This window comes from Hordeum vulgare, chromosome 2H (genome assembly GCF_904849725.1).
Source record: "Hordeum vulgare subsp. vulgare chromosome 2H, MorexV3_pseudomolecules_assembly, whole genome shotgun sequence".
NCBI lineage: Eukaryota > Viridiplantae > Streptophyta > Magnoliopsida > Poales > Poaceae > Hordeum > Hordeum vulgare.
Window position 1 is genome coordinate 433,419,585 of NC_058519.1, and position 72,089 is coordinate 433,491,673.

Genomic DNA, 72,089 nt, shown 5'->3' on the forward strand with positions numbered 1-72,089 from the left:
TATTACCTCTTGAAGAGTGGTGTCTCCTAGATTGGTTAGGTGTCGCTTGAGAGCCTGCAAATCATGTGCAGTTGAACCAAGAAGTTTGTAAGGGCAAGGAGACCGCCTACTTCATGAAGATCTACCCCGAGTTAGGCTAGTTCTTCGTGGATGTAAGCCATGTTGTAATAAACAAGGTTGCTTCTTCGTGGACCCTTTGTTAGTGGCGCCCTCCGTGGACTCGTGCAACCGTTACCCTTCATGGGTTGAAGTCTTCATGAAAATGGACGTACAATAGCACCACCTATCGGAACCAAGCCAAAAATCTCCATGTCCTCATTGCATTTGATCTTGCTAACCCCCCTTTACTTACACTTGTAATGTCATTACTTTCCACTGCAAAACTTGTAGACTTGCATGTGTAGGGTGTGCTATACTTGGTAAAATCGATAAAACTTGCCTACCGTTAAAATTGGGAAAATGCTAAGTTATTAATTTGGTCAAGTAGTCTAATCGCCCTCCCCTCTAGACATATTTTCGATCCTACAAGAGGAACAATCTCAAACTTTCTTCTACATGTAATTTTATTTTCTTAATTAGTTATTCCAAAAATACAAAAATACTTTCAACAACAAGATATACTAATAACTTGCTACAATTAAAACTTGACATATATATGTGATCACATTTTCTTGTTTTATTTCTGACTTTTCGGCGCTATTCTTTTAGTGGTATGGCATATTCATGACCTATATATGAGATACTAGATGGTACCCCACACGTTGTTGCACGAATCAGTTGCAATATATTTCAATGAGTGAAATTGAATATCTAGGTTAATAACACATAAATTAAAATTTAAATATAAATGTCTTATTATATATGATTACGTATAGATTATTTATAAAATATTTATTGAATATATGTATAGTAATAAAATTTAAAAAAAATCCCCACGGATGGCATGTGGTAGTAGGTCTTTTCTCATGCATGTTTGCATGTTGAGGTGGGCTTTGTCCCATCGATAATTGTATGATGATGTGACACACTTCATGTTAAGATAAATAAGTTAGTGAGAATCGCTCTCTTAGGTATATAAGATTCGTGGCAACTTTGTTAATCTCTAGATCAGCCTACAGTCTGTGAAAGGGGCTCATAGGTCAAGTATATAGTGCATGTATGATTAACCACATGAACATTACGCATGCAAGAAGCTAGATCCCTCCCCTAGGTGATTAGAAAGATGGCTTTCATGTCCTTGTATTGTGGGATGGGAATTTAATATTCTTAGACATGCTGGTGAGAAGAACAAAAAAAATAGAATGAGCCATTCTTCTGAGGTTTTTAACTCCATTATCAACTTTTTGTGTGTGAGAGATGGACATGAATGGTGGTCTATATACCTGTCCGAATAAACAAAAAATCCTACACTTGAAAAACTGGACATGATCCTTATGTCCAACTGATACATCTCAAACGTATCGACTTTTCCAAACACTTTTGCTATTGTTTTAGCTTCATTCTTGCATGATTTGAACGAAAATAACCCGGATTGACGTTGTTTTCAGCGGAGCTGTCTGTATGGTTTTCTTGTGTGCAGGAAATGGATTTTTAGGTGTCCCGAAAAATTCCAGTAAAAAATAGAGAAAATCCACACACCAGGAGGAACCTTTGAACAGAAGATGGGCCAGAGGGGGGTCACCAGGCCTTCAGGCGCCCTAGTGACGCGGCCTACCCCCTGGCCGCTCCAGGAGGCCGCCTGGGTGGGGCCCACACCCTCTGGTGCCCTACCTTGGCTCCTATTTTTACCCGAGACAAAGAAACCCCAGAACATAAGTCGTTCTGCCAGTTCTCGTCGCGGAGCCGCCGCCACCCTTTGTTCTTCTATGGGAGAGCTAATCTGGAGGCTGCCCTGGCCTCTAGTGAGGGGAAATCATCGCCATCGTCATCACCGTCGCCACTCCATCACCCTTCCATGACTTCCCCTTTCATGTGTGAGTAACTCCCTGCTGTAGGGGAAGGGGATGGTAGAGATTGGGTGAGTTAGCTCATGTAATAGTTCGTCAGATTGTTGGGGGCATGTTGCCTATCATCTACTATGGTGTTTATCATCTTTGCTACTACTTGTTTCTCTTCATGCTTGTCACTTTGGGCCCGAGTGCTATGATTTCAGATCTGAACCCCTTATGTTTTCATGAATATATTTGTGTTCTTGATCCTATATATGAGTTGTATGCACCTATTATAGTCCGGAACCGGCGATCCCAATGGTGACAGCTTGGAACACCAAAGGGGATAGACTATAATTTGAGGATTACATGTATCCATTGATTGTTAATGCTTTGTCCCGGTGCTCTTTGACAGGAGCACCTTGATACGTCTCCGTCGTATCTACTTTTCCGAACTCTTTTGCCCTTGTTTTGGACTCTAATTTGCATGATTAGGATGGAACTAACCGGGACTGACGTTGTTTTCAGCAGAATTGCCATGGTGTTGTTTTTGTGAAGAAATAAAAGTTCTCGGAATGTCCTGAAAATTTACGGAGATTTTTTCTAGAATAAAAGAAAAATACCTGCACAAAGATCCACCGGAGGGGGCGTGCCAGTGGGCCACAAGCCCGCAGGGCCCGGCCACCCTCCTAGGTTGCGCCATGAGGGCTTGTGGGGCCCACGTGGCACCACCGCCCCCAAACTCAGCTCTATATCTTCCGTCTCGCCCGGAAAAAAATCAAAGAGAAGGTTTCATCGCGTTTTACGATATGGAGGCGCCGCCACCTCCTGTTCTTCATCTGGAGGGCAGATCTGGAGTCCGTTTTGGGCTCCAGAGAGGGGAGTTCGTCGCCATCGTTATCATCAACCTTCCTCCATCGCCAATTCCATGATGCTCTTCGCTGTTTGTGAGTAATATCATCGTAGGCTTGCTGGACGGTGCTGAGTTGGATGAGATCTATCATGTAATCGAGTTAGTTTTGACGGGGATTGATCCCTAGTATCCACTATGTTCTGAGATTGATGTTGCTACTACTTTGCCATGCTTAATGCTTGTCACTAGGGCCCGAGTGTCATGATTTCAGATCTGAACCTATTATGTTGTCGCCAATATATGTGTGTTTTAGATCCTATCTTGCAAGTTGTAGTCACCTACTATGTGTTATGACCCGGCAACCCCGGAGTGACAATAGCCGGAACCACTCCCGAAGATGACCATAGTATGAGGAGTTCATGTATTCACCATGTGTTAATGCGTTGGTCCGGTTCTTTATTAAAAGGAGAACCTTAATATCCCGTAGTTTCCATTAGGACCCCGCTGCCACGGGAGGGATCGACAATAGATGTCATGCAAGTTCTTTTCCCTAAGCACGTATGACTACATACGAAATACATGCCTACATTAGATCGACGAACGGGAGCTAGTTACATATCTCTCCGTGTTATAGCTGTTACATGATGAATCACATCCGTCATACTCATCCATCATCGATCCACTGCCTACGAGTCTTTTACTACTGGTCCTTGCTACGTTACTTTGTCTAGGCTTGTCCCATGCTACAAAAGGGATTGGGCCACTTTGCTACTACTGTTGCTACTGTTGTTACTCTGCTGCTGCTACTACTGTTGTTCCTTGCTACTTCGCTGTTACTTGTTGCAAGATCTTTTCCGACACTGTTGTCGGGGAAGAATAGTTATTCACCCACGTGCAACCTACTGGCGCCATTGTTACACAGTTAGGAATAGTCTGCCCTCAACAGATCGTTTCTGGCACCGTTGTTACCATACCACTTTGCTACTGATACTTTGCTTGCAGACACTAATCTTTCAGGTGTGGTTGAATCTGACAAACTCAGCTGCTAATACTTGAGAATATTCTTTCACTTCCCCTTTGGTGAACCAACAAATTTGGCTTGAATACTCTACCCTCGAAAACTGTTGCGATCCCCTACACTTGTGGGTTATCAAGACCTTTTTCTGGCGCCGTTGCCGGGGAAGCACAGCTATATTCTCTGAGTCACTTGGGATTGACGTCTGCTGATCACTATGAGGAATCTGAAAGATCCAAGAACTAAAATCTTGCCTTCCACTACAAGGAGAGGTAAGGAATTGCCATCTAGCTCTGCACTTGATTCACCTTTAGTTATGAGTAAGTTTGCGACATTGACTCCTGCTAGAAATCTTGATATGTTGCATGTGCTTGATGATGCTACTTCTGATGCCCATGATGCTTATGATGATGCTATGCTTGATACTATGCCTGATGATGCTATGCTTGATACTGTGCTTGATGATGCTATGCTTGATACTATGACTGATGATGATATGCTTGATACTATGCCTGATGATGCTATGCCTGATACTGCTTTGCCACTAGGTGCCCTTGATGCACATATTGCTAGAGTTGCTGCTAGATGTGATGATACTTCTGAAACTGCTGATACTATTGAAGTAGAACCTGCTACTATGCCTGAATTGTCTGTTATGCATGATACACGCTATGTTATGGAGGGAGAGATAGCTGAGGATTTTCTTGTGTGTAAGGATAGCTATGATGTTGAGAAATTACTGCGCAAGTGGAAAGAAAAATCTTTGAATGCTAGGATGAAATACGACCCGAAGTTTGCTACTTCGCCTAACTTTGTGACCGATAAGGATTCTGAATTCTCTGTCGACCCTGAGTTAATCACTCTGGTCGAATCTGATCCTTTTCACGGTTATGAATCTGAAACGGTTGCAGCCCATCTTACCAAACTGCACGATATAGCCACCCTATTCACTAGTGAGGAAAAGATCCGCCACTACTACATCCTCAAGCTATTTCATTTCTCGCTAAAGGATGATGCTAAAACCTGGTTCACTTCTCTTGCTCCTGGTTGTGTGCGTAGCCCCAGGATATGGTCTACTACTTCTCTGAAAAATACTTCCCTGCCCATAAGAAGCAAGCTGCCTTGCGGGAAATATACAACTTTACTCAAGCTGAAGATGAGAGTCTCACACAAGCTTGGGGGAGGCTCATCCAGCTACTGAATGCTTTACCTAATGAAATACTTGATATATTCTATAATGGACTTACTGATGCTTCCAAAGACCACCTAGATAGTTGTGCCGGATGTGTTTTTAGAGAACGAGCTATAGAACAAGCTGAAATTCTATTGAATAACATCTTGTGCAATGAGAATGCTTGTAATATTCCCGAACCACCTCCTAAGCCAACTCCGAAGAAAAGAGGTATTCTATTCCTCAATCCTGAAGATATGCAAGAAGCCAAGAAATCTATGCGAGAGAAAGGCATTAAATCTGAAGATGTCAAAAATCTACCACCTATCGAAGAGATCCATGGTCTCGATAACCCGATACATGTAGTAGAAGTAAATTCTCTACGTAGGTTTGATGAGAGTGATATTCCTTTTGATAAACCTGCTAGCTTATGCATGGATGAATTTGATAACTTTGTTGCCAAACAACAAAGTTTCAATTATTATGTTAGCAGACAATTGGAACAGAATGCTCGTATGCTTAGTCATTTAAGTGCTTGTGTGGACAGAAACATCAATGATCTTCAACTTCTGAGTAAACATACCTCTTTGGTTACTACTCAGGTAGAACAAGTATTTAAAGCTCAGAATGACTTGCTCAATGAGTTGAATGACAATTCCGTCAGAGTCGTTACTAGAGGCGGTAGAATGACCCAGGAACCTCTGTATCCTGAGGGTCATCTGAAGAGAATTGAACAAGATTCTCAAGGAGTTAGCACTGATGCACCTAGCCATCCTAGAAAGAAGAAGAAAGATGATAGGAACCTGCATGCTAGCAACCCTGTTGCTTCTACACCTGAGAGTCCAAACGATGCCTCTGTCTCTGATGCTGAAACACAATCAGGTGATGAACATGAGCCTAATGATAATATCAATAGTGATGTTCATGATGATGCTCAACCTAGCAATGAAAAGGATGTGGAGATTGAACCTAGTGTTGATCTTGATAACCCACAGCCTAAGAATAGAAGATACGATAAGAATGACTTCGCTGCTAGGAAGCATGGTAAAGAAAGGGAACCATGGGTTCAGAAACATATGCCCTTTCCTCCCAAACCATCCAAGAAAAAGGATGATGAAGATTTTGAGCGCTTCGTTGAAATGATCCGACCTGTCTTTCTGCAGATGCATTTGACAGATATGCTCAAAATGTCTCTGTATGCTAACTACATGAAAGATATTGTGACTAATAAGAGGAGGGTACCTGAGGTTGAGATTTCCACCATGCTTGCTAATTATACCTTCAAGGGTGGAACTCCTAAAAACAAGGTGATCCCGGTGTGCCCACTCTACCTTGCTCCATTAAAGGCAACTACGTTAGAACTGCGGTATGCGACCTTGGAGCTCGTGTTAGTGTTATGCCTCTCTCTCTCTTTATCGTAAACTTGAACTGGATAAGTTGGCACCCACTGAAATCTCTCTGCAAATGGCCGACAAATCAACTGCTTGCCCTATCGGCATTCGCGAGGATGTGTCTGTTGTGGTTGCTAATGTCACTATCTTAACAGACTTTGTTATCTTGGATATTCCCAAGGACGATGCCATGGCGGTCATCCTCGGAAGACCCTTTTTAAACACCGCAGGGCTGTTATAGATTGCAATAAAGGAAATGTCACTTTCCATGTCAACGGTAATGAGCATATGGTGCACTTTCCGAAGAAACAATATCGAGTACATTGCATCAATGCTATCGAAAAAACTTCATCGATTCTTATTGGGAGCTTTGAATGCCCTATTCCTCGTGTCAAGATGAAGTATGACTTGCTTGTTGGGGAGATACACATCCCAATTGAGGTGACCTATTGACTATTCGAAAATTCTCTGTTCTCTTTTGCGATTCGAAAAGGTTTGTCGAGGAGACTTGATCAACCTCATTGGCGGATTTTCTTTCGATGACCATGAGATGGATGAATCGAGGAGTCACAAACCTCTGTTCCAAGCTTTCACTTTAGGTTGCTTAGAAGTCAAATGATAGATTTAGTTTAGTTTTCCCTGTTTTCTGTTTTAGCGTCCGGTAGAAAAGTACCCCGAAAATAAAAGTTCTCCGAACGTCCTGAAAATCAAGTATGATTTTTTCTCGAATTTTTTAAAAATTCTGAGACAAAGAGCTTGTCTGGGGGTTGCACCAATGGGCCACAAGCCCTTGGGGCACGGGCACCCCCCTGGGCGTGCCACCCAGGCTTGTGGGGCCCACAGGCACCGCCTCCACTCATTCTTGCTCTCATCTGGTTCTCCTACCTCCAGAAAAAATCGTTTCGCAACTCAAACCCGTGTTCTTGCTCCTCTTGCTGGGATTTTCGATCTCTTTGCTCAAATCACCATTCTCCGAACTGTTTTGGGGAAATTACTCCTTGGTAAGTGACTCCTCCATTGGTCCAATTAGTTTTTGCTCTAGTGCCTTATACTCCGCATATTTTTGCTGCCTTGGTGACCATGTTCTTGAGCTTTGCATGTTGATTTTAGCTGGTCCCAAGTAGTTTTGATGCGTAACATGACCTCTAAGCACTTGTGGGAGTAGTTGCTACTAGTTTAGTTGAGCCTTGTTCACTTTTCCTTTGGGTCACTGAAAATTTCTGAAAAGGAAAGATGTTCAGGAGAAACTTTCATGGTGGTTCCTCAAGCAATAGAGGTCCCCGTCTTGCGATTCGGGAGCCTGATCCTTACCAACCAAGGGACGCGCAGGTACAACCATGTGAATGGCCTTCTGATGAATTTATGATTGAGGCAGGTTTCAAAGATGAGTTTGATGCACTTGTTCACAATGTCGGACTAGAAGAATTCATCTCTGATAAATGTGAACAGTATGTTGCTCTCACTCCCTCTTTTGTTCGTAGATTCAAATTTTCAGCTGGTCGTGAGCCATCGGTACTGTTTGATCTCTATGATAAATCTTATAACATGGATTTAGAGGATTTCAATCGAATTTGCAAAATACCTATTTGGGGTACCCTCAATGATCCTCCTAAATCTTCAGTTAGAGATTTTTTCTCTGGTATTACGGTTGGAGAAACTAGAGACATTACGCAAGCTACCATGGGGAGTATTCATTTTCCTGCCTTGCATTACTTTGCACTCTTCATAGACAGATGCATTAATGGCAAGATTGAGCATTGTCACCTCTGCGCACCCGACCTTAGTATCCTTAAGAGCACAGTGACAGGTGACAAAAGCTTCAACATGGGAGCTATTATAGCAAGGAGGCTGAATAAGAATGCTATTGAAGGGGATTTCTTTGGTGGGATCTATGCCACTCGCATAGCAAATTTTCTTGGTGTACCCATCCGCGAAGGAGATCCCCCACTCCATACAGCTTTCCTTGACCGCGTCGCTTTGACACGCTACCAGTTCCTTGAGAGGGATGACGAATCCCTCCTATACCGTCTGATATTTAACCGGCAGCGTGTTTTCCATATTACCCTTCCTGCTCCTGCCTTCTTTGACTTTCAGGTAAAACGGAGATATTACATAACCAGAGGAGTATGAGAGGGAGTCAAAGGCTGCTCGTCTCCGTGAGGCAGCTATTCAGGCAGTGGCTGCAGCGCTCCCGTATAACCCCAATTATGATTTTGGGTTTCGCCAGGACCATCCTTGGGAGTAGACCAACTTAAGCCAAAAGCCTAAGCTTGGGGGAGTACGTGTTCTCACCGACTTTACATTCTTGCTTATGCTTTCATTTTTATAGCCGGTGTTCACACTTTGCCACTGTATCATCCATGCTAGTTTATTTTGTTTTTCTCGTTTTCTTTTCGTGTGTCTAGTTTGAGAAAACCAGAAAGATTTTCTTTTTCTTCTTTTCTTATTGGGATCTTTCCCGTGTAGATAGTTTTCTTTTTCTTTGGGTCAAGGTAGAAGATATGGTTACGATGTTTAGTGGCTCTCGCATGCATACCTGTTTAGCTTTCAAAGAGCCATATTACTTTGTCTTCTCCTTTGTGTTTGCCTGCAGATTCCAGCTTTAGTCCAATACATGAGCACTCTCATTATTGTTCACATCATTCAGTCGTGCAAGTGAAAGGCAATAATGACGATATATGATGAAGTGACTGAGCCTGGAAAAGCTGGTATGAACTCGATCTATTTTGTTTTTGTAAATATGACTAGCTCAACATGCCTGATTCAGCTTTATTGTGAGACAAACATGTTTGAAATGACAACTTAGAGATCATAGTTGATTATGCCATGCTTACTTAGCTAGGAGCTTATAATGGTCTGTCTTGGTTGCCAACATGAATGTTGAGATGACTATGATGTAGTATGATAGGATGGTATCCTCCTTTGAATGATTCAAGTGGCTTGACTTGGCGCATGTTTACGCATGTAGTTGAAACAAAATCAACATAGCCTCTATGATATTCATGTTCATGGTGATTTATGTCCTACTCATGCTTGCACTCAATGCTAGTTAATCTCAATGCATTTTGATGGCTGTTGTCGCTATCTAGTTGGTCGCTTCCCAGTCTTTTGCTAGCCTTCACATGTACTAAGCGGGAATACTGCTTGTGCATCCACCTCCATAAACCCAAAGTTGTGCCATATGAGTCCACCATACCTCCCTATGTGCGGTATCTACCTGCCGTTCCAAGCAAATTTGCATGTGCCACTCTCTAAATCTTCAAGAAATAATATGTTTTGCATGCCCGGACCGCTCATGTGGTGACAGGGGGCTATTGGTATCTTCCATGCTAGGCGTGTTATCCTCGATATGTGTTTATTCACTATCATTCACGAGAAAGGGGCCGGTAATTGGAATTCCCAGTTTCATGCTCAAATCGAAAAGATAATTGCAAACAAAACTCCCCCAGGATTGATGTTGTTATGGACGGTACCCGAGGATTCGGCTAGCCGTGGAGTGTGCTTGATTGGTGGTGGGGGAGTCAAAACTTTACTTTTTTGTTTGGGAACCGCCTATAGCATGTGTAGCGTGGAAGATGTTGAGAACTCTTAGTCATTGCGTTGACAATGAAAGCATGCCACCCAAAATTATTATCTCTGTTTTCAAAGCTTGAGCTCTGGCACCTCTACAAATCAATGCTTCCCTCTACGAAGGGCCTGCCTATTTATGTTCCTATTGAGTCATCCTCCTCTTACAAAAGCACCAATTAGAGAGCACCTTTGTCATTTTTTATGCTTTGCTTTTAACTGTGTTGAGTATGACTATGAGTGGATCTTCATTGCCATGAATTACAATGTTTAGTCAGCCCTTGGTCTTTGAAGGTGCTCTGCATTTACGTTTTGCGGTCTCAGTAAGAGCTAGTGAGATACCATCTATTCATACTGCTTCATGTTGTTTTAATTGAAGTGTTGACATTTGAGGCTTATTATTATTTGCTCACTAGTTAATTACGCCATTGATATGGGTTTATCGTGAGACCTAGATGTCATTTGCTTATGTGGTTTGCTTGTGATCTTGCTGAAATTCTGGTTATGAGTTAGACATAGTTGCAACAACAAGATCAAACAGAAACTGAATTGCTTGAGGACAAGCAAGGCTTTAAGCTTGGGGGTGTTGATACGTCCCCGTCGTATCAATTTTCCGAACTCTTTTGCCCTTGTTTTGGACTCTAATTTGCATGATTTGAATGGAACTAACCCGCACTGACGCTGTTTTCAGCAGAATTGCCATGGTGTTGTTTTTGTGAAGAAATAAAAGTTCTCGGAATGTCCTGAAAATTTACGGAGATTTTTTCTAGAATAAAATAAAAATACCTGCACAAAGATCCACCGGAGGGGGCGTGCCGGTGGGCCACAAGCCCGCAGGGCCCGGCCACCCCCCTAGGTCGCGCCATGAGGGCTTGTGGTGCCCACGTGGCACCACCGCCCCCAAACTCAGCTCTATATCTTCCGTCTCGCCCGGAAAAAAATCAGAGAGAAGGTTTCATCGCGTTTTACGATATGGAGGCGCCGCCACCTCCTGTTCTTCATCTGGAGGGCAGATCTGGAGTCCGTTTTGGGCTCCAGAGAGGGGAGTTCGTCGCCATCGTTATCATCAACCTTCCTCCATCGCCAATTCCTTGATGCTCTTCGCTGTTTGTGAGTAATATCATCGTAGGCTTGCTGGACGGTGATGAGTTGGATGAGATCTATCATGTAATCGAGTTAGTTTTGACGGGGATTGATCCCTAGTATCCACTATGTTCTGAGATTGATGTTGCTACTACTTTGCCATGCTTAATGCTTGCCACTAGGGCCCGAGTGTCATGATTTCAGATCTGAACCTATTATGTTGTCGCCAATATATGTGTGTTTTAGATCCTATCTTGCAAGTTGTAGTCACCTACTATGTGTTATGACCCGGCAACCCCGGAGTGACAATAGCCGGAACCACTCCCGAAGATGACCATAGTATGAGGAGTTCATGTATTCACCGTGTGTTAATGCGTTGGTCCGGTTCTTTATTAAAAGGAGAACCTTAATATCCCGTAGTTTCCATTAGGACCCCGCTGCCACGGGAGGGATCGACACTAGATGTCATGCAAGTTATTTTCCCTAAGCACGTATGACTACATACGGAATACATGCCTACATTAGATCGACGGACGGGAGCTAGTTACATATCTCTCCGTGTTATAGCTGTTACATTATGAATCACATCTGTCATACTCATCCATCACCGATCCACTGCCTACGAGTCTTTTACTACTGGTCCTCGCTATGTTACTTTGTATAGGCTTGTCCCTTGCTACAAAAGGGACTGGGCCACTTTGCTACTACTGTTGCTACTGTTGTTACTCTGTTGCTGCTGCTGTTCCTTGCTACTTCGTTGTTACTTGTTGCAAGATCTTTTCCGACACTCTTGTCGGGGAAGAATAGTTATTCACCCATGTGCAACCTACTGGCGCCATTGATACAACAGTTAGGAATAGTCTGTCGTCAACAGATCGTTTCTGGCACCGTTGTTATCATACCACTTTGTTGCTGATACTTTTCTTGCAGACACTAATCTTTCAGGTGTGGTAGAATCTGACAAACTCAGCTACTAATACTTCAGAATATTCTTTCGCTTCCCCTTTGGCGAACCAACCAATTTGGGTTGAATACTCTACCCTCGAAAACTGTTGCGATCCCCTACACTTGTGGGTTATCACGCCTTAATCTCCATAAGTTCTTTTTGGCCCCGTTGGTAGCGGGATGATAGATCAAAGATGGTGTGCAAGTTCTTATTGTAACCACGCACGACTACCTTGGGATACATGCCTAATGTTTGATATTTGCCTAGATGATCATTACTTTTCTGTGTGCCTTGCTCCAAGTTCAATACATGATATCTCTCATCCATGCAGCGCCCAGCCATCCATCTCCCTAGCCGACAGTGTTTTAATCCTGCTGGTTACAAGTTGCTTTGCTTTTGCTGTTTACTTTCGTTGCTTTGCCACCTTTATTTCCGTTGCCACCATCACTTTCATATCACCGTTGCTACTAGTATGTCGTTGCCAAGGAAGTATCTTTCAGGTGATTGACAACTCAATTGTTAAAGCTTATAAATATTCTTTGGCTCCCCTTATGTCGAATCAGTAAATTGGGTTATCTTACCCGCGAAGACTGTTGCGATCCCCTACACTTGTGGGTTATCAAGACTATTTTCTAGCGTCGTTGCCAGGGAGCATAGCTTTATTTACAAGTCTACTTGGAGTTATTTTTCTTGCTGCGATTTATCCGCTATGGATAAGAAAGGAGACCCCAAGGTTCCGATTTTACCATCCACTACAAGAAAAGGTACTGTTCTTACCACTAGTGCTACGCTTGATCCACCTTCCGTTATGAGTAAGTTTGCTTCTCCACCACCACATGTTGCTTCTACCGAGTCCGTCACTATGTGTGATACTTTTGATGATGCTTCTACTACTCTTGATGAGACTAGTTTACTTGGTTATTTTATTGAGTCTCATATTGCTAAGGGTGCGAAGCAGTTTGGAATTGAATTTCCTGTTACACGCTACCCCATTGGTAGACCCTTTGGTTACCTAGACTTGAGTGGTCTCCAGGAAATAATTCTTGATGATGATTATATTGAGCTTGATGATGATTTATTCAGGGAGCTTACAAAGTGTGCTAACTCTGACCCTGCTGCTGTTAAGAAGTTGCTCGAAAAGCATTCTATGAAGAACAAATTTACTCCTGATCCTGAATTTGCTTCATTTCCTATTTGCATTGAAGATGCTGATTTTGATTTATCTGTCGATCTTTCACTTATATCCACAGTTGAAGCTGACCCCTTTTATGGCAGAGAAAATGATGATTCTATTGCACACCTTACCAAACTCACTGAGTTGGGTGGCTTATTCGCTACATAGGACAAGAAGAGAAATTATTATGTTACTAAGCTACTTCCTTTCTCTTTGAAGGGAGATGCTAAAGCATGGTATGATGCACTACCATGTGGTTCCATTAAGAGTCCTCAAGATTTAGCTCAATCTTTTTTTGCTAAATATTTTCCTGCTCATAAGCAACATGCTGCTAAACAGTTGCAGGATGAGCACCTCCCTAAAGCTTGGGGGAGGTATTGCACTTTACTCAAGGCTAGACCGGGACATGGAATCCCTAAGAATGAATTGCTTGATATATCTTATGCTCGTCTAACCGATGAATCTAGAACCTATCTGGATAGTTTTGCTGGTTGTGTTTTCAGGAAAAGAACACCGGACGATGCTGAAGAACTAATGTTGAAGATAGCCAAAAATCATGATGATTGGTCCGTTCGTGAACCACCTCCACCACCAAAGAAGAGGGGTATGCTTTTCTTGAGCCCCGAAGATATGCAAGAAGCCAAAAAGTCTATTAAAGAGAGAGGTATTAAAGCTGAAGATGTGAAGAATCTACCTCCTATTGAGAAGTTATGCGAGCCTACCACTCACCCACCTATGGTAGAGGTACACTATCTTTTAGAATTCAATGCAAGTGACACCCCTCATGGTAAGCCTCCTGATCAGTGTTCGGATGAGCTTGATAATTTCATTGTCAAGCAAAGTCACTTTAATGAGAGGATTCAAAGCCAGTTGCATGATAATTCCCTTGCTATCAAAAGTTTGCTTGATGTTTTAAGTAGAACCGTTAATGATGTTAAAGGTCTTGTTAAGCATTTTCATATGGTTCAAACTTAGCTTGAACAAATTTCTAATGTGCAAAAAGATTTGCTTGCTAACAATGCCAAACAAGTTGATACAAAGGCATATGGTATAAAGACCCGAGGTGGTACACACACCCAGGACCCCCTCTATCCGAAGGGGCATCCAAAGAGGATCGAGCAAGATTCTCAATTGCAGGAAGAAGACGTTGTCAGCTCCCCGAAGAAGAAGAAACACAAGGAAGCTGATAACCCCAACGATCCCATAATTGATGAAGAACCTATTGTTGATTCTAATAGTATATCTACTTCCGATGCTGAGACTGAAGATGGTGCTAAACCTGATAAAATATAATGAGAAGAAAGATCCTCCTGAAGTACAAGAAGAAGAAGCACCCAACAAGCGCAAGAGATATACTAGAGAAGACTTTGTTGCAAGAAGACATGGGAAGGAAAGAGAACCATGGGGACAGAAATCAATGTCCTTCCCGCGTAAGTCTTTCAAAACTAAAGAAGAAGAGCATTACAATAAATTTTGTGAATGGATGAAACCTCCTTTTCTTCAAATTCCTTTGACTCATGCTATTAAGTTGCCTCCGTACTCGAGGTATATGAAAGATATTGTTACTAATAAAAGAAAAGTTCCTAATGAGGCAATATCTACTATGCTTGCTAATTACTCTTTCAGTGGTAAGATTCCTCGGAAGCTTGGTGATCCAGGTATACCCACCATTCCTTGCTCCATAAAAAATAATTATGTCAGAACTGCTTTATGTGATCTTGGTGCAAGAGTGAGTGTTATGCCTTTCTCTCTTTACAAAAGGCTTTGTCTAAATAAACTAATCCCTACGGATATCTCTCTTCAAATGGCTGATAAGTCAACAGCCGTTCCTATTGGTATTTGTGAGGATGTTCCTGTTGAAGTTGCTAATTGCTTGATCCCTATTGATTTTCTTGTGCTTGACATGCCCGAGGATGGGAGCATGTCTATTATTCTTGGTAGACCTTTTCTTAACACCGCAGGTGCTATTATTGATTGCAATAAAGGAAAGGTGACTGTCAATGTTAATGAGAAGGAGCACGCGGTATATTTTCCAAAGAAGATTGATAAAAGGCATGGCCTTAAATCTATTGAGAATATTGATACCGTGAAGGTTGGAGAGTTGGATTGTCCTCTACATGTGCACCACAAATACAAAACCATTATGGTGGGGACAATATCCATTAAAATAAAGGTACCATTATTGCTTTACAAGAAGTGAAACTTTTTGCTTCATATATCACCTATTTGGTAGTAAGACTTGATCAACCTTGCTAACAAACATGTTTTATATGAGTAAAAAGAAAAGCTTTTCATGTTTTCATTTCCTTTATCTTTCATCCTCCTTGTTGTACCAAAGTTTTATGTTTTAGAAGATTCATATGTTTAACCATTGCTTCGAGCTTTCCGGAAGTTTTGCAGCTTTCGGTACTTCAATTATTATTTTTCAAAAGTGAAGTTGTCATAAAAATTCCAGAAAAATATAATAAAAATTTTCATCAAAAAAGAGGCACAGGGGCACCTGGGGCTGACCGGGGGGGCACCCATGGTCCAGGCGGCCAGGTGGCGCGGCCTGGCCCCTAGCCGCTCCGACAGGGCACCTAGGCCCACCTGATCCCCTTTCCAGGTATTTATTCTTCCCTTCTCTCTATCACTCCGAAAATATCGATTTTTCTCCTCAAGCTCAAGTTCTTGATGTTCTTGGTGGCAATTTGAACTCTCTCTACAGCCCATCATTTGCATCGAGATTTTGAGCATTTGCTCCTTGGTATGTGACTCCTCCATCCCTGCAATTAGGATTTTGATTGGTAGTCTTATTTGTGAGTATTTAGGAGTTCTTGGTGTTGTTCATATGAGCATGCATGCATGTTTAGAAATCTATTTGTGAAGCTTTGATGCAAGTTTATGCATCGGGGAAGTGAGTAGAATAGTTTGCTCCAACTCATTTCGCTTAAACCTTCATTTTTGTGATGTACCAAAAATTTCAGAAATGAGTTCGTTTGGAAAAGCAAAAGGATGGCTTGGGAAGAAGAGACCCGAGCCTACCGATAGACTAACTAGAGCTGCAGCTTCACCCTCTACTACGAGGACAAGTTACAATGATGATATCGTGCCACCGGAGTTGCTCCACGAGATGGACACGGGACATGCCATGACATACCCGTGTTCCGAATTCCTTGCGGCGGCAGCAAGGATCCGCAAGACATTCACCGGGGGAAGATTTCCAGCATCTTGTTTCCCCACATCAGGAACGGATGGTCCTTCACCGCGATTGAGCTGGACGAGTTCGTGATCTAGCAGCAGTTCCACAACCCCGTGGAGGGGGTTGTTCCGAGGAAGAGGAGCCAGAGGAGATTCTGCCTCCCCAGCAGGAACCTGTTGCCCAGTGGGGCGAGGGTCCTTCTTCTTTGGGTGGGGATCCTTCTTCTTGGAAGGATAGCAGGACATCAGTCTACGCGCCCAAGGCCCCGTACGATTCTTGGAGCTACCAGTACCACCCCGGAGCCGGAGGGAGCTCCTGGGGCCCGTAGTTGCCAAGCCCAATTTAGGCCAAAAGCCTAAGCTTGGGGGAGTACATACCCTTCTCCCCTTTCATTGTATCATCCGTGGTTTCCTTTTTAATATTTTCGGAGTTTTTGCTTGTTCTTCTTTGTTCTTTCTTTGCAAAAACAACAAAAATATTTCTCTTCTCTTTTTCTTTCGTTTAACCTTTGGAAAACCCAAAAAGATTTCCTTTCTCTCTTTAGTTTGCTTTCTCTGCAGAGTTCAGCTCACGCCCATGGTTGCAATTGCACTTGATTATATCTTTCTATGTTCGATCGTGCAAGTGACGATGCAATAATGACGAAGATCGACGCAAGGGATGCAACAAGGAAAGCAGGTATGAACTCTATGTGTTTCTACTTTTGTACATATGCGTGTACTTATGATCTAGAGACCAGCTTGTAGGGACATAGTGCTATGTTTACAATGAATTCCCAGTAGTTCATGCTTTCTTTGTGACTAGTCTCAAATAGCTGGAGTGCATAATGTGTTATTGAAATGATTTGCATGCATTGCATTGTTCATGGTTTGGCATATTGAAGTGGTATTCCCCTTCGGAGAGTTTTTTTTGGATTGACTTGTCACATGCTTACACATGTTTATGACTAGAAGTCTATCAAGCCTTGATGATCTTTTTATTTCAGAATAGTTATAACACTTTCATGCCCGATTCAATGTTGCTTTGTCGCTCTGCATGATTATGACCGTTATTGCTCTCTAGTTGGTCGCTTCCCCTTCTTTTGCTAGCCTTCGCCTGTACTAAGCGGACTGGCTGCTTGTGCATCCAAAATCCTTGGAACCAGTTGCACCATATGAATCCACCATACCTTCCTATATATGGTATTTACCGGCCATCCTAACGAAGACTTTCTTGTACCATCTCAAAACTATTCAAATGCACTTCTCTTTTTATACCCGTACAAGCTCATGGAGCGTTAGGGGAAATCAATATCTTCCATGCTAAAAATATTTTTACTCCTTGACAAAGTTTATTCTAGTCAAATTTACAAGGCAGAGGCTGGTTTGGAGAATGCCTACTTCTAAATGGTTTATAAAAAAATAAACTTACACTCCCCCTAGGCTTGAGATTGTATGGAGGGCACCCGCGATGCGGCTAGCCATGGCTTGTGTAAGAATTAGTGGAGGGGGGTGTAAGCATAAAAAGCATGGGAACCGCCATTAATATGGTTGGTATGGAAGATATTGAGAACCTTTACTGTCTAGCGTTGACTCGAAAGTTACACTCCCAAAATCATTTTATCTCTGTTTTGAAAATCGCGAGCTCTCGTACTTGTTTAATCTTTGCTTCCAGCCACAGGTTTTCAACTTTTCCACCAAAAGCCACGGTTTGAGAGTCTTCACCTTATTTCTTCAAAGCACCAACTATTGAGAGCATAATTGTCATTCTGAGTGTAATGTGCATTATCCCAAAGTACCACATTGTCTTCTGCATGATTGTGATATTACTCATTCTGAAATATTTATTTCTAGTCTCCTTTAAGACTCTGAAGGAGTGTCTGCATTTATGTTTTGCTTCACTCATGAGGGCTAGAGAGATAACACTCTAGTATGTCCAAGTCATGTGCATTGTGATCTCGTCATGATTTTCAGTTGCATATTATTCATTCTTAGTTGTTTGAAACTCTTCACATGATCGAAGGATTTCTTCGTGCATTGTCTTTGGAGCATCGCTCCAATACTTGTTGGACTTGTTTGTAGTACATGCTTATATACATCCAATGAAGCACAAGAGTTTGTCAAAGTTTCTTTGTCACGTCCAGTTCGTTGAACTGAATTGCTTGAGGACAAGCAATATGCTAAGCTTGGGGGAGTTGATACATCTCAAATGTATCGACTTTTCCAAACACTTTTGCTATTGTTTTGGCCTCATTCTTGCATGATTTGAACGAAACTAACCCGGACTGACGCTGTTTTCAGCAGAGCTGCATGTATGTTTTTCTTGTGTGCAGGAAAATGGATTTTTAGGTGTCCCAGAAAATTCCAATAAAAATAGAGAAAATCCATGCACCAGGAGGAACCCTTGACTAGAAGATGGGCCACAGGGTGTCACCAGGCCTCCACACACCCTGGTGGCGCGGCCTGCCCCCTGGCCGCGCCAAGAGGCCACTTGGGTGAGGCCCACCCCCTCTGGTGCCCTACCTTGGCTCCTATTTTTACCTGAGACAAAGAAACCCCGGAACATAAGTCGTTTTGCCAATTCTCATCATGGAGCCGCCGCCACCCTATGTTCTTATCCAGGAGAGATAATCTGGAGGCTGCCTTGGCCTCCAGTGAGGGGAAATCGTTGCCATTGTCATCATCGTCGCCACTCCATCACCCTTCCATGACTTCCCCTTTCATGTGTGAGTAACTCCCTGCTGTAGGCGAAGGGGATGGTAGGCATTGGATGAGTTAGATCATGTAATAGTTCGTCAGATTGTTGGGGGCATGTTGCCTATCATCTAATATGGTGTTTATCATCTTTGCTACTACTTGTTGCTCTTCATGCTTGTCACTTTGGGCCCGAGTGCCATGATTTCAGATCTGAACCCCTTATGTTTTCATGAATATATTTGTGTTCTTGGTCCTATCTATGAGTTGTATGCACCTATTATAGTCCGGAACCGGCGATCACAATGGTGACAGCTTGGAACACCAAAGGGGGTGGACTATAATTTGAGGATTCCATGTATCCATTGATTGTTAATGCTTTGTTCCGGTGCTCTTTGACATGAGCACCTTAATCTCCATAAGTTCCTTTTGGCCCCGTTGGTAGCGGGATGGTAGGACAAAAGATGTTGTGCAAGTTCTTATTGCAAGCACGCACGACTACCTTAGGATACATGCCTAATGTTTGATATTTGCCTAGATGATCATTACTTTTCTGTGTGCATTGCCCCAAGTTAAATACATGATATCTCTCATCCATGCACCGCCCAACCATCCATCTCCCTAGCCGACAGTGTTTTAATCCTTTTGGTTACAAGTTGCTTTGTTTTTGTTGTTTTACTTTCGTTGCTTTGCCACCATTATTTCCGTTGCCACCATCACTTCCATATCACCCTTGCTACTAATATTTCGTTGCCAATCAAGTATCTTTCAGGTGCGGCTGAATTGACAACTTAACTGTTAAAGCTTATAAGTATAACTAGGACATATTGCACTCGTCAGTAGCAGCAAGTTTTAACTTTTGTGTCATCGAGTTGGGTAATAATGTTGTAACGGTTGGATTTTTGGAGAAGGCGATATATACCCCTCCACCACCCTCTCACTCAAAGAGTGAGAGAGTACTCAGAACGAACCAACACTTCCACCATTCATTTTCTGAGAGAGAACCACCTACTCATGTGTTGAGAACTTGAGATCAAGATATTCCATTCCTACCATATAAATCTTGATTTCTAGCCTCTCCAAATTTCTTTCCAGCCAATCATACTGTTCTACCAAGCCAAATTTTGTGAGAGAGTGATTGAGTGTTTAGGAGACTATCTTTTGAAGCACAAGAGAAAGGAGTTGATCATCTATACATCGTCTATTACCTCTTAAAGAGTGGTGTCTCCTAGATTGGTTAGTTGTCGCTTGAGAGCCTCCAAATCATGTGGAGTTGAACCAAGAAGTTTGTAAGGGCAAGGAGATCGCCTACTTCATGAAGATCTACCCCGAGTTAGGCTAGTTCTTTGTGGATGTAAGACATGTTGTAATAAACAAGCTTGCTTCTTCGTGGACCCTTTGTTGGTGGCTCCCTCCGTGGACTCGCGCAACCGTTACCCTCCATGGGTTGAAGTCTCCATGAAAATGGACGTACAATAGCACCACCTATCGTAACCATGCCAAAAATCTCCATGTCCTCATTGCATTTGATCTTCCTAACCCCCATTTACTTACACTTGTAATGTCATTACTTTCCACTGCAAAACTCGTAGACTTGCATGTGTAGGGTGTGCTATACTTGGTAAAACTTGCCTACCGTTAAAATTGGGAAAATGTTAAGTTATTAATTTGGTCAAGTAGTCTAATCCCCCCCCCTCTAGACATACTTTCGATCCTACAAGAGGAACAATCTCAAACTTTCTTCTACATGTAATTTTATTTTCTTAATTAGTTATTCCAAAAATACAAAAATACTTTCAACAACAAGATATACTAATAACTTGCTACAATTAAAACTTGACATATATATGTGATCACATTTTCTTGTTTTATTTCTGACTTTTCGGCGCTATTCTTTTAGTGGTATGGCATATTCATGACCTATATATGAGATACTAGATGGTACCCCACACGTTGTTGCACGAATCAGTTGCAATATATTTCAATGAGTGAAATTGAATATCTAGGTTAATAACACATAAATTAAAATTTAAATATAAATGTCTTATTATATATGATTACGTATAGATTATTTATAAAATATTTATTGAATATATGTATAGTAATAAAATTTAAAAAAAATCCCCACGGATGGCATGTGGTAGTAGGTCTTTTCTCATGCATGTTTGCATGTTGAGGTGGGCTTTGTCCCATCAATAATTGTATGATGATGTGACACACTTCATGTTAAGATAAATAAGTTAGTGAGAATCGCTCTCTTAGGTATATAAGATTCGTGGCAACTTTGTTAATCTCTAGATCAGCCTACAGTCTGTGAAAGGGGCTCATAGGTCAAGTATATAGTGCATGTATGATTAACCACATGAACATTACGCATGCAAGAAGCTAGATCCCTCCCCTAGGTGATTAGAAAGATGGCTTTCATGTCCTTGTATTGTGGGATGGGAATTTAATATTCTTAGACATGCTGGTGAGAAGAACAAAAAAAATAGAATGAGCCATTCTTCTGAGGTTTTTAACTCCATTATCAACTTTTTGTGTGTGAGAGATGGACATGAATGGTGGTCTATATACCTGTCCGAATAAACAAAAAAATCCTACACTTGAAAAACTGGACATGATCCTTATGTCCAACTGATACATCTCAAACGTATCGACTTTTCCAAACACTTTTGCTATTGTTTTAGCTTCATTCTTGCATGATTTGAACGAAAATAACCCGGATTGACGTTGTTTTCAGCGGAGCTGTCTGTATGGTTTTCTTGTGTGCAGGAAATGGATTTTTAGGTGTCCCGAAAAATTCCAGTAAAAAATAGAGAAAATCCACACACCAGGAGGAACCTTTGAACAGAAGATGGGCCAGAGGGGGGTCACCAGGCCTTCAGGCGCCCTAGTGACGCGGCCTACCCCCTGGCCGCACCAGGAGGCCGCCTGGGTGGGGCCCACCCCCTCTGGTGCCCTACCTTGGCTCCTATTTTTACCCGAGACGAAGAAACCCCAGAACAGAAGTCCTTTTGCCAATTCTCATCGCGGAGCCGCCGCCACCCTCTGTTCTTCAGCGGGAGAGCTAATCTGGACGCTGCCTTGGCCTCCGGTGAGGGGAAATCGTCGCCATAGTCATGATCGTCGCCACTCCATCACCCTTCCATGAATTCCCCTTTAATGTGTGAGTAACTCCCTTCTGTAGGCGAAGGGGATGGTAGGGATTGGATGAGTTAGATCATGTAATAGTTCGTCAGATTGTTGGGGGCATGTTGCCTATCATCTACTATGGTGTTTATCATCTTTGCTACTACTTGTTGCTCTTCATGCTTGTCACTTTGGGCCCGAGTGCCATGATTACAGATCTGAACCCCTTATGTTTTCATGAATATATTTGTGTTCTTGCTCCTATCTATGAGTTGTATGCACCTATTATAGTCTGGAACCGGCGATCCCAATGGTGACAGCTTGGAACACCAAAGGGGATAGACTATAATTTGAGGATTACATGTATCCATTGGTTGTTAATGCTTTGTTCCGGTGCTCTTTGACGGGAGCACCTTAATCTCCATAAGTTCCTTTTGGTCCCGTTGGTAGCGGGATGGTAGGACAAAAGATGTTGTGCAAGTTCTTATTGCAAGCACGCATGACTACCTTGGGATACATGCCTAATGTTTGATATTTTCCTAGATGATCATTACTTTTCTGTGTACCTTGCCCCAAGTTCAATACATGATATCTCTCATCCATGCAACGCCCAGCCATCCATCTCCCTAGCCGACAGTGTTTTAATCCTGCTGGTTACAAGTTGCTTTGCTTTTGCTATTTTACTTTCGTTGCTTTGCCACCATTATTTCCGTTGCCACCATCACTTCCATATCACCGTTGCTACTAGTATGTCGTTTCCAAGGAAGTATCTTTCAGGTGCGGTTGAATTGACAACTCAATTGTTAAAGCTTATAAATATTCTTTGGCTCCCCTTGTGTCGAATCAACAAATTGGGTTATCTTACCCGCAAAGACTGTTGCGATCCCCTACAATTGTGGGTTATCACCAACTCTTGGGGATGTCAGTTCCCTTTAACTTTTGTTAGGAAGTTAGTAAAAGAGATATCAGATCATTGTCTCGTATTCTTAAACATTGATGATCTTATCCATGCTCCTGTACAAAGCATGGGATTTAGATTTGATTTAAATTGGCTAAAAACCCTGATTTCCTTCCCTTAGTTGTTAAGGTTTGGGTGAAGCCTGTGAATTTAGATAATCAATTGATATTTTGAATATCAAGTTGAAGTATTTAAGAAAATTTTCAAAGGTTGGGGCTCTAATATATGTGGGCAAGCTAGAAAAAGAACACGATTGTTGAGGGAGGAGCTGCAGCACCTAGAAAATCTAGAAGAAACTGATGTGTTGTCCCCTGAGTTGTATTGTGAGGAAGTCGAGATTTTGGTTGAGTTGCACAATCTCCCGAATGAAGAGGAAGTTGCCTGTTTGCAAAAATCTCATGAAAATTGGTTGTTGAAAGGCGATCAAAATATAGAGTATTTTCAAGGAATTGTGAATGGAAGAAGGAGAAACACTATTTTGTCTCTTAGTTGTGGTGAAATGGTGGTTGGAGGGACCAGGAACCTCCTTGCACTTGCTACTGATTTTTACAATGATCTTTTGGGACCGTTGATGGGAACCTGTGCAAACTGGGTGAAAAAAGTGTGGGAACCAAATGAGAAACTTTTCAATATCGATAACTTTATCCTTACTATACCTTTTTCTGAGACTAAGATTAAGAATGCTTTATTCTCCATGAAATCAAATAAAGCCCCTGGCTCGGACAACATTCCTATAGAATTTTTTCAACAGTGTTGGGAGATACTTAAGAATGATGTGATGTTACTATTTGAGTGACTTCATGGTAACAAATTAGATGTTCGTCGGTTGAACTATAGGATTATTACCCTCCTCCCTAAAATTTGCTCGTGCTAATAAAATTCAATACTTTCGTCTCATATGCCTACTTCAGTGCATTTATAAATTGATTACTAAGGTTCTTACTATTAGGCTGGAACCTTTTGTTGATATCCTGTTTAGTAGGCATCCAAATGCTTTTATTAAGAAGCACGATATCATGGATGTGATTATGTCTTTACTTCGAGAAAGCGTATGATAAAATAAACTAGGAATACTTGGTAGATTGCTATAAAATGAAAGATTTTAATCCACAACGGATCAAGTGGATTACAAAAATCTTAGTGGAGGTATGGTTAGCGTGAAACTTAGCGATGAGATTGTGCCTTACTTTCAAAGCTCGAAAGGAGTGCGTTAGGGGGACCACTCTCCCCTTTCCTATTTAACCTTTTTGTGGATTTCTTAACAAAGATGGTCCTTAAAGCCCAACATAATGGGTTGTTGAAAGTTTTTTTTAAAGGTCACCGGGGGAGGACATGGTCCTCCACCTGAATTGTATTCAATTGGCTATATGCCTTTGCAACCTCGCAAGATAGGTTCGAGTGAACCAGAAGTACAGAGGGCACAAGGGAGAAGAGATAAACAAAAAACAACACACGCCAATAACACACATAGCAGGGGGAACAACGAAGGAAAACACAACAAAGAGCACCATAGGAGAAATCTAACAGCATTGGTCAGCCGGACCAAACCACGACACTGCACCATCGACGCAATCGAAAGGCTCCACGCATTTCAAGGCCTTTAACGACAGTGGAAGAAGACGTTTTCATCGACTATGAAAACGTCTATAATGATTTTATTTTCAGTATTTTAAAAACGTCTATAATGATTTTATTTTCAGTATTTTAAAAATGATTAGGGTGTACGTATATATTTATAGAGATAAATATATGAACGTATGTGTTACACGGCTCCGAGACGTTCTTGCTGTGCAGCGCGTGCACACCACGTTTTCTATTTCTTTTAGAATCCCTACGGATAAGTCAAATGTAGTGCATCGAGGCTCTCTTCTACCTGGGCTGACCGGCCGTGTAGTGAGATGTCAGCCGCAGGACACTCCACGTAGCGTGCGTGCAAGTGCTTTGATGTTTGACTGCACGGTGGGCCGGGGCTCGGCTTGGACACCACTCCTGATCCGACAACGCGATTGTACCCGACATTGGCATTCGCGTGCCCTATATCCCGTGGGGCCAGCGCTCGCCGCCGACCCAATCCGGAGCCAAATTTCGATCTTTGATTTATGCGCGTTGGACTAAACAAACAGAGAAGCAGAGAGTAACCAAATTTCGGCTCGACCGATCCCAGCCAAGATTCCCTAGCCTGGCCGGTGGGGAGCGAATCCGGCAAAGCGACGGCGGGGGGCATGAAGCGCTGCTGCGTGCGGCTACATAAGCCGCGGGCCTCCGTTTCCTTCTGTCGGGGACGAGGAGGAGGAGGAGGAGGATGGCGCGGCAGCGGGGGCGCGTGGTGCTGCGGCGGATCGAGGATCGGAGGCGGCGGGGGATCTGCTTTAGGAAGCGGCGGACGGGGCTGGTTAAGAAGGCGGAGGAGCTCGCCGTGCTCTGCGACGCCGCCGTCGGCCTCCTCGTCATCAACCCCTTCGACGGCACCTTCCAACGCTTCGCCGCGCCCGCGACGTATGTGCCTGTGCCTCCGATCCCCGTCTTTTCTACCGGCTATTTGCTCTCTCGGTCACAATCGAATTAGGCCAATGTTTCAAATACGAGTAGTTTTTTTTTTCCCGTGCGAATACGCGACTCTACTGCGCATCTCATGCCGCTCGTTAGCTATATTTTTCTTCCGCGCGTACGGGACCAGATCACGGATTCACGATGCAAGCCGAACCTGCTCTTACTCAACCGTCTGAGATTCAGGTCACCGCTAGTTTATTTTTCTGCCGGCGTCCCAACTGTAACTGCACTACAGTACTGCTCTACTGCACACTACAGTATTTTATGCTTACGTGAACTACAGCTATAGCTTTTGTTCCTTTGATATCAATGGACTAGAATTAAGTAAGAGCTGCTAGCGGATTTACTGTGTTACCTAGGATCGCAATCTTTAAGAGTTTATGCCAACGGTCTGTTTCTTTTTCTTCTTCTAGAGACATCCAATTGTAGCCGGAAGCAGTACACGGTGCCAGGGTCAGGCGTCCGTTCTTCCGTTTTGTTACTTCTGAAAGCCATTCAGAACCCGTTAAAGTTGGTTATTTCTTGTTGACTGCTAACCAAATTATTTGAAATCCCTGTTTAATTTCTAAGCAGAAAATGTGTACCAATCAAACTATGTTTGCCATAAAAATATTTCTTGTTTCTAAAACGAGGTAGGATGTAAGAAAACCAATAGATTATAAGTATGAAAACGTATAGTTGGAAGGAGTATGATCAATGTGCATTAAAATAGTTGTGAGGTGCCTAAATACTTGCTCAAAATATATTATTATCACAACAATGAAGGCTCCGTTAGTAATAATATTGTCATCATCATATCCATAATAATGATTAACCGCAGGCAACTTAAGTGCATGTATCATGCATGTCAACAGGAGGAGAGAATGCATGCAGTAGCCTTGTATGTTGGCATCCAAAAGAAAATATCTATGCACCTATGTCGCTAGTAAGAACTTTGCTAGGTGCATTAAGTCTCTAGTTCACGAAGAGTCCATGCTAGAGTAGTTGCGGGCAGTTGGTAATATAGCAAGTAAAGCAAAACTAAAATTAACTTAGTTGTCATAGTACATGTGTCGGGCTAGATAGTTTCACTATTTCCGAACTTAAGAAGGCCGGTTGTAAAGTTCTGTAAAGGGACATGCATGTATCTGTCGATAACTCGATATATTGCTAAGCTTATCACAAGATGTAGTCCTCATGTATAAACGAGTACAAATACCACATGTGTATGTGTCTTTGTGAGGATAGAGACATCAGAGTTGAGTCATTCAATTATACATTTGGTATTATGAGTTAAATGATGTAACCCCAACAGATTATACTAAATTAATATGGGACACTATTTATTTATTTATAGTTATTTCAACCAAGATTGGGTTTGCAAAAAGAAACTCTGGTAAATTGATATTGATTGAACCAAATTCTCACTGATTTGCATTTCTCTACGCGTGTGTACTGCATCAAGGGACGAATATGTATGATGTTTGATTGTGAAATTAATTTGATATAAATGGCCCCAAACTATCTAAGTTATCATATTGTTAAAACCGCAATTTACAACCAAGTCAACATTGATATGTGTGATAATTAGTTCTTTCTTCTGAGAGACATGCTATTAAATTTCTTATATTCATTATCTAGGTTCTCTCGCGTAAATTAATTATCATGGAGGCCATTAACTTTCCCACGGTAAGAGTATCATAGATAATATCATACAACCACATGCAATACCAACTAGGCATATTGGTGACATGGCATAGTATTAAGTGAGGAAAGAGAAGGTGATAGTATCATGTCATGGTATTGTATGGTGATAAATGTTGTGCTATTATGCGTCACAAAACAATAAATGTGTTCATTTAAGAGACTAGCATATGATATCATGCACTATGGATGTAGTACCGTAAACTAGTATCATACGCATCATACTAAAATATGTTACTCTCCACTAAGAGCGGCCTTAGGTTGGGCTATATCTGCAGTTACTAATTTGTTTTTAATACATTAAGCATATATATATATATATATATATATATATATATATATATATATATATATGAGATATTGACGGTTATTATACATCGAGGTAAGATCTACAAGCCAGGAAATAATGCTAAATGATAAGGGGTTATCTAGTGAAGTGAGTATCCCTATGATTTCATGTACATGTAGTGGAGAATTTGCATTTCAGAGTTTCATCTTGAGATTTACTTTGCTATCACATATGCAATCTATGTCCCGAGCTCGGCTATGTATGTTTGCATGTTCATACTTGCATATGACATGTTTGAAGAGAATATAATAAGTGGAAAGCTAGGTGTTGGTTGGGCTACTGGAAATAAAAAACAGTCACCTCCCACTTTGTCTAGTTTGAATTAAGTAATTGCCTTATAGTGATCGATTGCTACAACAAAATATTTCCCAATGCAAGATTTTTGTTATGTACATGCAATATTGTCGCAACATTTCTCTCCATAATCTAAATAAAGTTCATTCACATCACAACACTTCAAAAAATGCATTCAATATACGAGTTACGTACCCAAAACATCACTGGAAACTTTGCAACGTATGCGACATAAAAGACAATGCATAGAAAAGGGGAAATACGCTTGCAATGAATTAAACCCTTTGCAAAATGCAACCAAAACCATTGCAACATGTCAACAACACATACGCAACAAAAAATCTATGCATTGGGTGCGGTGATAAAAATCTAGTAAACCGATGCCCTGCCATTGCTGGATTCAAGTGAGCATGAACACATCCATGCCTAGGCACCATTTTCCTTGAGTTAGATAGCATTGCCGTCATAGCTAGATCATTTTTAGAGATAAGTGTTATGGGGGATAGAAACTCATGTACTGTGTGGGGCTCTAGCCATTATATAACATTGATTAGTGTATATGGAAACATATTGCACTGATATATGTCTAACACCTCCCCCTCCCCACTCCATACTCATGATGGATCAATAATATAGGTTTGGGGAGCTCAAGTCAGTGCCTTCATGAAAAAATATGTCAACTAAGGTTTTGAAGGCTTATATTGGAAAGTAGGCCTAATCGGTCGCCTTCTGCATGGGATCGATCTTGTAGTTGAAATATTTTTCACATATTTATGTTGACAATATGTTTCACCGCTTGAGATGTTTCAATTTACATTACCTTTGTAAATGGCCATCTTAGTGAAAACTCTCCGGGTCAAGGTTTTCTTGATGGTATATTTTCTTGGTCTCTTCTTATCCTAAGAGAAGTATGTACATGATCTCCCGGACCATACTTTCCTCATTAACCACCTCACCATTCGGACAATGATGATTAGACTCTTAAGGACCCTACTCACTATTGTCATCTTGTTGAGTTTTGCTTACCTCGAGGTCACTTGGTTTTGATCCCCATTGCCATGGTATAAATTCTAACTCACTCTATGGAAGCAAACTCAAGAGGACAAGGCAAGGGCAAGCTTGATAGCATAGTTGTTTGGTGAGAAATCTCAATGTGTCGCCGTATCAAGGTGTAAGGTCCATGGCGAGCTACATCACAATAATACTTCGTGTAAGGACACAATTGTACACTACCTCGGTTGTTTCCAATACTAGCTTCCGATCAGATCCAGTGGGGAGTGAGGGGCCTATATAGAACATGTAAATATCGACAATCATTTGACACCATGAGCCCAACCTAGCTTGTGTATAGCTACATACATGCCTTGGCCTGCACAATTGCTCGTTTCTATTTTATTTCATTTTTCATCATCCGTGGAGTGGATTTTTGGTGATGTTCAGGTTTTTATCTTTCATAGTTAGAAAATATTTGATGTGTCAAACCTAAATTGTAGTATTTCTAAATCATAACCCCTATTAGAAACTAGAGAGGCATACCCATAATGAAAGGCTAATTTCTTATGCCTACAAATCACAAAGCGGTTCCTATGATTGAAAGAAACATACCTCTAGGCATTGGAGCCATTGAGAAGGGCTTGAGTGCTGGCATGCATTGGTCAACCCATGCAAGATGACAATTTTCGATTGGCCCCGCTTTACTAGGAACTTTGTTTTATGCTAAAATAGTTTGATCTAATTATTATGGTAATTTCAAAGCAAAACATGCTCACTATAATAAGTGTGTTCCACCAACTTACTAAAAGAATGACACACAAAGTCTATACCCCCTCCCTTCCATATTGGGGTAAGACTTTATTTACCTACAAAGGTTAAATATGAGTTATGTACCCTCATAAAGCCACACAACTCTCTCCTATGCCCTAGCATTTCTCTAAACACTAACTTTTTTCTTTGTTGGCAAGTCAAGGGGCCATATAGGTATGAAAAACTAGAGCTTCTCTCCTTGGTTTGGTTCTATGTTTATAATAAAAGGTTTTAACAACTTCATTCAATTCGAAAGAAAATCCCATGTGCACAAGAAATGAATTATTAATTATAAGAATTGTGTGAATAATATTTGTATGTTGCCATGCAAACAAATTATTCGTAAGTACTAATATAGATGTTACATCCCTAAACCTATACCCTACATCAAAGTCGAGGCTCAAGAACATGTTTGTAATTCATTTGTGTTTCTTGTCTCTTGCCAGTATTATTTATGTATTCACAAACATGACAAGATTTAACATACATGTGAATGGACACCCAGTAAGTGTTGATTGAAATTATCTCCTACCAAAATAATGTCTTTCATAATGAAAGGACCTAGATGCTCGATTCATGAGGCCACGAAAGAATCGGGGTATTAAAACTTGTGGGCCTATGCATGTTTTAACATGTACAAGAAACTTGGTCTCAACTCACGTGGTACCAATTGATTTACAAAAAATGTTAAACCTACGAAATCAAATGGAAGCAAGTGCTTTACTTGTGGTACTCTTTTCTCTCCCACTACTCTTGTTGATTGGATACCTAACCTCCACAACCTTTTAGGGTTCACATCAAGAAACTCCGTGGAAGTTCGGATGGACATACCTATTTGAACTCCATGGGAACGTGAAACGCCTAACTATGAGGCACCCTTTTTAAATTTGGTCACTCTAGATTCCTAAATGATGGTTACGAATGTGTTTTAATACTATATTTTATCTTCAGAGGTTATTGGTGTTGGGGAAATAGCTACATGTATTCCTATGAGGCCATAGGCCACTTTATATACACTTATAGGCACGGTAACTTATGAAGTGGAGATATTACACAAATATTATATTCTACTCTAGAACTCACCACTCATGGCGGATCAACATAGTTTTAAGAGATAAAAGTTGTGATGTGCTCCATTCTGAGCTTTCACGAAGAAATCTGCTAACTGTATCTCAGAAGGTACATATTGGGTAGAAATCACCTCATCATGCAGAAGGGACCACATGAAAGAAGCATTGACATCAATATGTTTGGTGAGTTAATGCTTCACAGGGTCATACAATATTGTTAACACCTATATTGTCGAATGAAAAAGTATTTGGTGTAGTCATAGAATCACCCAAATCCTAAGGAACCACGATAGCCAAGTCATCCTTGTTGCAAAAGAGTCGGAGATCACAACCCAGGCTCTACATCAATGTGAAACTACAATATGTTCCTTTGTTTTCTAGGCAGTGGGAGAATGTACATCTAGAGAATTAAGGTAAACAGAAAACACGTGGTAATATGAGGGCTCGCTATCCTGATTGGCATTCGAATAGACATAAAGTTGTAATGAAATGGAACATAGAAAGAGAAGACGATGTGAAGAGGTCCCATGAAGATATCATAGTACTCGAAGTAGGTGATTATAGTGAACTAAAGTGGGAACAAAGACGAATCGGGCCACAATTTGAACAAGATAGAAGATATCCGGATAAGACACAACTAGATACTGTATATGCAAGACTCCTAGCAAGATGACGACAACATTGTTGAAGTCTCAACAGTGCGCTCATTTGTATAAGAGTAGGATGCACAAGAAGACTCGAATGCATGTTGAGATATAAAGAAGCCATCCGAGCTAAAAGAGACCTCAATCCCAAGTAGCAAATAGAGGACCAACATCAGACATAAGATGAGGCTTGTAAACATGAGAGCGATTCTTAACCTTGCAAACCCACTTACAAGTGAGGGAACAAACATCGGTAGGAAGGGAAATAAGATCCCACATGCCATTGGAATAGCAAGCTCGTCTACCATCGCATGCCATTCTAGATGAACACATCGTTTTTAGAAAAAAACATCGGCCAACTTTAAATTAATGAAGCCCTTACTGTCAAACAGAACAACACAACACGACACCATTTCGCAAAAAACAAAAACAATAAGTACAACAATGCTTAGGGAGCAACAATAAATCCCAAGAATCGGAGCTCTTAGATGCGATCGAGGGGACCAAGCAAAAAATGAGGACATATGACGATACTATCAAAAAATCGAGGCCATGCTATTGCCATCAAGTGGGTGTCCAACTCAACAATGCCATACATTCACATCTCCCAAAGGACCTCGAGGTGAGGCCTCTGAACACAACCACCTCATTGAGCCTAACTCCCCAAGATTGTCGAATCATCACCTCTCCTTGGATCGAATGTTGTTGAACCATCAAAAGATGGGGATGCTCACCCTAGAGCATGGATGTCCAATGCCGCCAGGACTTCGAGGTGATGCCTCTGAACACAACCACCTCATTGAGCCTAGCTCCCTAAGATAACACCAACGTCGAGACCACGGAACCGTCTAGGCGAAGAGAAGAAGTTGTTGTGCGCGAACCACACGCCCAACAACCACCTGAAATGGACCTTTCTTGTGAGGGGGAGCTTCCAAGAAGGGAACAACGTGACAACGTCACCACCATCTGATCTAGCAAGTTAGACTAAGGGTTTTCACCCAGGTCCCAAGGTAGAGGAGGACACCCCATGATGACACCTCCAACACTCAAGAGTGTTGCCACCATCGACACCAACATTGTCGGGCAAAGCTTTCACTCAGGAAATGACCCCTACCACCCACCACAACACCACCCACAAAGCCATCGACACGAAGGTGAGGTAGTCGGGGAGCAATGTACACAACACCCAAAACAGAGCGGTATCAATCCGCGGAGTTACCAGTATCCTCCAACAGTTGAATGCTCTACCACACAAATAAAACTGTACTTGTGTCCCCAACAGTGCTAACAAGGGTGTCAACCGTGCTAGTTTTCCTACTCGTACAAGAAGTTAAAGGATAAGTGGTAGTTAATATTTTTTAAATTTTCGGAATAAAACGAAGCTGAAAATAAAAGTGCCTGTAAAATTTGTTGGAAGATGATTATTATGCTAAAAACTGAACCGACGTTCATAGGTTCACCAAGTGCAACTCTAAAATACATAAAAGTGTGGTAAGTAACATAATCAAGTGCAAAAGTACATAATGTAATATTTCATGCTCATGCCAAACATATGAATGTGTTAATTCTATATAGGTAGTACACCTGTAATACTATTATATCGAGATACTCTCCGCATCTTATAGCTAAATAGCTTGTTCACATATTAAGATCCTCTGCACCATCGGGACATTAAGTGTGAACGCAGGGTAATTGCTTTGAGCAAGATGACATACTTTTGTTTATGAAATTCCAGTGAACCCTCTAATAAATCATAACCCATGGTGGCAACAATTCTATACAAGCCTTTTCCACTTTATGTCACTCTGGTAGATTATTTGCAATATTGATCAAACTAATGCACACCTCTCCCACTACCGATTACCAATATAAAGTGGCCAAGAGTAAACAAGTAACTAGAGAGAAATATACATTTATAGATCAAACACGATGACAATAATAAATATGAACATAAAATGATAATTCATCACATGATCTACATCATGCTATGAATACAACGAATAAATCATAATCATGTAGGGAAGCTCATATGGCTATTGTATTGATCATCTAAACACATAAAGGGGAGAGATTACAACTTGGTTACTGCCATGAACATGTAGTACATGGGTGGACTACTCACAACTCATCTTGGAGCATGAGGATCAAGGTTGATGATGATGATGACTTCCCCCTCTGTTAGGGTACATGATTAGGGATGAAAATGAAGATCGTCTCGAAAAGGCGATGTTTCGACGAAGAAAAAGTGATAGATAATTAAGGTAGAAGTTTCACGATGTATATGGACCATCGAGCATCAGAGCCACCTAGGGGTGCCCCGTAGGCCGTAGGCGCCCCTATAAGGGAGGCTCCTCCTAGTGGCGCCTAGGACTTGTGGGCCCCATCAGGCACTGAGTATTGGCCCGTGGTCCTCTTCCAGCATGAAGCTTCTCAATCTATTTAACTGATTTTTTTTCTTGGGCTTTTTCTGTTGTGATTTTTTGAAATTCCAAAATGAACAAAAATAGGAACTGACATTATGCACTGAATAAATATGTTAGTCCAATAAAAATTGATAAGAAATATGCCCAAATTGTATGGAATTGATAGCAATGTAGCATGAATCGTCCAAAAATTACAAATATGTTTGAGCGTATGACACTGCTGCAATGAAGGCACCTAGACCCGTCCAAGACAAGTGGCCACCCAAGAAGTGGACTTGGCCGACGGGAATGGGGGCTTGCCACATGCCATAACTCCTTGATATGGAAAAAGACTACACCGCCATGCTTGGGGACAAGCACACGTGGGTGAGAAAGCAGGGGAAGGAGAAGGAGACAACATGGCACCTCTTGCCACCTTGGCCTAGCCTACGACCTCCGTCGACAGTGGTGAGGGAAAGCAAGGTGAAGGAGGGGTTACTTGAGGTGGCAGTGGAAATTGTCTTCTAGGTTGCGGGAGCAAGCCACGAGACGCCTAGGGTTTCAAGGGGCTGAGTAGTCGAGTTGAGAAGAGTGGTGCTAGCAAAACCATACAAGTCAATAGTCGAAAGTGGGTGGACGTGAAAGCCATAAGTAGAAGTCCAGGCATCACCATCACGAGAGGGAGCGGTTGAACGAGATAGCTCATCCGGAGAAGATGACATGTCACGGGGAGGGGACATGCCAGGAGAAGATGGCGCATCATGAGATGTTGGCCCATCATAAGAAGGCACGATAGAAGAATTCACAACACATGGATGACGACTGTCGTAGAAATGTAAGGAGGGAAAGGAGCACACAAGGGGCTCAAGTGACAGTAGTGTGCGGTCCACAACGAGAGTATGTGCAAACCTAATGGGATGGGTGGAAAAGGGCAATGCAATAGTGATAGGTGTGTAAGTTAAGTTGAGAAGTAAATAGCGTCATTAGTGAAGGTTAAAGGAGAAGATGCACGTACATAGAAAGGGTGAGACTCATCAAAAGCCATATCATTAGATATGACAATCTATAGGGACCTAACACTCATAGCCCTTATGCTCATCATTGTATCCTAAGAAGACACTCAACGTACTGAGCAGATAGTTTGATGCATTCACGAGGCGCTAGAAGAATATAACAAACAAGACCAAACAAACAAAGCACATAGTAGCGAGTAGAAAGACCGCAAAGGCGCGGGCAAGATTTCCCCGACAAAGGATCATCCAAAACACGAATTATCCACGTTCCAATTCTTTAGGAGGGTGCACCAATGTCTTCACGTTTCCTTTAAACCAAATCTTCAGGGACTTTCAAATGTGTATACACACAGACACATTAGTCTTTTAACCACCTTTGTCGTCAATACTCCGAAACCTCAAAGAGGGAACAATATGCTCTTACATTTAACAAGCTTACAACCGCAATAATCCAAAAGTACTCTTCCCGAGACAGGTCATAGAAGACCATGATGAAACTTAAGTCGACATATGAGATCCTGCAAATGACCAATACGATGATGCCTCTTTTGAAAAGAGGCGATAGACAAGGAGGTGGGGCAAACAGGTTGGCGGTGGTGGGACACTGGAAGATGAAGTCAGTTAAGCTCACAAAGGATATGTCAGGCACACCATGGTCCAACCCCAACGAGAGCTCTTGCGTGACGATCTTAAACACAATAAAAATAAATGTCAATAATGATGTGAGAAATAGAGTCAACAATCTAGCTAATTGCATCTAAAAAATGAGAAACATGAAAATATGAAGTGGTACGACTAGCAATGGGAAGAGAAGTACCCCTAATAGCAAGAACATGAATAGGATAGTCTAGAAATATAATAAATGGGAGAGCAGACAAATCAGACATTATATGGAAAGATGTTCTAGAATCAAGAATCCATGTGGGCATACCTATCTATATCCTATAGACCTGAGAGAGTCATCCTCACTAACTTATCTATCTCAACATGCAAGCATGACACATCATCATACAATTACAGATAGGATAAGGCCCACCTGAACGTGCAACCATGCATAGGCAAAGACCCACCACCAGATGGAACCATGCATGAGAAAGTATTTTCATTCTATTACTCTACTTATATTTAATGAATATTTTACAACTGTACATAATCAAATATAATAAGTCATATGTATTTTTAATTTGGTCAATCATTATTAATATAAATATTTATATTCCACACAATTCAATCTCATTGAAATTTATTGCAACGGATTCCTGTAGCAACACGCGGGGTATCATCTAGTTTGCGTAGAAGGTGGTCCCCTAGTGCCTGAACGGTGGGCAACAAAATTTACGGATGAAGAACTAAAACATACTTAAGTCGCGCAATATCTTGCTCAATCAAGGACACAAGTAAAGAGGTTGAGGTAGATGCACTAACCCATGTAGAAGAGCCACGTGAAAGGTGTTGCTTCTACTTGAAGCAGGTTGACCTAGCGTTACCATCCTTGTTGCAGTAGGTGCGGTGAGGACGAGCACCGCCAGGAGAAGGCTGATATCCACTTCCCGTGGGAACTGGTAGAAGAGTTGGGGCTTCAAAGTGGATTATAGCCGAGGCAACAAGTGTTGTAGTAGGCAAATGAGCAGCAAACACAGAGGGAAGCTTCGACAGACTATCACCACCCACACGGCCCCCACGACACATTCTCAATGAGTGCCCCGAGAAAAGAGACAAGGCACATGCATGAAGAGTTGGGCACGTCGCGGCTCAAAATCCTTACGAAGCCGCTTCAAGGAATCGTAAACACGTTGAAGTCATCACGAATAGCCTAGTAATTAAGACACGTAGAGCCCCACCCAATGGTTCGGATAAAATCCAGTTGACGCTTGATGACAGTACTCTGAGCATAGAGCTCGTTGATAGTGGATCACCCCGCTGGAGTCATGCTCCTGACGAATTTTAGACAAGCAAAATAACATCATTTGATGAAGATAATGATGACGAAGGTGAGTTCACATTTGGAAGTCTTTTGAGAAACCGACAACCTCCAAAGAAAAATGAGACAAGACACTGGTGCAGAGGATAGCCGCGGACCTTGCATGATCATCAAGCCACTTAGTATAAGCGATAAACTCATCACAATAAGAGTATATATCCACTAGGTACTTAGAGACCTTCTAACCATATGCGCCAATAGCAACATCATCAACAATCTTAGCAGTTTCAACAACAACATGATTAGCAACCACGATAGGAGCTGGAGGTACCATTGGTGAGGGCTCCACAAGGGCAACATGGCACACCGAGCATGAAACCTCGCCGGAGAGGACACCTAGAGACGAAGACCACACATGTAGACGATGAAGTTATTGTAACTAAAGTCATAAAAATTTACCGGGCGGCAAGGGATGGAAAAAAAGCCCGATGGTGAAGACATTGTGCCTAGTTTTACTCTTTTTGACAAGATGTAATCGGGCTCGATCAATCTACCAATTGGAATCGACAATGGAACAAACACTATAGATTGATCGAAATAGGGTCAAGCATTAATAACGTGCATGCATAGAAGAGGTACACAAGTTAAGTGTGTGCGATGTGGTCGGCCACACGTGATACGGTAGGTGCGGTCACATCATAGCTCGACCCGATCCAAGCGGTGGCTCCCCATGCTCTAGCTTAGCATGATCGAGGTGTTGAGCATAAGATGTGCCCCAAGTTGACCTGATCAAGGTGTTGAAACACAAGCTCGATAGGGATTGGAGCGCCTAGAATGGACGAAATTGCAGGGGCTTCTGTCAATGTTGGTGTGAAAAGGTGGTTGTGGTATCTAAAGACGGGACTGTCAAAGGAGTAGCATGGTGGAATAATTAGAGGCATGACAACGAAGGAAAATCAGGATCGTTCCCTGGAAAAAAATCATAGTCAAACATAGAACAACTTGATTGTGTGAAAATGGAAACCTAGTCTTTGATACCATGTTAGAGAAATAACAACTTGTATCCCCATCTGGCGAAAGGTCTATATGTATACATGCATAGATAGGAACAATATGAAAACCAAGAACTTATATAACAGGGATATTACACTACATTGAATTATCGTTTTCTATAGGTTCTTGTTTTTACTATAGGATAGAATATGAGAAACACCTAGGAGAAGCCTTGAACTATGTTACGCTTCTTCATTGCTCTTTAATCCTATATCCTAGTTCTTTTTGCGGGTGAAATCTTAAATCCTAGTTATGCGTATTTAATCAACATTTGACCTTTTGGGGTCTTGGGAAATGGAATGCGACACTTGATCAATCGTATTACGGATAAAAAATTCAGTAAGGTTGCCTTAGGTTTTTGAATATGCTTCGTATGATCTCATTGACCTTGTGCGCACATAGAGTCGACTACTCAATTGGCCGAGCTAGTTCTAGTACAAAATACCAAGAACATGGGATATTGTTGTTGAGGTCCTTCTGTTTGTAGGTTGCAAAATCTTTGTGATGTTACCCACAATTAATCGCATACTTCTAACCTTATCACAACTGCACCACCACAACATTCTCAAGATATTCTTGATTCTTCACTCTATTGCCACACCACCTCCAAATACTTGTCACTCACAAGTTCCAGTTTCTCATGGGGACCCCTCCAACACATCTACTCCAAAGGCTCCTTCCCATCTCCCGCTAAGATCTCTCCCTTTTCACTACACTACCAACGTTATTTGTTGGTTGATACTTGTTTTATCGAGTCATCTTTTGTGATTTCCACACTTAAATCATGATCATTGGACTCCTAGATCTCCCCAGTGGTATGGTTGGTCCTTTAACCTTTTATTGTGAGTGAAATACCTAGTATATTGACTAGAGCGATTGAATAGGAGATGAAATTTGTTACAAAAAATTGGTGGGGGCGAGAATTGAAGCAAATAGGAAACCCACGTTCCCGGAGGTTAGCACAAGTACTCTGAGGTACTTGTTCATCCATATACACCTTGGAAACCATGGTCACTTTGAAGGTGTCGTGCATCAATGCTCGAGGGTCTTAGGCAGTTGCACATATTGTCCATCGTTGAGATAGAAGTATTGAAAATTATGGACTAACTCCACTTGAAAGTTATAGACCTAATAGAGGACCATCAGAAAATGGACTTAACAGAAATGGCTAAGTCCCTAGCTAAGAGGTTTTTGACCAACTCCACACAAAAGTTCCTAACCTATATAAAAACTACTCTTGCTGAGAAAACTCTAATAGACTTGGAAGTACTGGAAACGCTCCACCTGGAGGTTCCAAACCTAACAAATAACCCCCTGATTTCATCACTAAATCCATTGGTTCAGGGAGCCAACTCAACAATTTGATATCCACAACTAAGAGAATTTTAACCAACTCTCATGTCAAAAACAATTTAGAGGTATTGGCCGACTGGTCCGGTAGTTGTGGGCATGTTGAAATTTGGGAAATGAGAGACTTCGAATGGAAATATTTTATTATTTTGGCAATGTGTTTGAGACATCTTTCAAGGGCAAGGACCCCTCCTAATAGTATGGGTGTTTCTATGGCTCAATGTGGAGTTGCACAACTAAAAAACTTAGAAAGTTATACTTAATCTTGTTGTGCACTTTAAGACTTTTTGCGGGGTCAACAATAAGTTTTCCAACTAACTGAAACTTAGTATGGTAGTAGGGCCAAGAGTATTGGGTTGAAGTCTCGACTTTCGTAACTTAAGTTAAAGTTTGATTGCCCTCTTTTTGTCCATGTTTAGGTCTTACCGAGCCAATTGTGAGAGGAATGGTTCACTTAGCGCTGCAAGGTAGCTCTGAGTGGTAGTGTAGTCGGTGAGAAGTTACTAAATTTTGATATGGATCACTCCTGCTACATTCACAAGCTATATATGACATGCCAGGTTGAGTTCTAGATTGCATATATATGCCCCGTGGATAAAGCTTTGGTGCGCTCGAGGGTTATTTAACATTTAGTAAGTTTTAGGGTTCATGTGAGTAGCCTATATTATGTGTCTTGAAGAAGGCGACACTTTATCTTTACAAACGAGGAGAGACCAAGATCAAATATTAGTCCTATAGATAGTTTAGGTCTTGACTGGTCACATTATTCAATAGAAGGCAATTTAGTCGTTTCCTTCCAATGCTTAGTACCATATTCCTTGGTATTCCTTAATACTAGGCTTACACTACAAGAGATATTTTAGGGGCATGCACCAGTCCTATCGCTAGCAGCATATTCATTGTTATTTAGTCATTACACCCCTAGAGATATTGTACTGTCATGGGCCTCAAACATGCGCCACGCTAGCCTTCGTGTTGCTTTTGTCCCAACATTTCTGAGACCTATCACTAGGGCCCTACGGCCTAAGACTTCAATCAATCGAGAACCTCAGGACCCAAGCACCATTGTTCCTTGTTGTGTTGAGTGCCAGGTCACTGGGATTGACTATACCCCATCACGCCTCGGCTTCACGCTTCATTGTTCTTAGCTTCTTGCGCCACCTCATACCACACGGCAGATTCATCCATGTGTTCGGGGTATTTTTTAGTTGAAGTGTCATCCATGTCTCCCATGTGCTTTGACTTGTCCTAGATTGGTCTGTTTAGGTGGGCAATCATCTCCAACTAGCTTCTTCCTTGTGATTGGGGTTTCAACCGTTTTACATGGGCGACTAAGCTAATGCATATTGTCGGGTAGGAGTAGGATATTGTATAATACATGGTGTTATTTGTTCATCACGCATGTACACGTTTTGGCTCATTGCATTGTTGAAAGTTCATTTGTAAGGCATGCATAAATACAATCACTTGTCTTTCGCTGCAATAAAATAGGAATACAATGCAAACAATCAAGTTGACGGATCTTTCATGGCAAATACACCCCTAAATCTATCCAATTACAAGATTCTACTCACCTCTATTTCAACTAGTCTGACAACCAAAATGATCCCATAAGCCCCCTAGCTCGCGCACATGCATCACGGTTGTGAAAGAATGCCCTTGTCTGCGACATTCCAATTTTGGCACTTTCGGAAAACATTGTAGCTCACCACCATTCGCCACCAAACCTTAGCAGTTGTAGAAACCTGGCATCTAAGAAATAGTGGCCACTAGCAAAATCAACCAACATTATTAACATAGTATCCCCTACAAGAGCACGAAGACAGATAGTTTCAGGGTCATTAGTTCTAGATAAAGCATTCAATGAGAATGTGAATTGTTCTATGGTAGCCAAGGCTCCCTCATTCAATAAAGTTGAAGATAATTCTTTGTGCCAATTTCTGATTCTCACTGTATGCATGCGTTGAGGCACATTGATGTTGGGGATCATACCTATTCTTAGTAGAGACAATTAGCACGGTGAAAATATATGAACTATTGTCCTTTTCAAAAATCTCCATGTCTTCTACTGAAGTATTTGTGGATTGACCAACCTTCTCCATCATTTGGACTTAGGTTTCTACCGGTTGGTGCATCAAACTTTATATAATATCAGATCTAAGAGTTCTTGGGTTCAAGTGTCGACTTTCACAATGTTAATTAAAATTTCTTGCCCTCTTGTTATCCATATTTAGACATTATTGAGTCACAAGACGGGAGTTGTATTGTGGATTACCAAACCTTCTCCACCAATTCAGACATTTGCTTAGATTGGTTAGTGCATGAAGCTTAATATGATATTACATCCAAGAGATCTTTGGTTCAAGTCTTGGATTCCATAATTCAAATAAAAGATTTTTGCTCTCTTCAGTCCATTTGGGCCTTGTCGGTCCATGTGTGAGAGGGGGTCTCGAAGTACATGCAAATGTCCAACCTTCTACATTAGTTCAAACTTTTGGTTCTTTGGTGCATAAACCTTAATATGATATCAAAACCAAGAGGTCTTGTGTCCAAGCCCCCGCTTTCACATGCTTGTTCCATTTCTATCTACCTTTAGGCTTTACTGAGTCACATGTGAGATGGGATGCTGAAATACATGTGATTGTCAAACCTTTTCACTGAGTTTAGAGTTTTGATAGTATAGTTAATATGATATCCGAGTCAAGAGGTCTTGACTTTAAGACGTAAAGTAGTCCAATTTAAATAAGAAAATTGCTTGTCCATTTTCTGTCTATATCTGGGCATTCCTCGGGTCAGGCTTCAATTAAAAGATGCACATTTTGTTTTAGTAATATTATTATAATTATTTTTGGGATATATATATAAATAAAATATTATAGCTATATTTCTATTAAAACCCTATTTCAAAGGTATTTAAAGCTTTTTCATGTTTTTGATTCGGGCCAATCTTGAGCACGGGCGTAGCTAGACTATCAGGCTTCAGGTTTGGCCCGTCGGGCCTGGTTGCCCATGCCTAGGTTTATTTTTGTCCATGTTTAGACCTTATCGAGCCAAACAAGAAAGAGGGTGTTGACGTATATGTGGATTGCCCAATCTTTTCCACCTGTCTCAATTTTGGGTTCTACTATCAAAACTAAGAGATCCTAGGTTTATGCTTGATGCATAAAACTTAATATGGTATCAAAACTAAGAGATCCTGGGTTTATGTCCGTGCTGTCGCAGCTTGTTTGCCTCTTCATGTCCATGTTTAGGCCTTATCAAGCCATACATGAGAAAGTGTTGAGTGGATTGCCTAACATTCTCCACCATTTTAGATTGTTGGTTCTACTGGTCGGTGCATAAAACTTTTAATAACGCTTGCATCATACTAAGGACGCCAATGTTTCACCTATTTGGCTACATCTTGCTGAAGAGTGGCTATAAATATCTGTTGTCCACAATTTTGGAGTGGCTATCAATGTCGCCCTGTCCACAGTTTTAGGTGAAGCAGGTGACATCCCCTCTGATTTCTCAGTCCTTTGACGAACTGTTTGAAAACAGTTTCTCATAATGCAAGCTATGGCTTGCGATCTTTTACAAGGGTTCTTCAAATTGTGCTCGGTACTCTTTTGTTGCACAAATAATAACACATACATGAATTGGTGATGGTCTGCAGCACCGAACTTTGCCTGCACTGTAGTCATGAATGGGGGGCAAAATACACATCATGGCAAGGTTTGTATGCCCGGAACCAACGCACTGCATTGCCTTCTATGTGCATCATCGCTACCTGATCCATATTAACTCGTATAACTGAGATGAATGTCTGCTACCGTGATCCATATTAACTCGTATAACTGAGATGAATGTCTCGCCAAATGCGTGTATCTAGGGATGAAAACGGAGCGAAAACGGACGGAACTGAGTGCTATTACATTTGTTTTCATATTGTTTTACAGAAGTAAAAACGAATACAAAAAACCCTGAAAATGAATACGGAAACAGATACTATCGGAAACAGACACAGAGCGAATACAAAACGGATACAGAAATAGAAGTGAGCATTGACCGAAACTTTAAAACCCTTGAATCACAGAGTAATACAGACAACAACAAAAATTAATAAATTGCTAACATGTCTACAAAATAATTTGATTATGTTAGCAACATATCCTAGTATTGTATTAGTACATGACAATTGTGTATAGGGTCTAACTGAATACATATATGATAGTATAAGTTGGGCCTCAAATGATCAATTATGCTCATCATGTCATTATATGTTATTTGACGGTTGGGTTACAAAGCAGCCGTAGACCTATAGTAAAAATGGAAAATTCCATATTCACGGAAACGGAAAGTTCCATTTCCACATATGTTCCACCGGAAAACACTCTTCCGTTTTTGTTTCCGTTTTCGCATTAAAAATTCTGTTTCCATTTCCATTTTGCAAATTTCCATTTTCGATTTCATATTTCCTCTCCGTTTTCATTTTTCCTACGGAAAAGCGGAAAGTTTCCACTCCATTTTCAGCAAACACTCAGATATCATACTCCTACCATACTCCTACGTGTATCTTGCCGTTGAACTACAAAAAGGACGTCTTCAGCAGGGAACATTGATCCTTCATGCTGTTGTCGGGGTCTACCGCCGCCACACGCTTGAGAAGACTTCTACAACCCTTTAACAAGCAAAAGACCCGCAAGAGGATTGACATCATCCACCATGCGCTCAATCGCTTGCCTGAGCGCCGTCATCCGCTGCGCCAATGCGTCGTGCCACCACTCCATGCCATAAATCATAGGTGCTCCATTGCTGCTCACCGAACCAGATCCAGTCGCGCTGCCATCTGTTGGTGGCTGATGTTGAGAGTAGCCAGGATGGCCAGAAAATGCACGGGCATACCATCAGTACCCAGCTTGTTTCCAGAAAACTCAGCGGGGATTATTTTTGTCCAAGTAGTTCTCTGAACTATTGTAGCAATACTTGTTACATTTTGCAGCATTATATCTTTGATGCTCTTTTCTCTTAAATATCGAATTGATATACTTTGTTCCACAAAATAATTATGCATTCACAAACCTTTGTTGCACTGCAGTATGGAGACTATCATCAAACGTTATCAGAATTTCCCAGAAGCACAAAAAAGAGCACATGGAAGGAGGCTTCTTAAAGAGGTGATGAAGGACAGAATCAATATCATTAAAACACTATCAAGAGTGTCTATCTTTACCTTTTATTGGATATCAAAAATCAGTTTTGGTGCTCTTCTGCAGATACCTTTCTATGAGCAGATCTATATACTCTTCCTACAGCAGTAACTATTTTTTATTTCTGATAAAAAAAGAGCATAAATCATGCTATGGAAATGTTACAAAATATGAGTGCGCAAAACTGGAAAATACAAAAGGAATTATGCTGTGAGGTGTTAAATAAATGAGACATTATGCACATTTATGCCCATTTGCTTTGAGAATACTCTCGGTGCTGCTAATGACCATTTCATTTTCCAGAGAAGCAAGGATTTTCAAGTTCCCCTAGTAACAACAGATAGAAAGCCAAACATTTATGACGTGTAAGATCTCAAAATTGCTTCTGCAAGTAGAAATTGCAGCTACAAATAGTTCCAAGAGGTTATTAATATATATATTATCAGCAGGACAATTGATGAATCAAGCATATCCCAGTTGACCATCGAACAGCTTACACAAATTGAAAGAAAACTGGAATATGCACTAAGAAATGCAAAGACCAGGAAGGTATGTTTCAGTAAGGCATGTTTGTTATGTATATTAGTTTCCTAGTCCAAATATATTTTGGAAAACTTCGTCGCAGAATTTTCATTTATATTCCAATTCAAGACCTTTTCGTGTAAAGTATCAAGGTACCTCGGGGTCTGCAGAAGTAACGCAGCAAGGTTCTTTACTGGAGAAGAACTGGGATGTCTATCCAAGTTTGAGATTTTGATTTTTGCTGTCACCATGTCAATTTAACCTACCTTTGATAATTTTTTTGGGGAAAATGGGAATGACACTCCACATAACAAAATGTGAAACTGAGAATCATACTACATAGAGATGTTTATACAGTTTACATTCTCTCTTGCCTATTAATACTGTAACACTCGTGCCAGGATTCTCATGCTCAGACAGAAACCCAAAGCATTTATTTTCGTATCCGAGTCTACAATTTATCAGTTGCACTGATACTTGTGTGACTATCGGATTTGTTGTAACCAGACCACCTAGGACAACACATGGTATTTGCAGATCTGACGTCAAAGAGGGAATCGTCCCATTAGTACAACATGGCAGTCACTAGTTGGTATGAAAGTTTAACACTACTCACGCCCTAATCTTGCTTTACCACAAAAACTAGACAGTCCAGAAGACTACAACAACTGATTTTTCACAAGAGGGCATGCTCTTCACAGCACCTGATAGAGATATTGGTCAAACAGTTCGAGCAATCTCACAATGTTTTGGGAAAATCCCTGATGTAGATAAGAAATAATAGAAAAAATAAATCCAAGAGTTGTCATTTTTTTAATGTTTGACCTTCTAAATCTGGCTCTGTCAGTGATTCATGATGAATTTACCTGTCTTATGGTGAAAGGAAGGAGTAGTGCCAAACTAACTTTCTACTGTTGGTTGATGGCATAGATGTGAATCTGTGATGTATATTAGGATGAAGACTGAATTAAGGTTCCACCACCTGAATTCCTAGTCATGGCAGGCAGATGACTAGTCCTTTGCCTTACTGTGCCAATGTATAACTCAACTTGTTGCATTACTAGTAATTTCGATTTATATAGCTTCTATCTTTTGGCGTTTTAAGATATTTCAGTTTGATATGGCCCGGGATTCATTTTTAAATTCAACACACTTTCTCCTGCATGGAATCAGTTGGAAGCCTATTCGATCGCCACACTACACGAGAAGGTGAGTCTCAACATACCAACAAGATTTATTTGAAGTCCTATTTTATCTGAAGTACACAGAGCTTAAAACTATTTTTTAGTACTTTCGAGGTTTACCACATCCAACACATGTCTCCATCCAGCTCTATGAAAGAATCAGCAGAGGCATGTCTCCATCCGTTTCAAAAAAATAAATAAAAATCATCCAATTCACACTATAAACGAGCAGCTGCATTGGCTAGCATCTACTAGGTTTCAGTTCTGCATAATGGATACAACTCAATCAGGGAAATGCATTTATCCAGTGTATGCGATATCGAGATATTTCTGCATGTGCGCTTATTTTTCATGTGTGATGTGTTCACGTCCTGCTGTTCTACTGGCATGTGACTCTGCAATGCAAAAGCAAGAAAGCAGTGGACACTACACACACACAAAGATGGAACAACTAACTCTGTACGGTTCCGCAAAAGAAAAATGAATGAACTGACTCTGTAAATCACATTTTGCTGTCAGGCTCGCTCATGACGATCCTGATGCATGCTTGCAGGGGAAAGCAACGCTTGAGGAGAGGGACTTGATGGAAATGGTCTCCAGGAAGGAGCAGGCAAGTGGATTGATCCATCGCAATTAATCATAACACCGAGTTTCACCGCGGAGTTGATGTCTTGCATGTAAACAGAAGCAGGAGGGGGGAAGGTATGTAACTAAAAGCCAGCAAAGAAGCAGGGAGGTGGATTTGACGCTCAGCCTCGGCATCAGCATTGGCTGCAACGTTGGTTGCTCGCATAGGCACCAAAGGCCAATTGACCTCAACATGCCGTGACACAGACAATTTCAGCGGGCTCATGAGTTGGATAGTTGGAGTGACGCTGTATATGGAGCATCAACAGTTTCTCCAGAATCTGCTGCGAATATTTTGAGTTGGCTTAAGTCAAATCTCTAGCTATCATAATTACTGCACATGTGCACAGCTTTTCACCCCCATTGCGTTTAGGGCTCGATTAAGAATGCGTTCATCCTGGGTTCGGTTGTACACTTGTACAGTTGTACTAGCATAAGCTGACTTCACAAAGAGTGCATTTGTGCACATCTCCACCAAATTCAAGTTATTATCCATGAGTACCATGATATGTATCTTCACTGAAACGAATCCATGATTTGTGTGTCCTACTAATAATGCAGTAATGTACCCTTTGTTATGGTGCACAACTCTGGTAAGCTCAAGTTATTATGCGTCAAGAAGACACTTCACTAGATTTTTAATGACGGGGTGACTGCGTGAGGGAGAAAGTGAGGATTATAGATGGTAAACATGTTTTTATCTGTTCAATCACACAATCTGCAATTCAATCACACAATCTGGTAAGCAGTTAGTATTATGCACCAAGATTTGAACCAACGGATAGCAGCAGCACGATTCAAAGAAGAAACTTGCGCATACCTTGACTGACGAGAGGCTTCCCTTGTACCGCGTTCCTTCGCTTCAGATCTCCTTCTCCGATCGCTGGCACTCTCCTGTGCGCGTGGGCGGCGCCGGCGTTGTGTCCGTCCGTCGTGGGAGCCGAGGAAGATTGGGGAGAGAGAGTGTCTGTCCATTTCCCTGGCACGTGTCTCAAAGGCATCTGCAGCAGCCGCCAGGTGCCCCATCAGATGAACGATCGGGTGACACGCGCGACGTTCACGGCCACGTGGGCCGGACCCCGCTGCAAATGTAAATCCTCACCTTTTTTTTTAACGGAATCCTCACCTTCTTTAACACGCTACGGACATTCACCCATACATATATATACTCCCTCCGTTGCTAAATATGAATCTTTCTATAAATCTCATTAGTGAATTATATAAACGTATTTTATTTTGCTTCATATATAAATCCCTAGTAAAATTTCTTAAAAGATTTAAATTTAAGAGTGAAGAGAGTACATACTCATTCTACAACGGACGCGTGCATGAACATATTTTTTAAAGACTGAGTTTGTATATTATTTTAAGATTGAAAAGTTTACACACGTCTTCATTATCGGTGAAAATATATTTTTTAATTAAATGCAAATAACTGAAAAATCTAAAATAAATTCAGAAAAATGCGACCAAGTCCTAGACTTGAACCTTGATAGATCGATTTCATCACAAAAAAGCCTAACCATTTAAGTTATGCTCAGCTCGTACCCTATATACATTTCAAATATAGAAGTTTAACATCGAACAAAGATGTCGGATATCCTGAATTTTGTAGGAACAAAAGCCGCATAAAAGCAAAAAGCTGAAAGTAGAAAAACATAGGAATTGTTGACAAAAACAGAATAAAAAACACGAGATCTGGTTTCCTTGAAAATTTCTCAGGCCCATAGAAATCAAAATAAATGTATGAGTAAATTATTTATTCCAAACAGCATCAAAGAAAAATCTTTATATCCTATCCTTCAAAATTTGTGTGATTTTTTTAATCCTAAACCTAGAATTGAACACTGAGAGTTTGGCTTCACTAAAATTAGCATCCGTGTTGTCACCAACTTAGACATTTTATCTTCTAGTTCGATGTCTTTTATATTTTGTGTACAAATGAAGTTGTTTATACAGTCTCTTGACAAACATGAATATACAAAAAGAAGTATGTCCACTCTTTAATTATTTTTGTTCAGAAATACATTAAGAATCAGTTAGATTACAGATTTGTTGCATGAGATATGTGCCACTCTCTCTGTTTCATAATTATTGTCATGGTTTTTGTTCAAATTTGAACTAAACCCGCGACAATAGTTATTGAACGGGAGGGAGTATTTTTCTTTTAAGAGACATGGTATAAATGAACATTTACAGAAACAGATGAACACTCACTACTATGAATATACACATACACAACCTACTCCTCGCACCTCCCAAAATCGAGCACACAAATCTCAAGATTGACTAAGTCACTACAGAATGACTTGTAGTGGACGGGAACAAGGTCTCCACTAAACGAACATCGTCGAAAATCCTGAAATAAATCTAGGGTTATGCAAACACTCATGCCAAGCTTAGGATTTAAACTTGAATGAAATAATTTCAATACATGAAACCAAACCATTTAAGCTACACTCGGTTCACAAATATGGTGCCATTTTTTTATGGCTATTTGGCGCATTGAACTTATAAGATAAGCTAATCATAGTAATGTTCATCAACGGTCATGCTCCCTTCATTCTAGAATACAAAGTGTATAACTTTTTGTGCAAGTCCAACATTTGTATGTTTGACCATGATTGTAGAATAAAATATCAACATATGCAATACCTAATAGGTAATTCTCATGACGGATTGATATAAATTTGGTTTTGTAGATATTGATATATTGTTCATGAAACTAGGTCAAACATAAACATGTTTACCTTTTCAAAAAACTATACACCTTATATTTTGAGACGAAGGAGTGTTATTTATAAGTGTAAATTTGTGTCTATTCTCCTTACAATGAAAATTTTGTCAAATTTGATACATTTTTATATCTACTTAGCAGACAAGATTATAATCTAACAAAATTCCAAAATAAACAAAAACAAAAACTTAGTTGTATTTCTTTGTAACACGGCATGTTACCACGAAAATAGAAGTATGTCTTTTGTTTTTTATGTAGGATACATTCATGTCGACCAATTAGATAAACTTCAATCTTACAATCGAGTGTGGCCTTGTGCAAAACAATAGAGGGGCGGATGATGCTCGAAGGGAGTACCATCAGTAATTCGGATCTACCAAACTAGTGTTTTGAGAATGGCGATTCAGAATCACTCAAGTCCTTCATGAGGGTCTTCAGGGCCTTTATAATAGTCCTCCTAAATGTCATGATTGTGGTTAGATGCTTGAAGGTCAAGGACTTATAACAATCCCTACTATATGTTAGCTTCACTAGATGGTATGACGCACTTTGCTGCGCATGTTGTACTTGTGTTCGTCAGCTATTAGATTGGCTTGGACTTGTTGCATTAATGCACGAGATAGTCATTATTTTTTGCAAAAGATTAATCTCGTGTCTGTCACATGTTTGTCTGTCACATGTTTGTTCCTTTTTTCATTATTAATGTGTAGTTTCACTTCACTAGACGGTATGACTAATGGACATGTATAAGAGGCCTACGTCCAACACATCAGATAGGAAGGAGAATGCACATGACGGGGCGGATATTAACGCCTCACCTTTTCTATTTGAAAGACAAATATTTTGATTAACATGTCAAAACATGTTATTAAAAATTTAAAAAATTAAAATTACGTACACAAGGAAGGTTTGGGCCAAAATGATGATATACGAGATAGAGTTGTGTAGCATAGATTGAAGAAAAATTGGTCCAACATCATTTGAGATGGTTTGGACATTTAACACAGGTCTCCACAAGTTCGAGTGCATAACGGACGGCTAAGACGTGTTGATAATGTCAACAGTGCTCAAGGTAGACCGAACTTGACATGAGAGGAGGTTGTAAAGAGAGATTTGAAGGAATGTAGTATCACCAAAGAACTAACCGTGAATAGATGCGTCGAAGTTTGCTTTCCATGTACCAGAACCATGAATTGTTTGCTAGTAAACATGATCATTGGTCGGACCGGACTTGGCAAAGCCTGAAGAAAAAATCCCAAGCCCGAGCCCGGCCCGACCCGAAGCACATGAACAATGGCGCTTTGTATTAAATTAATCTTACTTAGGATATTGTATTAATTTATTATACCTATATTTTGAATAAAAAATATTTATATGTATTTTTTGGGCTTTATTTGGGCCGGGCTTCAGGCGAGAAAGTGGGGCCCGAGCCTAGCCAGAATGTCGGGCTTTGGGTTCGGGCCTCTAGGTCGAGTTGTCCATGAACAGGTTTAGTTGCGGGATTTTATGGGTTTCATCTCTAGCCTACCTCAACTTGTTTGAGACTAAAGTCTTTGTTGTTGTTGTAAAAATTACGTACACATATATAAGAAGAAATTATTGCGTATTTGCAACATACGATCATCACATATAAGATTCTTTTATCAATATTTTAAAAATGCTCGTCACATCTTTAGAAAATATATTCGCCATGTATTCTGAAATGAGCTTTGTGTATTTAAAAAGTGTTCGTTTTGTTTTCAAAATGTTCACTACGTATTTAGAAAATATTCACCGTAATTATTCATTGTGTGTATGAAAAGGTTCATCGTGTATTAGAAAGCATTCACCGTATTCTAGAATTGCATTCACTGTATATTTGAAAAGATTTACTTAAACAAAATTTGGTAATAGAAATACAAAAAGAAATTGAAAGGGAAAATAGGAAAAAAAATGAAGAAAAATGGAATAACCAAAACTTGGGCGAAGAAACAAAAACAAAACAAAACAGAAAATAGTACAAAAAGCAACAAACGTGAAAGTAAGATAAGGGCTGAGATGGGCTGACCCAAAACATGAGCTCTTCGGCCCACCATTTGACGAATTTATGTGAACTATCCAGTGTGTATTTTTTTTTTTTTTTTTGCTGAAAATCCATTCGTTTGAATTGGATAGTTATATAAGGAGCTGTGAGTTTTAGGGTAGTGTGAATTAGGTGATGTTGCCTAACACATACTTCCTTCAAATAGACTCTCTCCACGTTCTAGAGATAGAGCACAAACGACTACATATTACATAGTCAAACATTACAAAGATAGTAAAATTGCCTCCAAAGACAATAGACGCCTATGGTGCCTAACACATAGACCCTACCAGCAACCCATACAACACTTAGGCAAGTATTAGACAGTTATGCCTGCAGACCCGTAACACAACATCAAAGCCCACCCGTCAGCCATCGTAGATTTCCAAACACCATCAGTATTGGACTGGCCAGCTATGCATAAACTTGAAAACATTCTCCAATATTTCTCATAAATATCTTTTGAAGGTAAAGCAGCTTTATAACTTGGCGGTTCAACGTTGGCCCGGCAGCTAGAAATAAACTTGAGGAAATTCTTACATATTTCTTGTAAATACCTTTTAAAGGTAAAGCAAAGCTTTATAACTTGACGGTTCTCGGCATATCACCTAGGCACAAACAAACCATCGTTCTTAAACTGTAATATGTATGCCCCCGTTGGTTTCCTCCCCTAAGCTTAGGCGGCTAGGGAAAACTCTCCCCCTCCCCACTCCCGGTGTCACCGGCGAGCCCGTGGACACCTCCCCTTTGCTTGCCGTTTCGGCGGGCGGTGATGGCGAGGGGAATCCCAATGCCCTTCACTTCAGTTGATAGTTTAGATTAGGGTTTTTTAGTCCTCGCTGGTGTGATACACCTTTTTGAATTTGTCTTATGGGCTCCGATCCTCCTCGAGTTCGTCCGTCTAGATATAGTCGACAAAGCTCTGACGTAGATTTTTTCCGTCTCCTTGAGAAGGTTAGGGTTTCTCTTCATGTGGCGAGATTTGATGTCAAATGCTTTGCATCTATGCAAAGGTTCAGCGGTAACGGTTGCAGCTCCAGGGGCACATGCATGAAGACTTTCTCGCTGTTATCGACGAGGCCAAGTTGGCTCCGATAGGGGAGCGGCGATAGTGACGCGTCAATGACTCGTTCTATCGGTAGTAGGGGTCTATCGGTGGTCTCAAAATCTCAATGTAATTTTTATTATGTTTGAGATGTTTTGTACTAAATGTGAACTTTGCTAATAGATTTGATCCTTCTAAAAATACTAGTTAGCTTGTGCTTCATCATGTTTGTTATTTCAACAATAAAATACCGATTGCATAATGTTCAAGTTTTCCAAGTAAAAAAATAGGCCCCCCAGACCGGGGCATTTTGGTGAAGGAGCTCCATGGAGCCCTTTTTTGAAAATTTCAACTTTGAAATTTTTTGATTTCATTTATTTTTGAAAAAACATGCAGATATACAAGGATGAAATGAATAGTGTGTCAAAGTTCAGGCTGAAAAACCTTGAAATGTGCAAAAATGATAAATTCATGGACTTTGTAAATAAATAGTACCATGTATTGAAAAGCCTCAGTTTATTTTTTGACACAACACTCATTTCAATGTATTTCGTCGTGAAAATTTACACACATGTACACTATGCCTTCATGGATATGTCTATTTTTCATTATTTTTTGAAATGTAGAACTAAGAATTTTGAAAATTGCAAACGGTGGCCTCCAAGTACCTCGCCCTCCAAAACAAATTTTCGCCCTCATCGTGTTTTTCTTACCTACTCGGGGCTGTTATAAATTGAATAAAGATGGTGCATTTCATGGAGATGGCATGGGCGTTGCTGGGGTCATACTCCGGAACATTATTGATGAGGCTATTGTAGGTGGGGGTCTCTTTAATTCTGTCTTAAACGCTACCTCGGCTGAGGCGTTCGCTTTGTTGAAAGGACTAGACCTGTTGAGAAGTTGAGTTGCACTAAGGACATGGCCAACATGCTTCGTCAAGGGTGATGCTCCATGTGCCAGCTCGACTCGTATTACGAGTTGGCATAAAAGCTATAGCTTGAAAATCAAAGGGGGTCCTTCAGTAAAGGTTGCATCCTCGGCAGAAAAAGGCACAAGAGAGAAGGATTTCTCAAAGGAAAGGGAGGTTGCATGTGTTGGAAAAGAGGAAAAAAAAGAAAAGATGATGACATCACATATATTAGATGTGTGTGGTACAAACTAATAGCTTCATTCAAGTTTAATTATGTGGACAACTTGAGACCACACAATTCTAGTGCCTTCCTAGCTCATGCCCTCATGCTCATGCTCTCACGTGACAATCGAGTGTGACTCTCGGAGGGGCTCGGAGGGGCTCTCGCCCCTCCGCCGCCATGGAGACCATGGACCAGAGGGGAAACCCTTCTCCCATCTAGGGAGGAGGTCAAGGAAGAAGAAGAAGGAGGGGGGCTCTCTCCCCCTCTCTCCCGGCGGCTCCGGAACGCCGCCCGGGACATCATCGTGTGACGGCGATCTACACCAACACCTCCATCATCTTCACCAACTTCTCCATCATCTTCCCCCATCTATATTCAGCAGTTCACTCTCCCGCAACCCGTTGTACCCTCTACTTGAACATGGTGCTTTATGCTACATATTATTATCCAATGATGTGTTGCCATCCTATGATGTCTGAGTAGATTATCGTTGTCCTATCGATGATTGATGAATTGCTATGATTGGTTTAATTTGCTTGTGGTTATGTTGCTGTCCTTTGGTGCCCATCATATGATCGCGCGCGTGGATTGTTGGGAGACGTAGCATAAATTCAAAATTTTCCTACGCACGTTCAGATCTTCCTATGGAGAGACCAGCAACGAGAGAGGGGTAAGAGCATCTTCATACCTTTGAAGATCGCTGAGCGGAAGCGTTTGCTAGAACGCGGTTGATGGAGTCGTACTCGCGGCGATTCCGATCTAGTGCCGAACAACGGCACCTCCGCGTTCAACACACGTGCAGCCCGGTGACGTCTCACGCACCTTGATCCAGCAAGGAGGAGGGAGAGGTTGGGGAAGAATACCAGCAACACGACGGCGTGGTGTTGGTGGAGAGACGAGGTCTCCCGGCAGGGCTTCGCCAAGCGCCGGCAGAGAGGAGGAGGAAGAAGTGCAGGGCTGCGCCGAGGGAGAGGGAAAACCGTGTCCTCCAAAGGCCAAAAGTGCCCACTATATATAGGGGAAGGGGAGAGGGGGTGCCACCCCTAGGGTTCCCACCCTAGGGGGTGCGGCAGCCCTCCCAGATGGGGTTTGTGGCGGCCAGATGAGGGAGGAGGGGTGGCGCACCCCTCTGGTGGGCCTAAGGCCCACCTAAGTTAGGGTTCCCCCCTCTCCCCTTTTTTCTGGTGCACATGGGCTGGGTGGGGGGCGCACCAGCCCACTTAGGGGCTGGTTCCCTTCCCCACTTAGCCCATCCAGCCTCCCGGGGTCGTCACCCCCCTTCGGTGGTCCCCCGGGACCACCTCCGGTGGTCCCGGCGGTCCCGGTATGTTACCGGTGATGTCCGAAACACTTCCGGTGTCCGAAACCATCTGTCCTATATATCAATCTTTACCTCCGGACCATTCCGGAGCTCCTCGTGACGTCCGGGATCTCATCCGGGACTCCGAACAACTTTCGGTAATCTCGTATAACAATTCCCTATAACCCTAGCGTCATCGAACCTTAAGTGTGTAGACCCTACGGGTTCGGGAGACAGGCAGACATGACCGAGACACCTCTCTGGCCAATAACCATCAGCGGGGTCTGGATACCCATGGTGGCTCCCACTAGCTCCACGATGATCTCATCGGATGAACCACGATGTCAAGGATTCAATCAATCCCGTATACGATTCCCTTTGTCTGTCGGTATAGAACTTGCCCGAGATTCGATCGTCGGTATACCTATACCTTGTTCAATCTCGTTACCGGTAAGTTTCTTTACTCGTTCCGTAGCACGTCATCGTGTGACTAACTCCTTAGTCACATTGAGCTCATGATGATGTTCTACCGAGTGGGCCCAGAGATACCTTCTCCGTCACACAGAGTGACAAATCCCGATCTCGATTCGTGCCAACCCAACAGACACTTTCGGAGGTACCCGTAGTGCACCTTTATAGTCACCCAGTTACGTTGTGACGTTTGATACACCCAAAGCACTCCTACGGTATCCGGGAGTTGCACAATCTCACGGTCGAAGGAAAAGATACTTGACATTAGAAAAGCATTAGCATACGAACAATACGATCTAGTGCTAGGCTTAGGATTGGGTCTTGTCCACCACATCATTCTCCCAATGATGTGACCCCGTTATCAATGACATCCAATGTCCATGATCAGGAAACCATGATCATCTATTGACTAACGAGCTAGCTAACTAGAGGCTTGCTAGAGACACATTGTGATCTATTCATTCACACATGTATTACTGTTTCCTGTTAATACAATTATAGCATGAACGATAGACAATTATCATGAACAAGGAAATATGATAATAACCATTTTATTATTGCCTCTAGGGCATATTTCCAACAGTCTCCCACTTGCACTAGAGTCAATAATCTAGTTACATTGTGATGTATCGAACACCCATAGCATCATGGTGTGGATCATGTTTTGCTCGTGGAAGAGGTTTAGTCAACGGGTCTGCAATATTCAGATCCGTGTGTACTTTACAAATATCTATCACTCCAGTTTGGACATGGTCCTGGATGGATTTGTAGCGGCGCTTGATGTGCTTCGTCTTCCGGTGAAACCTGGGCTCCTTGGCTATGGCAATGGCTCGAGTGTTGTCACAGAAGAGTGTCATAGGACCCGACGCGCTTGGAACCACTCCAAGGTCGGTGATGAGCTCCTTCATCCAAATTCCTTCATGAGCCGCTTCTGAAGCCGCTATGTACTCCGCTTCACATGTAGATGCTGCCACGACTTCTTGCTTGCTGCTGCACCAGCTCACTGCCCCACCATTCAACACATATACGTATCCGGTTTGTGACTTAGAGTCATCTGGATCTGTGTCGAAGCTAGCGTCGACGTAACCCTTTACGACGAGCTCTTCGTCACCTCCATAAATGAGAAACATTTCCTTAGTCCTTTTCAGGTACTTAAGGATGTTCTTGACCGCTGTCCAGTGTTCTGTACCGGGATTACTTTGGTACCTCCCTACCAAGCTTATCGCAAGGTTTATATCAGGTCTGGTACACAGCATGGCATACATTAGAGAGCCCATGGCTGAAGCGTAGGGGACAGAACTCATCTTCTCTCTATCTGCTGCCATGGTCGGTGACTGAGTCTTACTCAATCTCATACCCTGCAAAACTGGCAAGAACCCTTTCTTTGAGTTTTCCATATTGAACTTTTTCAGTATCTTGTCAAGGTATGTACTTTGCGAAATACCTATGAGGCGTCTCGATCTATCTCTATAGATCTTGATGCCTAATATGTATGCAGCTTCTCCAAGGTCCTTCATTGAAAAACTTTTGTTCAAATAGGCCTTTATGCTCTCCAACATCTCTATATCATTCCCCATCAATAATATGTCATCCACATATAGTACGAGGAAAGCTACAGAGCTCCCACTCACTTTCTTGTACAGACAGGCTTCTCCGTAAACCTGTATGAACCCAAACGCCTTAATCACCTCATTAAAGCGAATGTTCCAACTCCGAGATGCTTGCACCAGCCCATAGATGGAGCGCTGGAGCTTGCATACTTTGTTAGCACCCTTAGGGTCGACAAAACCTTCTGGTTGCATCATATACAACTCTTCCTTAAGGTTCCCGTTAAGGAACGCTGTTTTGACGTCCATTTGCCAAATTTCATAATCATAAAAGGCGGCAATTGCTAACATGATTCGGACTGATTTCAGCTTCGCTACGGGTGAGAAAGTCTCATCGTAGTCAACTCCTTGAATTTGTCGAAAACCCTTTGCGACAAGTCGAGCTTTGTAAACGGTTACATTACCGTTCGCATCAGTCTTCTTCTTGAAGATCCATTTATTTTCTATGGCTCGCCGGTCATCGGGCAAGTCCAATAAAGTCCATACTTTGTTCTCATACATGGATCCTATCTCGGATTTCATGGCCTCAAGCCATTTGTTGGAATCCGGGCCCGCCATTGCTTCTTCATAGTTCGAAGGTTCACCGTTGTCTAACAACATGATTTCCATCACAGGGTTGCCGTAGCACTCTGGTGCGGAGCGTACCCTTGTGGACCTTCGTGGTTCAGTAGTAACTTGATCCGGAGCTTCATGATCATCATCATTAACTTCCTCTTCAGTCGGTGTAGGCACCACAGGAACAACTTCTTGCGCTGCGCTACTTTCCTGTTCAAGAGGGGGTGTAATTACCTCATCAAGTTCTACCTTCCTCCCACTTACTTCTTTCGAGAGAAACTCTTTCTCTAGAAAGGATCCGTTCTTGGCAACGAAGGTTTTACCTTCGGATCTAAGATAGAAGGTATACCCAATAGTTTCCTTAGGGTATCCTATGAATACGCATTTCTCCGCTTTGGGTTCGAGCTTTTCTGGTTGAAGTTTCTTCACATAAGCATCGCAGCCCCAAACTTTAAGAAACGACAACTTAGGTTTCTTGCCAAACCACAGTTCATACGGTGTCGTCTCAACGGATTTAGACGGTGCCCTATTTAAAGTGAATGCTGCAGTTTCTAATGCGTATCCCCAAAATGATAGCGGTAAGTCGGTGAGAGACATCATAGATCGTACCATATCTAATAAAGTGCGATTACGATGTTCAGACACTCCGTTGCACTGCGGTGTGCCAGGCGGTGTTAGTTGTGAAACGATTCCATACTTCCTTAGGTGTGTGCCAAACTCGTGACTCAAATATTCTCCTCCACGATCAGATCGTAGACATTTAGTTTTTCTGTCACGTTGATTCTCAACCTCACTCTGAAATTCCTTGAACCTTTCAAACGTCTCAGATTTGTGCTTCATCAAGTAGATATACCCATACCTACTCAAATCATCGGTGAGAGTGAGAACATAACGATAACCACCGCGAGCTTCAACGTTCATTGGACCACACACATCAGTATGTATTATTTCCAATAAGTCGGTGGCTCTCTCCATTATTCCTGAGAATGGAGTCTTAGTCATCTTGCCCATAAGGCACGGTTCGCATGTGTCAAATGATTCAAAGTCAAGAGACTCTAGCAGTCCATCAGTATGGAGCTTCTGCATGCGCTTAACGCCGATATGACCAAGGCGGCAGTGCCACAAGTATGTGGGACTATCGTTATCAACTTTGCATCTTTTGGTACTCACACTATGAATATGTGTAACATCACGATCGAGATTCATCAAGAATAAACCATTCACCAGCGGAGCATGACCATAAAACATATCACTCATATAAATAGAACAACCATTATTCTCTGACTTAAATGAGTAGCCGTCTCGCATTAAGCAAGACCCTGATACAATGTTCATGCTTAAAGCTGGTACTAAATAACAATTATTAAGGTTTAAAACTAATCCCGACGGTAGATGTAGAGGTAGCGTGCCGACGGCGATCACATCGACCTTTGAACCATTCCCGACGCGCATCGTCACCTCGTCCTTGGCCAGTCTCCGCTTATTCCGCAGTTCCTGCTTTGAGTTGCAAATGTGAGCAACAGCACCGATATCAAATACCCAGGAGCTACTACGAGCGCTGGTAAGGTACACATCAATAACATGTATATCACATATACCTTTAACGTTGCCGGCCTTCTTGTCCGCTAAGTATTTGGGGCAGTTCCGCTTCCAGTGCCCTTTTCCCTTGCAGTAGAAGCACTCAGTCTCAGGCTTGGGTCCGTTCTTTTTCTTCTTCCCGGCATCTGGCTTACCGGGCGCGGCAACAGCTTTGCCGTCTTTCTTGAAGTTCTTCTTACCCCTGCCTTTCTTGAAACTAGTGGTCTTGTTGACCATCAACACTTGATGCTCCTTCTTGATTTCTACTTCTGTAGATTTGAGCATCGAGTACAACTCGGGAATGGTTTTCTCCATCCCTTGCATGTTGTAGTTAAGCACAAAGCCTTTGTAGCTTGGTGGGAGAGACTGAAGGATTCTGTCAATGATAGCATCATCCGGAAGTTCGACTCCAAGTGAAGTCAGACGACCGTGTAACCCAGACAGTTTGAGTATGTGCTCACTGACAGAACTGTTCTCCTCCATCTTACAGCTGAAGAACTTGTCGGAGACTTCATATCTCTCGACACGGGCATGAGCTTGAAAAACTAGCTTCAGCTCTTGGAACATCTCATATGCCCCGTGTTGCTCAAAACGTCTTTGGAGCCCCGTTTCTAAACTGTATAACATGCCACACCTGACCAGAGAGTAGTCATCACTCCGCGCTTGCCAGACGTTTAGAACGTCCTGCACTGCTGCGGGAGCGGGAGGGTCACCTAGCGGCGCATTAAGGACATAAGCCTTTTTAGCTGCTTCAAGGATGAGCTTCAGGTTGCGAACCCAGTCCGCATAGTTGCTACCATCATCTTTCAGCTTGTTTTTCTCTAGGAATGCGTTGAAGTTGAGGTTGACGTTGGACATCTACAATATTTATAAAGACAACTTTTAGACTAAGTTCATGACAATTAAGTTCATTTAATCAAATTAAGTATGAACTCCCACTTAAATCGACATCCCTCTAGTCATCTAAGTGATACATGATCCATGTTGACTAACCCGTGTCCGATCATCACGTGAGACGGACTAGTCACCATGGTGAGCAACTTCATGCTGATCGTATTCAACCATACGACTCATGTTCGACCTTCCGGTCTCTTGTATTCGAGGTCATGTCTGTACATGCTAAGCTCGTCGAGTCAACCTAAGTGTTTCGCGTGTGTAAATCTGGCTTACACCCGTTGTATGCGAACGTTAGAATCTATCACACCCGATCATCACGTGGTGCTTCGAGACAACGAACCTTCGCAACGGTGCACACTTAGGGGAATACGTTCTCGAAATTTTAAGAGGGATCATCTTATTATGCTACCGTCGTTCTAAGCAATAAGATGTAAAACATGATAAACATCACAATGCAATCATATAGTGACATGATATGGCCATTATCATCTTTGCTCTTTCGATCTCCATCTTCAGGCATTGCATGATCATCATCGTCACCGGCGTGACACCATGATCTCCATCATCGTGTCTCCGTGAAGTCGTCACGCCAACTACTACTATCACTACTACTACAGCTAACCGTTAGCAATGAAGTAAAAGTAGTAAGCACATGGCGTTGCATCTCATACAATAAATTAAGACAACTCCTATGGCTCCTGCCGGTTGTCATACTCATCGACATGCAAGTCGTGAAACCTATTACAATAACATGATCATCTCATACATCATACATGCAACATCACAACTTTGGCCATATCACATCACATGTCAAACCCTGCAAAAACAAGTTAGACGTCCTCTAATTGTTGTTGCAAGTTTTACGTGGCTGATTTGGGTTTCTAGCAAGAACGCCTTCTTACCTACGTGACAGCCACAACAATGATATGACAAAGCTATTTACCCTTCATAAGGACCCTTTTCATCAAATCCAATCCGACTAGAGTAGGAGAGACAGACACCCGCTAGCCACCTTTATGCACGATGTGCATGTTTGTCGGTGGAACCAGTCTCACGTAAGCATACGTGTAAGGTCGGTCCGGGCCGCTTCATCCAACAATACCGCGGGAAAAGAATAAGACTAGTAACGGCAAGCAAATTGACAAACCATCGCCCACAACTTTTGTGTTCTACTCGTGCATGGAATCTACGCATAGAAAACCTGGCTCTGATACCACTGTTGGGAGACGTAGCATAAATTCGAAATTTTCCTACGCACGTTCAGATCTTCCTATGGAGAGACCAGCAACGAGAGAGGGGTAAGAGCATCTTCATACCTTTGAAGATCGCTGAGCGGAAGCGTTTGCTAGAACGCGGTTGATGGAGTCGTACTCGCGGCGATTCCGATCTAGTGCCGAACAACGGCACCTCCGCATTCAACACATGTGCAGCCCGGTGACGTCTCCCGCACCTTGATCCAGCAAGGAGGAGGGAGAGGTTGGGGAAGAAGACCAGCAACACGACGGCGTGGTGTTGGTGGAGAGACGAGGTCTCCCGGCAGGGCTTCGCCAAGCGCCGGCAGAGAGGAGGAGGAAGAAGTGCAGGGCTGCGCCGAGGGAGAGGGAAAACCGTGTCCTCCAAAGGCCAAAAGTGCCCACTATATATAGGGGAAGGGGAGAGGGGGTGCCACCCCTAGGGTTCCCACCCTAGGGGGTGCGGCAGCCCTCCCAGATGGGGTTTGTGGCGGCCAGATGAGGGAGGAGGGGTGGCGCACCCCTCTGGTGGGCCTAAGGCCCACCTAAGTTAGGGTTCCCCCCTCTCCCCTTTTTTCTGGTGCACATGGGCTGGGTGGGGGGCGCACCAGCCCACTTAGGGGCTGGTTCCCTTCCCCACTTAGCCCATCCAGCCTCCCGGGGTCGTCACCCCCCTTCGGTGGTCCCGGCGGTCCCGGTATGTTACCGGTGATGCCCGAAACACTTCCGGTGTCCGAAACCATCCGTCCTATATATCAATCTTTACCTCCGGACCATCCCGGAGCTCCTCGTGACGTCCGGGATCTCATCCGGGACTCCGAACAACTTTCGGTAATCTCGTATAACAATTCCCTATAACCCTAGCGTCATCGAACCTTAAGTGTGTAGACCCTACGGGTTCGGGAGACAGGCAGACATGACCGAGACACCTCTCTGGCCAATAACCATCAGCGGGGTCTGGATACCCATGGTGGCTCCCACTAGCTCCACGATGATCTCATCAGATGAACCACGATGTCAAGGATTCAATCAATCCCGTATACGATTCCCTTTGTCTGTCGGTATAGAACTTGCCCGAGATTCGATCGTCGGTATACCTATACCTTGTTCAATCTCGTTACCGGTAAGTCTCTTTACTCGTTCCGTAGCACGTCATCGTGTGACTAACTCCTTAGTCACATTGAGCTCATGATGATGTTCTACCGAGTGGGCCCAGAGATACCTTCTCCGTCACACGGAGTGACAAATCCCGATCTCGATTCGTGCCAACCCAACAGACACTTTCGGAGGTACCCGTAGTGCACCTTTATAGTCACCCAGTTACGTTGTGACGTTTGATACACCCAAAGCACTCCTACGGTATCCGGGAGTTGCACAATCTCACGGTCGAAGGAAAAGATACTTGACATTAGAAAAGCATTAGCATACGAACAATACGATCTAGTGCTAGGCTTAGGATTGGGTCTTGTCCACCACATCATTCTCCCAATGATGTGACCCCATTATCAATGACATCCAATGTCCATGATCAGGAAACCATGATCATCTATTGACTAACGAGCTAGCTAACTAGAGGCTTGCTAGAGACACATTGTGATCTATTCATTCACACATGTATTACTGTTTCCTGTTAATACAATTATAGCATGAACGATAGACGATTATCATGAACAAGGAAATATGATAATAACCATTTTATTATTGCCTCTAGGGCATATTTCCAACATGGATCACACCATAGGGTTAGTTGTATGTTGATAGGACTATGTATTGGCAGGCTAGAGTGACAGAAGCTTCAAACCTAGCATAGAAATTGATGCATATGGGATTGAAGGGGGACCAATATATCTTATTGCTATGGTTGGGTTTTACCTTAATGAATGTTAGTAGTTGCGGACGCTTGCTAATAGTTCCAATCATAAGTGCATAGAATTCCAAGTAAGGGATGACATGCTAGCAGAGGCCTCTCCCACATGATACTTGTTATCGATCTAGTAATGTAGTCAATTGCTTAGGGACAATTCCGCAACTCCTACCACCACTTTTCCGCACTCGTTAGACACTCGTAGTTGTTTCTTTATCTAACCAGCCCCTAGTTTTATTTACGTGTTCTTTACTTTCTTGCAAGCCTATCCTATCACTCCTACAAAGTACTTCTAGTTTCATACTTGTTCTAGGTAAAGCGAACGTAAAGTGTGCATAGAGTTGTATCGGTGGTCGATAGAATTTGAGGGAATATTTGTCCTACCTTTAGCTCCTCATTGGGTTCGACACTCTTATTTATCGAGAAAGGCTACAATTGATCCCCTATACTTGTGGGTTATCAAGACCTTTTTCTGGCGCCGTTGCCGGGGAGCAATAGCGTGGGGTGAATATCCTCGTGTGTGCTTGTTTGCTTTATCACTAAGTAGATTTATTTGCTATTCTAAGTTTTTCTCTATCTTTAGTTATGGATATGGATCACGAAATACCAAAAAAATTAGGTGTACTTGCTACTCATGGAGATGGGGAACCTCCTAAAACCCTCGAGGCTCGTTATGTGGAAAATATTATGCACTTCTTTAATAATCTTGAGAAAGCCCCATTCAATTATATAATGGGATACACGTTGGATCAAAGTGAATACTTTAGGGATTATCGCTTGACTCAAAAAGGGAAACTTTTATGGGATCAAATCCATTTGTTGAAATGGTATGCTTGGGAACTATGCAAGAGATATGGTGTTACTTGTTGCTCTAGGATGAAGGCTCCACACCTTCCCTTTTCTTGTGAATTTAATGATCACAGAACCTTGGCTTCTTATGCTAATGGTATATATGATTACTGTGATGTGGAGCAAATAGAAGAGTTTGTTACTTTTATGGGTGCTTATGAAATTGAGGCTGTGTTTAAAGGGTGTGATGATAATGATGATGCTCCTTACCGATCTGAAAATTTGGCTATGCTTCGTTATTGTTATACTAATTATGAATATAATGCCCATATTGAACGATTTAAGGAGAAATCTATGCTGCCCAAGAAGAGACTATTATTTTGCAGGAAACTATGGAAGAAGAAAATGCTGAAATTGTGAGCTCATTAGATGAAAAAGATGAAGAGGAGAGCAAAGAACAAAAGGAGGAAGAGCGTACTAGCTACCCGTGTCCACCTTCTAATGAGAGTAACTCTTCTACTCATACATTATTTAATTTCCCTTCGTTCTTACCGAAGGGTGAATGCTATGATCCCTTGGATTCGTTTGAAATATCCCTTTTTGATGAACTTGATGCATGCTATGCTTGTGGCCATGTTGCCAATATGAATGATGCTTATGAAGATGAGCTAGCTATAGTCCCTTATGTTAAAAATGATGATTTTGATGAATATAATATGCATGTTATTGCTGCTCCTACTTGCAATTATTATGAGAGAGGAACTACATCTCCACCTCTCTATGTTTCCAATACGATAAAATTGCAAGAAACTGCTTATGCTATGTATTGGCCTTTACTTGATGTGCATGAATTGTTCTTTTATGACATGCCAATGCATAGGAAGAGAGTTAGACTTCGTCATTGCATGATATATGTTACCTTGTGCTCACTACTAAATTTCAAATCATTGTAATTAAAATTGGCTTTGATATACCTTGGGATCCGGGTGGATCCATTACTTGAGCACTTTATGCCTAGCTTAATGGCTTTAAAGAAAGAGCTGCCTGGGAGACAACCCGGAAGTTTTAGAGAGTCATTTATTTCTGTTGAGTGATTTTATTTAGTTTAAAAACAAACAAAAAAATATAGAGGGGAACTTAAAACTTTTTCAAAAAGAGAAGCGATTGAAAGATGATGCATTGCGGAAGTGAGGGTCGACCTTGAACACTTGTGTTCATGCTCATCGAAACAATGTAGAATTTTTCATGGAAGTTTCTCACAAAATAATTATCCCCTTGTACAATTCCTTTGTGTTTTTAAAAATAATGTGCCAAGTAAAGCCTTTACGATTAGTTTGGGTGATAGTTGTTTGATCACGCTGAGAAAAGACAGAAACTTTCTGCTCACGAAATTAACTTTCGTTTTTATTCTGGAAGAGATTTTGAGTTGATTCTTTTTGGTGCTGATTGATATGAAAATTTTCCATAAGTTAGTATTTTTTCAGATTTTTTGACATATCAGAAGTATACGGAATATACAGATTGCTACAGACTGTTCTGTTTTGACAGATTCTGTTTTCTATGCATTGTTCTCTTATTTTGATGAATCTATGGGTAGTATCGGGGGTATGAACCATGGTGAAGTTGGATTACAGTAGATATAATGCTAATATGAATTTAGAATGAGTTCACAACAGTACTTGAAGTGGTGATTTATTTTATTATACTAACGGATCTCACAAAGTTTTGTTGAGTTTTGTGTGATTGAAGTTTTCTAGTTTTGGGTGAGAGCACGATGGATGAAGGAATAAGGAGAGGCAAGAGCCTAAGCTTGGGGATGCCCGAGGCACCCCAAGGTAATATTCAAGGAAGACTCAAGCGTCTAAGCTTGGGGATGCCCCGGAAGGCATGTCCTCTTTCGTCTACAATCTATCGGTAATTTTACTCGGAGCTATATTTTAATTCGTCACATGATATGTGCAAATGCTTGGAGCGTCTTTTGTGTTTATTTTTCCTTTTTCTTTTATGTACCATGCTGGTATGAGATAGTCCTTGGTTGATTTATAGAATGCTCTTTGCACTTCACTTATACCTTTTGAGTATGGCTTTACAGAATGCTTCATGTGCTTCACCTATATCTTTTGAAGTTTGGATTGCCTGTTTCCCTACACATAGAAAACCGTCATTTGTAGAATGCTCTTTTGCTTCACTTATATTTGTTAGAGCGGGGCATATATTTTGTAGAAAGAATTAAACTCTCATGCTTCACTTATGCCTATTTAGAGAGTTAACAGGAGTTGGTCATTCACATGGTTAGTCATAAAATCCTACATAAAACTTGTAGATCACTGAATATGATATGTTTGATTCCTTGTAACAGTTTTGCGACATGAATATATGATATTAGAGTCATGCCAGTGAGTAATTGTGTATTTTTAGAAATACTTTTGTTAAGGTTTGTGATTCCCGTAGCATGCACGTATGGTGAACCGTTATGTGATGAAGTCGGAGCATGATTTATTTATTGATTGTCATCCTTTGTGTGGAGGTCGGGATCGCGCGATGGTTAACTCCTACCAACCTTTCCCCTAGGAGCATGCGTGTAGTACCTTGTTTCGATGACTAATAGACTTTTGCAATAAGTATGTGAGTTCTTTATGGCTAATGTTGAGTCCATGGATTATACGCACTCTCACCCTTCCACCATTGCTAGCCTCTCTAGTACCGCGCAACTTTCGTCGATGCATTACACCCACCATATAGCCTCCCTCAAAACAACCACCATACCTACCTATTATGGCATTTTTATAGCCATTCCGAGATATATTGCCATGCAACTACCACCGTTCCGTCTCATGACATGTGACACCACTTCCATATTGCCATTGCATGATCGTAAGATAGCTAGCATGATGTTTCCATGGCTTGTCCATTTTTTGATGTCATTGCTATGCTAGATCATTGTCACGGTACACTACCGAAGGCATTTCATATATAGTCATCATTGCTCTAAGTATTGAGTTGTAAGTGTGATAATCATTATTAATAGAGCATTGTCCCATGTGAGGAAATAAAATAGGCCAGCGAAGCCCATTTACAAAAAAGAGGCCAAAGATGCCCACCAAAATAAAAAAATATAAAAAAGAGAGGCCAAAGAGCCCACACAAAAAATGAGAGAAAAGAGAGAAGGGACAATTGCTACTATCCTCTTTCCACACTTGTGCTTCAAATAGCACTATGATCTTCATGACAGAGAGTCTCCTATGTTGTCACTTCCATATACTAGTGGGAAATTTTTATTATATAACTTGGCTTGTATATTCCAATGATGGGCTTACTCAAAATTGCCTAGGTCTTCGTGAGCAAGCAAGTTGGGTGCACACCCACTAGTTTCTTTTGTGAGCTTTCATACACTTATAAGCTCTAGTGTATCCGTCGCATGGCAATACCTACTCACTCACATTGATATCTATTGATGGGCATCTCCATAGCCCGTTGATACGCCTAGTTGATGTGAGACTATCTCCTCCTTTTTTTTGTCTTCTCCACGACCACCATATTCTATTCCACCTATAGTGCTATGTCCATGGCTCACGCTCATGTATTGCATGAAAGTTGAAAAGGTTTGAGAACACTAAAGTATGAAACAATTGCTTGGCTAAACCGGGGTTGTGCATGATTTAAATACGTTGTGTGGGGAAGATGGAGCATAGCCAGACTATATGATTTTGTAGGGATAACTTTCTTTGGCCATGATATTTTGAGAAGACATGATTGCTTTGTTAGCATGCTTGAAATATTATTGTCTTTATGTCAAATGATAGACTATTGCTTCGAATCACTCGTGTTTTAGTATTCATGCCATGATTAGATTATATGATCAAGATTATGCTAGGTGGCATTCCACATCAAAAATTAGCTTTCTTATCATTTACCTACTCGAGGACGAGCAGGAATTAAGCTTGGGGATGTTGATACGTCTCAGTCGTATCTATAATTTTTGATTGTTTCATGCCAATATTCTACAACTTTCATATACTTTTGGCAACTTTTTATACTATTTTTGGGACTAACATATTGATCCAGTGCCCAGTGCCAGTTCCTGTTTGTTGCATGTTTTTTATTTCGTAGTATATCCATACCAAACAAAGTCCAAACGTAATAAAAACTTACGGGGATTTTTTTGGAATATTTATGATTTTTGGGAAGAAGAATCAACGCGAGGTGATGCACGGAGTGCCCACAAGCCCTGTCGCCGCGGCCAGGGGGTGGGCCCGCGGCAGGCAGGCTTGTGGCCACTTCTTAAGGCGGTTGGAGCCCTTCTTTCTCCACAAGAAATATAATATCCGGAATAAAATCGTGTTAAAATTTCAGCCCAATCGGAGTTACGGATCTCCACGAATTTAAGAAACGGTGAAATGCAGAATCTGGGAGCGCAGAAACAGAAGGACACATAGAGAGAGATCCAATCTCGGAGGGGCTCTCGCCCCTCCGCCACCATGGAGACCATGGACCAGAGGGGAAACCCTTCTCCCATCTAGGGAGGAGGTCAAGGAAGAAGAAGAAGGAGGGGGGCTCTCTTCGCCTCTCTCCCGGCGGCGCCGGAACGCCGCCCGGGACATCATCGTGTGATGGCGATCTACACCAACACCTCTGTCATCTTCACCAACATCTCCATCATCTTCCCCCATCTATATTCAGCAGTTCACTCTCCCGCAACCCGTTGTACCCTCTACTTAAACATGGTGCTTTATGCTACATATTATTATCCAATGATGTGTTGCTATCCTATGATGTCTGAGTAGATTATCATTGTCCTATCGGTGATTGATGAATTGCTATGATTGGTTTTTAATTTGCTTGTGGTTATGTTGCTGTCCTTTGGTGCCAATCATATGATCGCGCACGTGGATCACACCGTAGGGTTAGTTGTATGTTGATAGGACTATGTATTGGCAGGCTAGAGTGCCAGAAGCTTCAAACCTAGCATAGAAATTGATGCATATGGGTTTGAAGGGGGACCAATATATCTTATTGCTATGGTTGGATTTTACCTTAATGAACGTTAGTAGTTGCGGATGCTTGCTAATAGTTCCAATCATAAGTGCATAGAATTCCAAGTAAGGGATGACATGCTAGCAGAGGCCTCTCCCACATGATACTTGCTATCGATCTAGTAACGTAGTCAATTGCTTAGGGACAATTCCGCAACTCCTACCACCACTTTTCCGCACTCGTTAGACACTCGTAGTTGTTTCTTTATCTAACCAGCCCCTAGTTCTATTTACGTGTTCTTTACTTTGTTGCAAGCCTATCCTATCACTCCTACAAAGTACTTCTAGTTTCATACTTGTTCTAGGTAAAGCGAACGTAAAGTGTACGTAGAGTTGTATCGGTGGTCGATAGAACTTGAGGGAATATTTGTCCTACCTTTAGCTCCTCGTTGGGTTCGACACTCTTACTTATTGAGAAAGGCTACAATTGATCCCCTATACTTGAGGGTTATCAACGAGTCCCCTCCGATGAGAGGAGTGTTGGTGATGACGATGGCGACGATTTTCCCCTCCGGGAGGGAAGTTTCCCCGGCAGGATCGTCCTGCTGGAGCTCTAGATTGGTTCTGCTCAAGTTTCACCTCGTGGCGGCGGTGAAACTACGAAAAAGCTCCTCTGTGATTTTTTTCTGGACGAAACCCTCCATATAGCAAAAGAGGGGGGCAAGTGGGCCAGCAGGGTGCCCACAAGCCCCCATGGCGCGACCTGGGGGGTGGCCGTGCCGTGCAGGCTTGTGGCCACCCCCTGGCACCCCTCTGGTGCTTCTTCGGCCCAGTATTTTTTATAAATTGGGAAAAAAATCTCCGTTGATTTTCACGGCGTTTGGAGTTGCGCAGAATAGGTATCTCAACTTTGCTCCACTTTCAGGCCAGAATTCCAGTTGCCGGTATTCTCCGTCTTCATGTAAACCTTGCAAAATAAGAGAGAAAAGGCATAAGAATAGTACCGTGAAGTGAAATAACAGCCAAAGAAGCAATAAATATCAACATGAAAACATGATGCAAAATGGACGTATCAACTCCCCCAAGCATAGACCTCGCTTGTCCTCAAGCAAAAGTCGAGCTCAATAAATATGTCCACATGTTTAGGTAGAGAGGTGTCGACAAAACAAGATACGAACATGCATGCATCATGATCAAGCTCAGAACAGCAATACCAACATATAATCTCTCATGCTAAAGTGATAATTCCTTCACAAAGTAAAGCATGGATCAAGAACCTTACCGAGAAGTAACAACCGATAGCCTTTAGTCATTGAAGCAATTGCAATTTATCACAACATCAGAAAGAGTCAAATAAGAGCTTGTAAAGCAAATCCACATACCCAATCATTCTTTCATTCTCTACAATTGCTACAACTCACGTGGTACTCATGAGATCAAAGTTTCAGCTGGACACAGAGAAAGATAGGGGCTTACAGTTTTGCCTCCCAACTGCTTACCTCAAGGGTAATGTCAACAATAATAATTCATGAATACTTACCTCCAACATGGCATATGAATATAGATCTTTCCCGAGCATATGACGTTTAGCCAAGACAAAGGCGAAATAGGGAATTGGTGAAGATCACCATGACTTTTTCAGGGACAAAAAGTAAAGGTACAAGATAGGCACTTCGCAGAGGGAAGTAGAGGTTGTCATGCGCTTTTGAGGTTTGGATGCGTGTCCTCTTAGTGCGGAGGAACATCACTTTATATTGCCTCCTGTGATAAAGAACTTTATTATGCAGTCTGTCGCTTTTATGTCTTCCTCATCACAGGTTCATACAAAGCTTATTCTCCACACACTAGTAGATCATACATATTAGAGAGCAATTTTTATTGCTTGCACCGATGACAACTTACTTGAGGGATCTTATTCAATCCATAGGTAGGTATGATGGACAGTCATGGCAAAACTGGTTTGAAGGTTTATGGATGCACAAGTAGTATCTCTACTTAGTGCGGGAGTTTTGGCTAATATGTGGTGGAAGCAATCATCACATGCTAAGGGATCTCTAATCATATAACATTGTTTAGAGCCAAGCAAACACAATTCAATTCATTACGTTGTCTTCCTTGTCCAACATCTACTTCTAGGCATGTAATAGTTTAGTGAGTGTTCACAATCATAGATGGTGTCAGAGATGATATATTTATATGTGAACCTCTCCTTCCTTATCACTTCCTATTAATTGCAACAATGACCAAGGTCTACGTTTGCGTACCCTCAACAAGTTTCAATCCTCATTCTTTTTATATGTGAAGCCATCACTTCCCATAAGATCATTACATGATCTTTCATGATTTTGTTCTATTCTCACTCTTTTGATCATGGCAAGAGGAAAAGTCCTTCTACTAAGACACTCTTTATTATAAGGCTCACAAGCAAGAATATGTTGGAAATATGCCCTAGAGGCAATGATAAATTAGTTATTATTATATTTCTTTGTTCATGATAATCGTTTATTATCCATGCTATAATTGTATTGATTGGAAACACAATACTTGTGTGGATACATAGACAAAACACTGTCCCTAGTAAGCCTCTAGTTGACTAGCTCGTTGATCAAAGATGGTCCAGGTTTCTTGACCATAGGCAAGTGTTGTTACTTGATAACGGGATCATGTCATTAGGAGAATCATGTGATGGACAAGACCCAAACTATGAACATAGCATATTGATCGTGTCGTTTTATTGCTATAGTATTCTGCGTGTCAAGTATTTATTCCTATGACCATGAGATCATATAACTCACTGGCACCGGAGGAATACCTTGTGAGTATCAAATGTCACAACGTAACTGGGTGACTATAAAGATGCTCTACAGGTATCTCCGAAGGTGTCCATTGAGTTAGTATGGATCAAGACTAGGATTTGTCACTCCGTGTGACGGAGAGGAATCTCGGGGCCCACTCGGTAATACAACATCACACACAAGCCTTGCAAGCAATGTGACTTAGTGTAAGTCACGGGATCTTGTATTACGGAACGAGTAAAGAGACTTGCCGGTAAACGAGATTGAAATAGGTATGCGGATAGTGACGATCGAATCTCGGGCAAGTAACATACCGAAGGACAAAGGGA

The 72,089-nt window shown here is 41.7% G+C and overlaps 1 protein-coding gene across 3 annotated transcripts; it reads left to right on the forward strand.

Moving 5' to 3' along the window:
• The first annotated feature begins 25,096 nt into the window (after positions 1-25,096).
• On the forward strand, positions 25,097-47,300 carry LOC123426537 (MADS-box transcription factor 18-like). 3 transcript variants are annotated; one of them, XM_045110378.1, is made up of 7 exons: positions 25,129-25,564; positions 44,278-44,356; positions 44,693-44,754; positions 44,836-44,938; positions 46,085-46,120; positions 46,649-46,705; positions 46,781-47,300. In XM_045110378.1, the coding sequence occupies exons 1-7, from the start codon at positions 25,371-25,373 to the stop codon at positions 46,922-46,924; spliced, it is 675 nt and encodes a 224-aa protein (XP_044966313.1). In that variant the 5' UTR covers positions 25,129-25,370; the 3' UTR covers positions 46,925-47,300. The 3 variants fall into 3 exon arrangements, with proteins under 3 accessions (XP_044966315.1, XP_044966313.1, XP_044966314.1); XM_045110379.1 differs by having other exon boundaries at positions 25,130-25,564; positions 44,839-44,938; XM_045110380.1 differs by lacking the exon at positions 46,781-47,300 and having other exon boundaries at positions 25,097-25,564; positions 46,615-46,702.
• Positions 47,301-72,089: the final 24,789 nt, after the last annotated feature.

What these genes read in the sequence shown, in the direction of transcription:
- LOC123426537 (XM_045110378.1), top strand. Translation starts at nt 25,371, where the DNA reads ATGGCGCGGCAGCGGGGGCGCGTGGTGCTGCGGCGGATCGAGGATCGG. An exon ending in CGCTTCGCCGCGCCCGCGAC is followed by an intron (nt 25,565 to 44,277) that starts GTATGTGCCTGT and finishes GTTGCACTGCAG; the next exon opens with TATGGAGACTATCATCAAAC. An exon ending in TGGTCTCCAGGAAGGAGCAG is followed by an intron (nt 46,706 to 46,780) that starts GCAAGTGGATTG and finishes GCATGTAAACAG; the next exon opens with AAGCAGGAGGGGGGAAGGTA.